General features: G+C 38.3%; 1 protein-coding gene across 1 annotated transcript; it reads left to right on the top strand.

Moving 5' to 3' along the window:
* Window positions 1-42,400: 42,400 nt before the first annotated feature.
* SYT4 (synaptotagmin 4) lies at window positions 42,401-50,981 on the top strand. Its single transcript, XM_003406317.4, has 4 exons — window positions 42,401-42,766; window positions 45,673-46,487; window positions 48,000-48,120; window positions 49,765-50,981. The coding sequence occupies exons 1-4, from the start codon at window positions 42,733-42,735 to the stop codon at window positions 50,070-50,072; spliced, it is 1,278 nt and encodes a 425-aa protein (XP_003406365.2). The 5' UTR covers window positions 42,401-42,732; the 3' UTR covers window positions 50,073-50,981.
* The last annotated feature ends 21,108 nt before the right edge of the window (window positions 50,982-72,089 follow it).

A 72,089-nucleotide genomic window follows, 5' to 3' on the forward strand; every position in this document is an offset into this window, starting at 1 on the left:
AGAGGATACAAGTTTGATGAACAGTCTGTTTCTGCCTATCAGTCAGGTGCTCTTTCCACTATGACAGATTATCACCCAAGGGCGTGTGACATGAAGACTCTACCATATAGGTGAATTTATTATCATTTCTTCTCCCAACGTCATGAAGCACTAAAGACTGAGAAGTCTGTTCCCATCAGGGTATGTAACATGTCGAAAGCCCACGTTCAATGGGTATTATAAATATGGTTCTCGACACAAACTTAAACAGAGACCTCCAATAAAGGTCACAGGGTTTTTATGCCAGGCTTACCATGGTTAACAATGCAATGTCCACCTAGATGTAGTCATACAAGTCATGCTCATCAAATTTTTGGGTGCCACAAATTTGTAAGAGTTAGTCAAAGTGCAATGTCTAAAAATGGTGGAGGATATCTTCAGGATATTATATTTTATAACACTGACCATTTTTACTAAATAAAATTTTTATGTGCTGGGAACAGTACTAAGGAGCCCTAGTGGCACAGCTGTCAAGCGCTCAGCTTCTAACCAAAACTTTGACAGTTTGAACTTACCAGATGTTCTGTAGCAGTAAGATGTGGCAGTCTAATTCCATAAAGATTTATAGCCTTAGAAACCCAATGGAGCAGTTCTACTCTGTACTACATAGTGATTGTTAAGTCCGAGTTGATGAAATGACAACTTTGTTGTTGTTGTTTGCTTGTTTAGACACAGTATTGAACAATTTAAAATGCATTCTCTTGACCCCTGGACACATTTTTAATTCAGTACTGAAGTCACTCCTGAATTTCACCCTACAGCCAAAGATTAGACAGGCCTATAGGGCCAAAATAATAACACATGCGAGGGTCGTGCTTCACAGTTCAATCATATATACAAGACTAATGGGCATACCAGCCCAAAAGCAAAGACAAGAAGGCAGGAAGGGACAGGAAAACTGGATGACTGGAAACAGAGAAACTGGGGTGGAGAAGGGGAAAGCATTGACACATTGCAGGGTTGGAAACCAATGTCACAAAATAATTTGTGTATTAACTATTTAATGAGAAACTAATTTGCTCTGTAAACTTTCACCTAAATCACAACTTTAAAAAATGAATAATGCATTATCTTTTGCATGAGGTAAGTGCTATTAATTTGTGCCCATTTTGCAAATGCAGAAACTGAGGCTTGGAGAGGTCAAGTCACTTGCCCCATCACATAACTGGAAAGTGGTAGACCTGGGGTCTGCTTGGCTTCTGAGCCTGAGCTCTTAATCATGATGTTATTTATCTCATGTTGTGTTCTGGAATTAACAGCCCTGTATAAAGGACTTTGTTGTCGATATTTAAATACGATCATTATATTAGATAACTTTTATAAATTCTCAAAATCTTGAGAGTCAGTTATTCTAAGAACACTTTTGTGTGTGTGTGTGTGTATGTGTAAATTCTAATGTGTTATGAAGCTTAGATTTTGACAATTTCTCTAATGGACTGGCATATTTTTCTATAAGTTCTCAAGTGATCTATTTGTTTTTTCATATTCCTTTACTTTTCACTATAATGAAAAACATTAAATTTGGACTGTTTTACTAAGTAAGCCTCTTTTATAAAAAGCTATACCAGAAATTTCTCTGGCTTCTTGCTGTTATCATTCAGCAAGAGCCATAGATCTAATTTCTGAAGGTTATGATTTGCTTTTCATTCATATCACATGCCTATGGTGACCCTCAAGGGGTTTTACACAATAATATGGCCAGGAATTACAAATGCTAAGTTGGCCTTTTTCAAAAACTCAGTTTGACTTCATTCCTCAAGTGAAGGTTCTATAATTCTTCACCCGATATGTTATTTTGTATTACAATTTCTAACTTTAATTCCTCATGTAAATTACTATACTTCTAATTGGGTAAACACCCTTTTACTTTTCACCAACCTGCCTATTAACCCTCATTCCTGAGTCAATCATAACTTCAAAAGGACCTTCCTGAGTCCAAGAGGAGAGGGGCAGAAACTGAATGAGAACTGGACACAAACTGCAAGAGAGATTTCCTGACCATTAAAATCCAAATTCCCTAAATTCCCTCTCCTGCCTGGTTATAGAAGCAGGAATGTGTGCAAATCATTTCAGTAAAGGAAGCTCTGCCATAAAATACAGGGGTTACCAAGAATGACTTGTTTTATAGATGTAAAAATGCATTGTCTTCTTTAGCGCCATTTTGAAACAACATAATTAAAATTTCTTCCCAGCTTCAAGGACCTGGCTCAATAATAAAATTCACTGTCTCTTCAGATTCTCTTCCAGAATATTTTTTTGGAAAAAAAAATTATATGGGTGACCTTTTAAGCAAGTTTGTCCACTGTAATTATGTCATTTGTCTCTAATTCTTCTCTTAAATCATGTCTGAATGGATGAATATTTCATGAACAGCTGTAGCTACAATTATCTATAGCTCAGGGACAATGTCTAAAGAAAATACTACAGCAGTCCATGATGCTTTTAACCTCTTCACAAAAACTGGATTAAATCAATGAGTTGGATCAAGAATCCATACACCTTTCCTTGTGATATCTCAGGCCTAATCAAATTTTCTGCAACTGGCAGGGGTTACCTTAGTGACTCTCCAACCTTAGTCCCTGAGAGTACAGTGTCCCAACCCATGTACTAAACCCACTGTCCATTCTGCACTTCCTCTATCAGTGTTCTGTGTATCTCAGCAGCTTCTACCTGTCACCCTGTCCTTCTCTTTCCTAGACAACCTCCTATGCAGAGGCTACTCCAGTCCTTGTACCTGTCACAACAAAAAGAGTAGCTCAGGTGCCATCATCTGTCTTTAGAGGCAAATCATTTTGCTCACTTGAACAAGACCCAGGTCTGGCTTCTGAAATGCTGCCTTCCCATCACCCTGTGACCTAATCAAGCAGAATTTTAGGGACTTTTTCAAAATGATTGAAGTCTTCCCTTAAATGAGATTTTTTGTGATTGCCTACTAGAGGTGACTGCCAAGTAGATTGGGGTGTCCCAGCTCCAGCCACCCAGAAGACTAAAGGGATAAGATACTGGTGACACGCAACTCAGTTCTGCCCACTGTCTACTGCAGAGAACATGGACTGGGTTAAAAAATAGGAGGCACAAGGAAAAAAGAGGAATCAGCTTTGGGGCCCTGATGATATATTCCCATATGTGTCCTAACCAGTTGTATTGAAAGAAAAAAAGGTACCCAAGGGTTCGTTATGTTCTGTTGAGATGACAATGGTTGATTCCTCTGAGTAGCCTCGTGAAATATAATGTTGCTCAAATGCTGTCTTGACTCAGTTTTGAGGCCCTGGCTAGAGGCTGGTGAGTTCCCCTTTGTAAACAGCTGATTAAGTACACTGTGCAACCATGACCCTTACTGGGTTCTCACTCTCCTGGGCCACTATGTACATGCCCTAATTGCTCCAGGCCCAGGGAAACAACAAGTAGGCCTAACCTCTGTGCTCCCTGAGCCTGCAAAATTATTCAAAATACCCAGTCTCCAGGAAGCCTGTGAAATCTAGCTAACCCACCCTACTTGCCATACATAAGCTCTCTGTCAAAATTTCAGCTTGCTGTTACCCTGTCCTGGGATGCAGTCCCCTGAGTGGCTGCGCATTGTACTATGCTGTGAACACCAGGGACTGTGAGTATAACAAATCTTTAAACGTTTCCAGCCTCCCATTCTTGATTCACATTCAACCTTACCATGCCTTAAACATCAAAACATCGTGGTGGCTACACGTGCCCTCATTTCACACAACCTTTTAAACTTCGTTAGAAAGAAGAAGACTGTTTGCCTAAAGCATATATAAACACACACACATATACTTTAGCACACATGGGCATCTGTTCTTCTCTGAATAAAATATGTATCTAATTAGTTAATATTTGACATTTGCTACAGTTTTATGTCGAGCACTGCTTTTTGTTCTGAATGTCCGACCTTGAGGCTCAACCACTTTGACATCACTCTTATTATTATTCATGAAATGCAAACAGGGTGATGGGTTCTGGCTGGAAAAAAAAAAAAAAAACTCTTTGACTAAACCTGGCCAACCACCCCATAGTTCTGATGGCTTTGCTTCAGCTCAGATAACAATGGCGATCCATATTCTGGGGTTTACAGGGTCAGAAATTCCAGTAGTTGGGTTATAGAAAGTAAACCAATTTCCCATTAGAGGGAAGCCCAATCAATGATGCATTTCACCCAGAGTGAAAGGGGGATAGCTAAAGAACCATTTCTCCCACCAGATGGTGTTTTTCTGCTTCTGTGTACTAATTGCTATCAATAATTAAACACAGGTCTCTGATTCATATGCACAGAGGCAGTGATTCTTAAATTAAACATTTTAGAATCGTTATAGTACATTTTATAGATTCAGCTAAACCCAACACTCTGGCTGATTATGATTAAACATACTGATACTAAATTACATATTGATCCTATAAATATCAATGAATGTAGAGAAGCAGTGAGAAGAATGCTTGTAACTAGAAGGAGCATTTTAATTTTAGATGATGATGAGGACAGTTTTTAATGGGACATCATGCAGAGTTTTGGGCTTTCCCAGTTGACTTTTATCACATACAAAATAGGTTTTATTTTTCATTTTGTAATATTAAACATCAGTTATGGACTATGTCTATTTTTCTTTCACCACACAGCCAGAAATAGTGCATTGAAATATCTCAAAAAATGAAAAGAATTAGATTGGACTTTTTTGGCATTTTTTTTTTTATAACTTTAAACATAGCAACATCACATAAAGCTTCTACTTCCTTGAATGGTTATTAGTAGGACAGATGAATGAATTGTATTGAACTCACCAAGTACAGAAAACGGAAAAGTTATTTTGAAAAGAACATAACTCTAGATGTTACCAAAAAAAAAAAAAAAAAGGGAGAGAGAGAGGCTTAAGGTTCAGATTGGCCACTGTCTTGCCATGTGACCTTGTGCCAAGACTCTTAATCAGGCTGAGTGTCCTCACCTAGTCTACAAAGAAGATAGCTCAAACATCTCTGAGGTCTCTTGTAGTTCTGTAATACTGTGGCTCTACTATCTTATTAAAACCCCCAGCTGCTTGACAGGAAGTTGCATTAATGCAAGTGGGAAGTGAGATTGGCTCATAGAAGCTAGAAGTTACACTGGGTGATTCACTCACTTCTAGTCATTTCATCTGCAGACCCATTGACTAATGTAACGATTTTATACATCCTACATCATCATCCTCAATCAAAGCCATCGGATGATGCGACATGTATAAAGAAAGGATCGTCTCTCAGTTATGAGTCATGTGTTCAACTGTGCCAGAGGAGACAATAAATAATGAAAACACTTACATTGCAAGAGGAAGGGCACTGTTCTTTATAAAAACAGATAAATGAATTCATGTTTTTTATGACTAAATTGGAGCCATGATGGCATAGTGGTTAAGAGCTCATCTGCTAACCACAAAGTTTCAAAACTGTCAGCTGCTCCTTGGAAACCCTATGGGGCAGTTCTACTTTGTCCTGTGGGGTTACTCTGAATTGGAACCAACTTGATGACACCTAGGTTTTTAGGTTGATGACACCTAACAACAACAATGTTACTAAATTGCTAACTGATTTGAAAAATATTGTGTCTCTGGTGTTACTAAGTTGATTAGAAATCTTTGGGAAAGTAGAGTGTGTGAGAGACCAAAAAGAACGGATGACTCTTCAGCTCTTTTCTTCAAGGAGCCCCAAACATTTTGTGATAGATTTTAAATGTCATGTTTGATTTATTCTTGTTTTTTCCCTATAGCTTTGGTTTGCTACAGGAGTGTCTATGCCATATTAGAGGGGAGTCCAACCACATACCAACAAGTCAAATGTCAACAAGGTCAAAGGATTAACAAAAATGGATGCAGGTATAACCACAGCCTAATTTACTCAGGTTTGTCAGGTTTTTGAAGTTTGGACTCTGGGGCTTATCAATTTCTTCAACCTCTTTGGGACTTATTTCTAAGGATATGCTTATAAAAGCAGGTGAAAAACAAATGGGAAAACTACTATGCTATTCTCATTGATGCTTAATATTATCAAATATAAAATGGAACTATTAATATTTCCATGCAAATGCTGAGTATGTTGAAGAGTAATGCTTGTAAGTTAATGTAATTAAATCATTATGTTCGCACCCACCATGATCATTATTGCTTACCCTACTTCCCGCTTCATTCAGAGGTAAAGCATAGTATCCACTGTGCTCAGTGGCCTCTTCAAATTCCTCCTTCAGTCTAGTTGTAATGACAATGCTGGAGTTTTGTGTTTATTTGGAAACTTTCACATATGCACATGAAATGATGATGTCACGTTAGGTTGAAAGAAACATCACAAACAAGTACATTAGGTTCCAACATAAATGTAAGATCATTTTAGAGTATTTGCTCGGAGTCTTGTCAGCGCCGTGCATACCAGGTTTAGTAATGTAGAAATATAAGGACAAATTTAGAACAGAGAGCATATTTTCATTTTTTCTAACATTGTGTTGAAGAATGAAGCCCCAATGCATACTGACATGAAGTAAGCTAAAACAAACATCCCAAGGGGCCATAAAAACTATACAAAGATTGGCTGATCCTAGCTAAATCTACAGAGACCTGAGAAGAGAAAATGCAGTTTATGGTACAGGCACAGATACAAACCAAGAATCACGTTACACATGTAAGCTGCTGCCCAGACTGGCAAGAAAACGTATTCATAAGCTCTCAAAGGCCATTTGAAATGTAGAAATTACCAAAATGCAACACCGCGAAGAGCAAGCATGCTGCGGCGCAGATACCCATGTGCAGACGTGTTACGAAAGCTAAAGAATTCTCGTCCACTGCCTTGGCCAGTTCAGAATGTATTTCTGAGTGCATGAGAGGGTTATTCACTTTTGAGTCTCTACATAAGAACCCCCTTATCTGCACAGGGTATTAGTGCCCAGTGAAACTGAAAAAGGAGACCACGGAAAAGAACACTGTGGATACGGATCCTGAGAAATCCCCAGGAGAAGTCATGCGAAGTGTTGTTTAAGGGATTTAGGCATTGCTGTCCTTCAACAGGAAATCCTGGTGGCGTAGTGGTTAAGTGCTAGGGCTGCTAACCAAAGGGTCAGCAGTTCAAATCCACCAGGCACTCCTTGGAAACTCTATGGGGCAGTTCTATTCTGTCCCGTCGGGTCGCTATGAGTCAGAATCGACTCAACAGCACTGGGTTTGGTTTGGGTTTGGTCCTTCAATATGCACTTTAACCATTTAATAATCTGATTCTGAGAAGGTTCAATATCTTAGCCTCTCTATAGCAAAGGGAATCACTCTAACAGGCACTTCATTTATTGTACATGAGGCTTCAAACCTGGTGACATTTTAGTCAGGTCCAAGTACTTTCTATGCTATAAGAAAAAATCATAGAAATACTTTGTACATTTCAAGCATTAGGGTTTTTTTGAACTCTCATCCTGTTTATACCAGTTGCCATCAAGTTGAATTCAACTCATGGTGACCTCTACATTTGTCTGAGTAGAACTGTACTCCATAGGGTTTTCAATGGATGATTTTTTAGAATTAGATTGCCAGGCCTTTCTTCCAAGGTGCTTCCGTCATCTTATGTAAAACTGCCTAATTCGGGTCTGGAAATTTATTATCAACTATTTGTTCTCAGGTTTCAGTTTTGGATCTAGAGTTATTGATGATAGTGTAAAGCAACATAGGAAAATTATCTTCATCCTTGCCTCCTTGAATGAGTCCTATTTTCAAGATTCACCTGAACTTTTTCTAGCTGCTGAATAACTTCAAGACATCCTAAAGTAGAGAAAAAGCATATCAGCTGATCTTAAAGAATAGTCAGTTGAAAAACATATTCAGGGAATTATCAAGACTGGGACAATCTTTCAAAACCCTGGTGGTGTAGTGGTTAAGAACTATGGCTGCTAACCAAAAGGTTGGGAGTTCCAATCCACCAGGTGCTCCTTGGAAACCCTATAGGGCTGTTGTAGTCTGTCCTATAGGGTTGCTGTGAGTTGGAATCAACTGGACGGCAATGGGTATAGTTTTTTGGGGGGGTTGAGACAATCTTTATGAAAGAGAGTTGCCAATGTGATGTTAACGTGTATTGTCTCACATTATGGCAGTCAAAAGTTTTTTTCTGTCTTTTCCTTATAAAGGCACATGCTCCCTACTTCATTTGATGGTTTTTCAAATACCGGCGAATGACCCGTTGCTGTCGAGTTGATTCTGACTTATAGTAAACCTATGTTGTTGTTGTGTGTCATTGAGTCAATTTCAACTCATAATGGCCCTGCAGGCCAGAGAAAACCTGCCCTCATAGGGTTTCCAAGGAGTGGCTGGTGGATTCAAACTGCCAGTCTTTTGGTTAGCAGCCAAGCTCTTTACCACTGCTTGCCACCAAAATATACAGGCTATTAAATTATAAATGGCATCTAAGGGGAGCAATGGAGTCCTGGTGGTACAGTGGTCAGGCTGTCTGGTTGCTAACCGTAAGGTCGGCTGTTAGAAGGCATCAGTTGCTCTGGGGGAGAAAGATGTGGCCGTCTGCTCCCAAAAAGATTTAACCAAACCAAACCCGATGCTGTTGAGTCAATTCCAACTCATAGGACAGAGTAAAACTGCCCCCATAGGGTTTCCAAGGAGCTGTTGGTGAATTCAAACTGCCCACCTTTTGGTTAGCAGCCCAGCTCTTAATCACTGCCCGTGGGGCAGTTCTACTCTGTCCTGTGGGTTCACTGGGAGTCGGAATCAACTGGACAGCAATTGGTTTTGGTTTAGGGAGTAAGTGAAGAAAATCATTATGATCAGACACCAATTTGAATCTGATTTTTTAGATAAATCCTAGGAATGGAAGGAAAAAGCACAAGAAGGCTAGAGGAGAGAGAGAAAAGTGAAGGAGAAGCAAAGTTTGGGTTGGGGTAAATTTCTTACCCCATGTGAGGTGTTCTGGGGTAAATTTTGGGAGTTCTGGATGCCTGGAAGATGAGGAAGAAAACAAAAACAGAGGGAATGTAGAAGATAAATAGCAAAATGATAAAAGTCACTTTTATTTATTATTTATTATAATTCTTATCATAAGGATCACCACCTCTAAGTAAATGTTGTCTTACCCTGTCCATCTGCAGGATACTGCTGCAGAAACAGAGACCAAAGTTAGAATCTGACTTCCTCTTCTTCAGCCTCTTTCAACTCTCTGATATCCATTTTGGAAGACAGCAGTAAAATGGAAACTTTAGAAACAGTTCAGAAGAAAAGAATATACATTATGAAAAGATCAAAATACACACCAGGAGAAGCTAAGAGAACTGGATTGCTCCTTTCTCTAAGATGCAATTGCACTTCCAGGCTAAAACATGTTAAAAAAAATCTGTTGGTCCAATAAAACAAGAGATTCTCTAAGACAAGGATGATCATTCATACTTCTCATAATTATCTCACATTTTCTAAGACAGACATGTACCACAGTATATGCTCAATAAATGTATATCGATTATCTTTGTAATTCCATAAACAGATTGAGAGAAGGCTGACAATAGTTTACAATTCCAGAAATGAGCTTGGGTTCTAAATTCACACAGGATGATAATGACTTGACCCAAACTCGTTCTAGTAATGATAACCTGAAGACTACCTGGTATAGGTTAATAATTTCTAGGCAGATCAGGCATAATTCATGATTTATAGTGTTTTGAAGGTTACTGGCAATAGACTGGAATAAAATTTATTGACTCTTATTAGAAAAAGAGTAATTTAAAGCTACTTTAACATGTCACTCCTTATCTCTTGAAAGCATAAAATATTCCCAAATTATCAATACGTTGGACTGAGCAAATGTGTATGCCTCTTTATAGCACTTATCATATGCCATTGTGATTTTTTGTTGTTGCTGTTGTTATTTGTAAGCTTATCTACCTCACTGGAATATAAACTCCTTGAATGTAGACTCAGAAATTTTTATTTGTTCTTTTAGTTTCCATTCCTAGAGTGTCCCACAGAATAGACAGATACTCAATAACTGCTTATTGAATTGATAACTCAAACAAGTACAAACCCCTTAAGTTGGTTTTCAAGCTTTACCACAAATTCATCCTAAGTTATTTCCAATATTTTAGTCATTACTGTCCTGTACACATACTATTAAAACCTAGCTTCTATATTCACTGTTCCTGTTTAAATTCATCCTTTACAGTGTAAATTTTGTTGATACAGATCTCAGAGTCATTTGTACATTTTCCTTTGGTTGATCCTGGTTAAACCAGACTACTACTGACGACATATACTTAAGGTTAATATTCTAAAATGGCCATCTGTCCTTCCTAAATACAAGAGGACACAGAAACCAGTGTCTGATACTAGCATATGTTCCTTCTATACATTTATTTTAAGTGAACTTTTACTTTTTAAAAAAATTTTAAATCTAAAGCAAGGTTGCAAAGATAATACAGAAGAAATTATTTTTTATGAAGATAATCCTGGGAAAAAAAATTAAAAAAAAAAAAAAAAACTCCCAGTACTAGTAAGTTTGCAATGATGCAGTTTACATGGCCAACACAGAAATTTCCATCATATTTCTATATGTTAGCAGTGAACAATTAGAAACTAAAATTTAAAAACACAATATTAAGCATTAATCTAAACAAACTTGGACAAAATCTGTATGCTGAACATCACCAAATACTGATTAAAAATAAATAAATAAAAGAATATGTAAAAAAATGGAGAGACTTGCCAAGTGCATTGTAAAGGTGTCAATTCTTCTCAAAGTGATTTATGGATCTAACACAAAATCTAAATCCCAGCTGGAATTTTTTTTTTCTAATTGTACTTTAGATAAAGGTTTAAAGAACAAGCTAGCTTCTCATTGAATAGTACACATATTGTTTTATGACATTGGTTGACAACCCCACAACATGTCAACACTCTCCCTTCTCGACCTTGGGTTCCTTATTACCAGCTTTCTTGTCACCTCCTGCCTTCTAGTCCTTGTCTCTGGGCTGGTATGCTCATTTAGCCTTGTTTTGTTTTACGGGCCTGTCTAATCTTTGGCTGAAGTGTGAACCTCAGGAATGACTTTATTACTGAGCTAAAAGTGTGTCCAGGGATCCCGTTCTCGGGGTTTCTTCAGTATCTGTCAGGCCAGTAAGTCTGGTCTTTTTTTGTGTTAGAATTTTGTTCTACCTTTTTCTGCAGCTCTGTCCTTGACCCTGTATATGATCCCTGTCAGAACATTCAGTGGTGGTAGCCATGCATCATCTCGTTGTGCTGGACTCAGTCTGGTAGAGGCCATGATAGTTGTGGTCCATTAGTCCTTTGGACTACTCTTTCCCTGTGTCTTTAGTTTTGTTCATTCTCCTTTGCTCCCAAAGAGATGAGACCAGAGGCGTATCCTAGATGGCCCCACTCTGGCTTTTAAGGCACCAGACACTACTCATGAAAGTAGACTATAAAACATTTTCCTTATAAACTATGTTATGCCAATTGAACTAGATGTTCTCTGAGACCAAGGTCCCCACAGCCCTCAGCCCAGTAATTCGGTCCCTCAGGGAGTTTGGGTGTGCCTATGGAGCCTCCATGAACTTGCCTTGTACAAGTAGTTCTGGCTTCCCCAGTATTGTGCACTATCTTACCCTTCACCAAAGTTACCACCTATCTATTGTCTAGTGAGTATTTTTCCATCTCTACCCCTCCCCTCCCTCATAACCATCAAAGATTGTTTCTTTTCGTGAGTAAACCTTTCCATGAGTTTTCACTGTACTGGTCTCACACAATATTTGTCATTTTGTGATTGACTTATTTAACTCAGGATAATGCCCTACAGATTCATCTATGTTGTGAGATGCTTTGCAGATTCATTATTGTGCTTTATCGTTGTGTACTACTCCATTGTGTGTATGTACCATAGTTTGCTTATCCATTCATCTGTTGATGGGCATCTAGGTTATTTCGTCTTTTTTGCTGTTGTAAACAATGCTGCAATGAACATGAGTGTGTATATGCCTATTCGTGTGACTCTTATTTCTCTAGGATATATTCCTAGGAGTGGGATTGCTGGATCATATGGTATTTCTATTTCTAGCTTTCTAAGGAAGCACCATATCGTTTTCCAAAATAGTTGTAACATTTTGCATTCCCACCAGCAGTGCATAAGAGTTCCAATCTCCCCATAGCCTTTCCAACATTTGTTATTTTCTGTTTTTCTTTTGTGTGTGTGTGTGTGTGTGTGTGTGTGTGTGTGTGTACACACGCCAGTAATGCTGGGATGAGATGCTATCTCGTTATGGTTTTGATTAACCCACCAGGAGCTGGTCGGAAAATCTATGGGGAAGTTCCACTTTGACCTTTAGGGTCGCTATGAGTCAGAATCAACTGAAAGGAAACGGCTTTTTTGTTGTTGCTGTTTGTATTTAATGGCTAGTGATCATGAGCATTTCCTCAAGTGTCTGTTAGCCCTTTAAATGTCTTCTTTGGTAAAGTATTTGTTTATTTCCTTTGCCCATTTTTTTCCTGGATTATTTGTCTTTTTGTTGTAGAGGTGATGGATTTTCTTGTAGATTTTAGAGATTAGACCTTTGTTGGATTTGTCATAGCCAAAATTTTTTTCCCAGTCTGTAAGCTTTCCTTTTACTCTTTTGATGAATTCTTTCGATGAGCGAAAATGTTTAATTTTTAGAAGATCCAAGTTATTTACCTTACCTCCTGGAGTTTGTGTGTTGTTGGGTATGGTTTGTATTTTGTTAATGCCATGTATTAGACCCTCTGGAGCTAATCTTAATTTTTCTTAAACAATTTTTATAGTTTTTGGTTTTATATTTAGGTCGTTGATCCATTTTGAATTAGTTGTTGTGTATGGGGTAAGGTATAGTCCTGTTTCATTTTTTTGCAGATGAACTTTCAGTTTTGCCAGCACCATTTGTTGAAAAGACTGTCTTTTTTTCCCATTTGATACAATTTGGGCCCTTGTCGCAGATCAGGCGACCCTAGGTGGATGGATTTACATCTGGATTCTCAATTCTGCTCCATTGGTCAATGTATCTGTCGTCGTACCAGTGCCAGGCTGTTATGACGAGGCCAGATAGTGTGGGTCTTCCTACTCGATTCTCCAACAATGCTTAACTTATTTGGGGCCTCTTCCTTTTCCGTAGAAAGTTAACGATTGGTTTTTCCATCTCTTTAAAGAGTGTTGTTATTTGGATCAGAATTGCATCGTATTTGTAAATTACTTTGATAGAATTGACATTTTCACAATGTTGAGTCTACCTATCCATGAGCATGGTATTTTTTTTTTTATTATTATTATTTCTGTAGACCTCTTTTGGTTTCTTGCAGTAGTGTTTTGCAGTTTCCTTTGTATATAGATCATTTACATCTCTGGTTAGATTTATTTCTAACTCTTTTATTTTTTTAGGGACTTTACAATTTTTTTTTTTTTTTTTTTTACAAATAGTATTGTTTTCCTGATTTCCTTTTCATCTTTCTCTATATTGGTGTATAGGAATCCAACTGATTTTTTTTTTTTACATTTATCTTGTATCCTGCTACTCTGCTGACTCTATTAGTTTAGTAGTTTTCTTGTGGAGTCTTTTGGGTTTTCTATATACAGTATCATATCATCTGCAAATAGGGACAGTTTTACATCTTTATTAGCAATTCAGATGCCTTTTATTTCTTTTTCTTGCCTTATTTTACCTGCTAGAACTTTCAACACAATGTTAAATAGGAGTGGTGATAAAAGGCATCATTGTCTTGTTCCTGTTCTTGAGTGGAATGTTATCAGCCTCTCTCCATTAAGAATGATGTTGGCTATTGGTTTTGTATATAAAAAAAAAAAGATACCCTTTATTATGTTGAGGAGTTTCCTTTTTTTTTTAATTTTTATTGTGCTTTAAGTGAAAGTTACCGAAGTCAGTCTCTTGTACAAAAACATATACACTCGGCTATGTACTCCTAGTTGCTCTCCCTCTAATGAGACAGGACACTCCTTCTCTCCACTCTCTATTTTTGTGTCCATTTGGCCAGTTTCTAACCCCCTCTGCCCTCTCATCTCTTCTCCAGACAGAAGCTGCCCACAAAGACTTATGTGTCTACTTAACCCAAGAAGCTCACTCTTCACCAGTATCATTTTCTATCCCATAGTCCAGTCCAATCCCTGTCTGAAGAGTTGGCTTTGGGAATGGCTCCTGTCTTGGACTAACAGGAGGTTTGGGGACCATGACCTCTGGGATCCTTCTACTTTCAGTCAGACCATTAAGTCCAGTCTTTTTACGAGAATTTGAGGTCTGCATCCCTCTGCTCTCCTGCTCCTTCAGGGGTTCTCTGTGGTGTTCCCTGTCAGGGCAGTCATTGGTTGTAGCCAGGCGCCATCTAGCTCTTCTGGCCTCAGGCCAATATAGTCTCTGGTTTTTGTGGCCTTTTCTGTCTCTTGGGCTCATAATCATCTTGTGTCTTTGATGTTCTTCATTCTCCTTTGATCCAGGTGGGTTGAGACCAATTGATGCATCTTAGATGGCTGCTTGGTAGCATTGAAGACCCAAGATGCCACTCTCCAAAGTGGGATGCAGAATGTTTTCTTAATAGATTTTATTATTCCAATTGACTTAGATGTTCCCTGAAACCATGGCCCCCATACCTCCACCCCTGCTATGCTGCCTTTCGAAGCATTTAGTTTATTCAGGAAACTTCTTTGCTTTTTTTTTATTCCAGTTGTGCTGACCACTCCGGTATTGTGTGTTGTCTTTCCCTTCACCTAAAATACTTCTTATCTACAATCTAATTAGTGAAAACCCCTCTCCCTCCTTCTCTCCCCACTCTCATAAACATCAAAGAATATTTTCTTCTGTGTTTAAACAATTTCTTCAGTACTGGTCTCACACAATATTTGTCCTTTTGCAACTGACTAATTTCATTCAACATAATGCCTTTCAGATTCCTCCACGTTATGAACTGTTTCACGGATTCATAGTTGTTCTTTATCAATGTGTGGTATTCCATTGTGTGAATATACCATAACTTATTTATCCATTCATCTGTTAATGGGCACCTTGGTTGCTTCCATCTTTTTGCTATTGTAAACAATGCTGCAATGAACATGGGTGTGCATATACCTGTTTGTGTAAAGGCTTTTATTTCTCTAGGATATATCCCAAGGAGTGAGATTGCTGGATCGTATGGTAGTTCTATCTAGCTTTTTAAGGAAGCGCCAAATCAATTTTCAAATTGGTTGTACCATTTTAAATTCCCACCAGTAGCATATAAGTGTTCCAGTCTCTCCACAACCTCTCCAACATGTATTATTTTGTGTTTGGGGGGTTAACGCCAGCCTTGGTGGAATGAGATGGAATCTCATTGTAGTTTTGAATTACATTTCTCTAATGGCTAATGATCATGAGCATTTCCTCATGTATCTGTTGGCTACCTGAATGTCTTCTGTAGTGAAATGTCTGTTCAAATCCTTTGCCCACTTTTTAATTGTGTTGTCTTTTCGTAGTTGAGATTTGCAGTATCATTTAGATTTTAGAGATCAGAGGCTGATCAGAAATGTCATTGTTAAACATTTTCCCCAGTCTGTAGGTAATCTTTTTATTCTTTTGGTGAAGTCTTTGGATGAGCATAGGTGTTTGATTTTTAGGAGCTCCCAGTTATCTAGTTTTGTATAGTAATGTTTTGTGTACTGTTTATGCCATATGTTAGGGCTCCTAGCATTGTCCCTATTTTTTCTTCCATGACCTTTTTCATTTTATATTTTATATTTAGGTCTTTGATCCATTTTGATCTAGTTTTTGTACATGGTATAAGGTATGGGTCTTGTTTCATTTTTTTTGCAGATGGATATCCAGTTATGCCAGCATCATTTGTTAAAAAGACTGTCTTTTCCCCCATTTAACTGACTTTGGGCCTTTGTCAAATATCAGCTGCTCATATGTGGATGGATTTATGTCTGGATTCTCAATCCTGTTCCTTCGGTCTATGTGTCTGTTGTTGTACCAGTACTAGGCTGCTTTGACTACTGTGATGGTGGTAATAGGTTCTAAAATCAGGTAGAGTGAGGTCTCCCACTGTGTTCTTGTTTTTCAGTAATGCCTTATTTATCCGGGCCCTCTTTCCCTTCTATATGAAGTTGGTGATTTGTTTATCTATCCCATTAAAAAATGTCATTGGAGTTGGATCGGAATTGCATTGTATCTGTGGATGGCTTTTGGTAGAATAGACATTTTTACAATGTTAAGTCTTCCTATCCATGAGCAAGGTATGTTTTTCCACTTACATAGTTCTCTTTTGGTTTCTGGCGGTAGTGTCTTGTAGTTTTCTTTTTATAGGTCTTATGTGTCTCTGGTAAGATTTATTAGTAAGTATTTTTATCTTCTTGGGGGCTACTGTAAATAGTATTGTTTTGGTGATTTTATTTTCAATGTTCTTTTTGTTGATGTAGGGGAATCCAACTGATTTTTGTATGTTTATCTCGTATCCTGATACTCTGCTGAACTCTTCTATTAGGTTCAGTAGTTTTCTAGAGGATTCCTTAGGGTTTTCTGTGTATAAGATCATGTCATCTGCAAATAGAGATACTTTTACTTCTTCCTTACCAACCTGGATGCCCTTTATTTCTTTATCTAGCCTAATTGCTCTGGCTAGGACCTCCAGCACAACGTTGAATAAGAGCGGTGATAAAGGGCATCCTTGTCTGGTTCCCGATCTCAAGGGGAATGCTTTGAGATTCTTTCCATTTAGGATGATGTTGGCTGTTGGCTTTGTGTAAATGCCCTTTATTATGTTGAGGAATCTTCCTTCTATTCCTGTTTTGCTGAGAGTTTTTATCATGAATGGGTTTTGAACTTTGTCAAATGCCTTTTCTGCATCAATTGATGAAATCATGTGATTCTTGTCTTTTGTTTTACTTATGCGGTGGATTACATTAATTGTTTTTCTAATGTTGAACCATCCCTGCATACCTGGTATGAATCCCACTTGGTCATGGTGAATTATTTTTTTGATGTGTTGTTGAATTCTATTGGCTAGAATTTTGTTGAAGATTTTTTCATCTAAGTTCATGAGGGATATAAGTCTGTAATTTTCTTTTTTTCTGGTGTCTTTACCTGGTTTTGATATCAGGGATATGGTGGCTTCATAGAATGAGTTTGGAAGTATTCCATCCTTTTCTATGCTCTGAAATACCTTTAGTAGTAGTGGTATGAACTCTTCTCGGAAAGTTTGGTAGAACTCTGCAGTGAAACCATCAGGCCCAGGGCTTTCTTTGTTAGGAGTTTTTAAATTACCTTTTCAATCTCTTCTTTTGTTATGGGTCTATTTAGTTGTTCTACCTCTGTTTTTGTTAGTTTAGGTAGGTAGCATGTTTCTAGGAATTCATCCATTTCTTCTAGGTTTTCAAATTTGTTAGAGTACAATTTTTTTATAGTAATAATCTCATAGGATTCTTTTAATTTCAGTTGGGTCTGTTGTAATATCGCCCCTCTCATTTCTTATTCAGGTTAGTTGCTTCCTGTCTTGTTTTTCTTTTGATGGTTTGGCCAATGGTTTATCAATTTTGTTAATTTTTTCAAAGAAACAGCTTTGGCCTTGTTAACTCTTTCAATTGTTTTCTGTTTTCTATTTCATTTAATTCTGCTCTTATTTTTATTATTTTCTTCTGGTACCTGAGGGTTACTTTTGTTGCTCTCTTCCTATTTGTTCAAGTTGTGGGGATAAGTCTTTGATTTGGCCCTTTCTTCTTTTTTGTATGTGTGCATTTATTGATATAAATTGACCTCTGAGCACTGCTTTTGCTGTGTCCCAAAGGTTCTGATAGGAAATGTTTTCATTCTCATTGGATTCTATGAATTTCTTTATTCCATCTTTGATGTCTTCCTAAACCCAGTCATTTTTGAGCCGGTTATTGTTCAGTTTCCAAGTGTTTGATTTCTTTTCCCTGCTTTTTCTGATTTTGATTGCTACTTTTATGGCTTTATGGTCAGAGACGATGCTTTGTAATATTTCAATGTTTTGGATCCTTCTAAGGCTTGCTTTATGACCTAATATGTGGTCTATCCTAGAGAATGTTCCATGTGCACTAGAAAAGAAAGTGTACTTGGCTGCTGTTGGGTGGAGTTTTCTGCATATGTCTAAGAGGTCAAGTTGGTTGATTGTGGCATTTAGATCTTCCATGTTTTATTGAGCTCCTTTCTGGATGTCCTGTCCTTCACCAAAAGTGCTGTGTTGAAGTCTCCTACTATAATTGTGGTGCTGCTTATCTCACTTTTCAATGCTGTTAGATTTTGTTTTACGTATCTTGCAGCCCTGTCATTGGGTGCGTAAGTATTTAATATGGTTGCATCCTCCTGGTATATTGTCTCTTTAATTGTTATATAGTGTCCTTCCTTATTCTGTGTGGCGGATTTAACTTTAAAGTCTATTTTGTCAGAAATTAATATTGCTGTTCCTGCTCTTTTTTGATTGTTGTTTGCTTGATATATATTTTTTCCATCCTTTGAGTTTTAGTTTTTTTTTGTGTCTCTAAGTCTAAGTTGTGTCTCTTGTAGGCAGCATATGGACGGGTCACTTTTTTTTTTTTTTTTTTTTACCCATTCTGCCATTCTCTATCTCTTTTTTGGTGCTTTTAGTCCATTTACACTCAGAGTAGTTATGGATAGGTAAGAGTTTAGTGCTGTCATTTTGATGTCTTTTTTTGTGTGTTGTTGACAGTTTCTTTTTCCCACTTAATTTTTTGGGCTGAGTAGTTTACGTATTGTGTTTGGCCTTACTCATTGTTGTTTTGTTCTTGCCGAGTCTCTATTTTTTTCTTGTATTTTATTTTGACGAGTAGGATTATTAGTCTCCTTTGCGGTTACCTTAATATTTACCCCTATGTTTCTAAGTTTTAACCTAACTTTTATTTCTTTATATTGCCTGTCTTCCTCTCCTTAAGAAAGATCTATGACTGCATTTCTTAGTCCCTCTTTATTGTTTTAATGCTGTCTTCTTTTACATAATAACATTGTTGTTTCCCTAAGTGTTTTTTTTATCTTGATTTATTTTTATGATTTCCCTATATGGATTGACATCTGATTACTCTATCCCATTGTTCTAGTCTTGGATTGATATCTGATATTATTGATTTTCTAACCAGAGAGCTCCTTTTAGTATTTCTTGTAGTTTTGGCTTGTTTTTTAATGAATTCCCTAAACTTCTGTTTATCTGGAAATCTCCTAATTTCGCCTTTATATTTGAGACAGTTTTGCTGGATATATGGTTCTTGGTTGGCATTTGTTTTCCTTCAGTGCTTTGTATAAGTCATCCATCTGCATTCTTGCCTGCATGGTTTCTACTGAGTAGTCTGAGTTCATTCTTATTGACTCTACTTTGTAGGTGATTTTTTGTTTATCCCTAGCTGCTCTTAAATTTCTCTCTTTATCTTTGTTTTTGGCAAGTTTGATTATAATATGTCTTGGTGACTTTCTTTTAAGATCTTCTTTATGTGGAGTTCGATGAGCATCTTGGATAGATATCTTCTCATCTTTCACAATATCAAGGAAGTTTTCTGCCAACAAATCTTCAGCAATTCTCTCTGTATTTTCTGGTATCCCTCCCTATTTTGGCACTCCAATCACTCGTAGATTATTTCTCTTGATGGAGTCCCACATGATCCTTAATGTTTCTTCATTTTTTTAAATTCTCTTATCTGATTTTTCTTCAGATATATTGGTGTCAAGCGCGTTATCTTCAAGCTCCCCAATTCTGCCGTCCACTTGCTCAATTCGTCTCTTCTGACTTTCTATTGAGTTGTCTAATTCTGTACTTTTATTTTTAATCTTCTGAATTTCTAAATGCTGTCTTTCTGTGGATTCTTACAGCTTATTAAATTTTTAATTATGTTCTTGAAGACCCTTTTTAATTTCTTCAGCTGCTTTATCTGTGTGTTCCTTGGTTTGTTCTGCATATAGCCTGATCTCCTTCCTGATCTCGTTCCTGATGTCTTGAAGAGTTCTGTATATTAATCTTTTGTATTCTGCCTCCAGTAATTCCAGGAGGGCACTTTCATCCCAAGATCCCTTGATTCTTTGTTTTGAGAGCCTGTTGAAGCAGTTATGGTCTACTTTTTTATGTGATTTGATACTGACTGTTGTCTCCAAGCCATCTATAAGTTATTGTATTAGTTTATTTTATGTTTGTTTACTGTACCTTAGCTTCTAGCTTCATTTTGTTTTGATATGCCCAAATGGGTTGCTTGAGTGAGTTAGCTTGATTATTTTCACCTTTGAAGCTCTGAAGTTCTGCCGCCAGATGGCTAGAGCTGTTACCAGGGGTATCAGCCTAGGAGTCTGTTCACTTTTCTTGTATAGATTCAGCTGAGGTGTCCAGGTAGTTGGTCATCAAGTGTGTGGTACAAGCTCTGTCCTACAGTCTTAGAGGGGCAGAGGTGATTGGTGTAGGTACAGGTATCTGATTGTAGCAGGAGGTCACACTCTGACAAAGGCAGGGGGCTGACAACCATCTCCAAGTGTCTGTGAGGAAAGCACATCTCTGTTCCCTAGAGGGCACAGGTCAGTAGGTTCTACAGATGGACCATGGGCACACAATGCTTTTGGTTGTAAGGACAGGAAGGTACCAGTTATCCTTGGACCCCTGCCACAGGTGGCTTGGTGACCTGAGTGAAGCCACCAGTCCTGAGTCCTCTGATGTGGGTAGGTGAGGACCATGTTTAATAGGCTAAGCTGTGCCAAACATCAAACACCCACTTTTCCACCACACAGCTGAAACAGTTGCAGTCTGCCAACAAGGGCCTATTCTCCTGAAATAGTCCCACACAGGTCCTTGCAGGGGGAAGATAATCAAAGTCCATGGACCGTTTATGCCTGCACAGGAGCTGCTTCTGTCCTGAATTCCCCAGGTTAATGGAGCTGGCAGATTATCTTTTCCCCAATTGTGAATTTATTCCTTCTCCAAGGCCAGGAGGATGGCTCAGAGCACACACCAGGACCTATCTCAGGCCCAGAGAAATTGAAGACCACTGAAATGGGCTTGGGGGCTGAGGGTGCAGTAAAACATACACAAGTACTTAGCTTTTGACAAGAGCGCCATTCTTCTCTGGTACCAGAGATGTGAGTAGGATGTGAGGCTGGCTGTTTCTTCATGAGGAAACTGCAGCCAGATGGTACCACCAGCCCACCACAGTCACTCCTGGGGATGGTGCCTGAGGGCTCCAGGCTATTCAGGTCCAGCAACTCCTCTCCGCTTCTGAACCATCTCTCCCTCCCCCTGTCACTCAATCCATTTTCTTACTTTGCCTTTTGTGTTCAGGGTTCTAGCTTGTCATAAATATAATCGTTTCACTTGTTTTTTCGGAACTTCGTTGTAAAAGGGTTCACTGGAAGTGTCTGACTACTCCACCTTCTTGGCCCCGCCTCTTCTCTACCTTTTTATTGAGAGTTTTTATCAGGAATGAGTGTTGGACTTTTTCAAACACCTTTACTGCATTGATTGAGATGATCATGTGATTCTTTTCTTCCCTTTTATTTATGTGGTAGATTACATTGATTGATTTTCTAATGTTCAACCATCTTTGCACACCTGGTATGAATCCTACTTGGTAGTGCTGTATTATTTTTTTGATACGATGCAAAATTCCATAGGATAGAATTTTGTTGAGAATTTTTACATCTATATTCATGAGAGATTTTGGTCTGTAATTTTCTTTGTGGTGCCTTTACCTGGTTTTGGTAACAGAGTTATGCTGGCTTTATAGAATGAATTCAGAAGTATTCCTTCATTTTCTATGTTCTGAAATAGTTTTAGTACTACTGTTGTAAGCTCTTCTCTGAATATTTGGTAGAATTCTCCAGCGAAGCCATCTGGGCCAGGGCTTTTTTTTTGGGGGGGGGGGGTGGTTGGAGGGAGTTTTTTTTTTTTTTTAATTACCGTTTTGATCTCATTTCTTGTTTTGAGTTTGTTCAGATTTTCAATATCCTTTTGTGTTAGCTTGGATAGGTAGTGTGTTTCTAGAAATTTGTCCATTTCCTCTAGGTTTTCAAATTTCTTAGAGTGCAGTTTTTCATAATTCTCTGTTATGATCCTGTTTATTTCAGTTGAATCTATTGTAATTTCCTGCATTTCACTTATTTGCATCCTCTCTTGTTTTTCTTTTGTCAGTTTGACCAGTGGTTTGTTGATTTTGTTGATCTTTTCAAAGAATCAACTTTAGGTTTCGTTGACTCTTTCCATTGTTTTCCCACTCCCTATTGCATTTGTTTCTGCTCTGATCTTTATTATTTCCTTTCTTCTGGTGGCTGTGGGCTTCTTTTGCTGTTCTCTATTTGTCCAAGTTGTGTAGATAATGTTTTGATTTTGTCCATTTCTTCTTCTTCTGTTTTTTTTTTTTGTTCTTAATTTACCAACAAGTTCTCTCTCCTTTATTTATTTATTTATTTAAGAATCCTTGTGTAAAACTACCCTCACCCAGACCTCATGGCTTCCATAAGCATGTTGTCTCAGATTAACCTTAACAGGCTAGTCCTGATATTATTTTCTGTTATTAGCTTGAAGACATTGAAAACATTCATGTTGCTTTTTGTTGTTAGGTGCTGTTGAGTGGGTTCCCACTCATAGCAACCCTATGGACAACAGAATGAAACACTGCCCAGTCCTCAGCCATTCTCAGGACTGGGCCCATAGTTGCAGCCACTATGTCAATCCATCTCATTGAGGGTTTTCTTAGTTACCTAGTGCTGCTGTAAAAGAAATACCACAAGTGGATGGCTTCAACAAAGAGAAATTTATTTCCTCACAGTAACGTAGGCTAAAAGACCAAATTCAGGGCTTCATCTCCAGGGGAAGGCTTTCTCTCTCTGTCAGCCCTGGAGGAAGGTCCTCATCCTCAATCGTCCCATGGTAGAGGGGCTTCTCAGGTGCAGGAAACCCAGGTCCAAAGGATGCGCTCTGCTCCTGGTGCTGCTTTCTTGGTAGTATGAGCCCGCCCCCCCGTCTCTCTGCTTGCTTTTATCTTTTATATCTCAAGAGATTGCCTCAAGACACAATCTAATCTTGTAGGTTGAGTCCTGCCTCACTAACACAACTGCCACCCATCCTCCCTCATTAACATCATAGAGGCAGGATTTGCAACATACAGGAAAATTGCACAATACCTGGAATTATGGCCCAGCCCAATTGATACATACATTCAGGGAGGGGCATAATTCAATCCATGACACTCCACCCTTTGGACCCCAAAAATCACATCCTTGCAACATACAAAACATATTCATCCCATCATATCATAGCAAAAGTCTTAACTCCAAGTCCAAAATCCAAAAATTCCTCTTCCTCTGTGAAATCTAGAATACAAGGTATCTGCTTCCAAAGTAAGATGGCAGAACAGACACAAGCTAGGCATTTCCATTACAAATAGGAGAAACCCAAGGAAAAGAAGTGATAACAGGTACCAAGCAAGTCAGCAGAACACATTACATTAACCCTCAAAGCTTTGAAAATAATTCTCTGTTCTCTGAGACAATTTACACAATGCCCCTGCCCTCCAGACTCTAGGTATTGACCATACTCTCCAGATTCTGAGTGGAGGCCCCTTGGCCCTGAGCTTCACCTCTGCCTTCCAGATCCACTGGGACAGCAACTCTGCTCCCTTGGCTTTAGACACACCGTTCTCCTCTTCCATTTGAGTGGAAACTCCACCCTTAGAAACACCAGAGGCCATGGCTCCACCCTGAGGTCATGGCCATACGTTTCGAGACTGAGGCAGCTCAGCTTCTTGTGTTCCTTGTCTCTTGAGCTTCTGCTTCATGTTTTCTTGGCATCTTGGCTCCTAGGGCCTCACGCCCACATTTACCCTGCTGGGGCAAGCGTTCCAAAGCTCCGTAGCTTCACCAATAAATGCCCAGAGGCATCCCACTCCACCAGGAAGCCCCCTGCACACAAGGACTCATCTCTCTGGCTTCATGGGTCGGCAAGCCTGGCTCCATCGATAAGTGCTTGGAGGAACCCCACTCTGCCAGGAAGCCTCAGGTGCACAGGTACTCAGCTTTCTTACTCCACAGGTTGGCTCCAGCGTCGTCTCACCCTGGTCTCCTGGTTCTGCTGTTTCTGTTTCTCTGTTGTTGCCACTTCTCTGCTGCGCTAATGCTCTGCTGCTGTCTCAACTCTGTCCATTCAGTTTCAAAACCACATCCACATTTTAGGTATCTGTTAGAACAGCACCCCACCTTTCTTCTTTTTTGATGTGTGCATCTATTGCTATAAATTGACCTCTGAGCACTGCCTTTGCTGTGACTCAAAGGTTTTGGTATGAAGTGTTTTCATTCCCATTTGACTGTAGAAATTTTTTTATTCCACCTCTGATTTCTCCTATTACCCAGAGGTTGTTAGGCGGGGTGTTATTCAGTTTCCATTATTTGATTTTTTTTTTTCCTTGTTCTTCTTGTTGTTAATTTCTACTTTGATGGTGTTGTGGCCAGAGAAGATACTTTGTATTATCTCAATTTTGGGGATTTTTTTGAGGGTTGCTTTGTGCCTTAAGATGTGTTCTATTTTGGAGAATGTTCCATGTGCATTGGAAAAAAATGTGTACTTTGCAGCTGTTGAGTGAAGTGTTCTATATATGTGAATAAGTTCAAGTTGGCTGTTTGTGTCCTTTAGATCTTCTGTATCTTTGTTGAGTTTTTTTCTACATGTTCTGTCCTTTACCAAGATTGGTGTGTTGAAGTCTCCTACTATTATTGTGGAACTGTCAATTTCTCTTTTCAGTGCTGTTAGAGTTTGTTTTATGTATTTTCGGGCCCTGTCATTGGATGCATAAATATTTATTATGGTTATATCTTCACAATGTGTCATCCCTTTATTCATTACATAGTGTCCTTCTTTGTTGTTTACAATGGATTTTGTTTTAAAGCTTATTTTCCCTGAGATTAGTGTTGCCACTCCTGCCTTTTTTTTTTTTTTTGGTAGCTGTTTGTTTGATATATTTTTCCTTCTTTGATTTTTAATAAATGTGTGTCTTTGTTTCTAAGGTGTGTCTTTTGTAGACAGCATGTTGATGGATCCTGTTTTTTATCTACTCTGTCACTCTGTCTCTTTGTGGTTGCATTTAGGCCATTTACATTCAGTATAATTATTAATAGGTGGGAGTTTAATGCTGTCATTTTGTAGAGTTTTTATTTTTGTGGTGCTGACATTTTCTTTGTTCCTTTTACTCCCCTATGCTGAATTCCTTTTGTTTGTGGATTTTTTAAAATTCCTTTTGCTTTTGTAGGTTTTCTTTTTACTGAAACATTCTGTTTTTCTCTTTACTTTGATGAGTAGGTTTCTTAACTTTCTTTGTGATTACCTTGAAATTTACCCTTATGGTCCTAGGTTTGAACCAGTCTATTATTACTTGGTAGCACCTTGCCTTCCTCTCCATTAGAAAGTTCTATACTTACACTCACGCACGTGTCTGTCAGTTTGTCGTACTGTGGGGGCTTGCATGTAGCTGTGATTCTGGAAGCTATGCCACAGGTATTCAGATACCAGCAGGGTCACCCATGGAGGCCAAGTTTCAGCTGACCTTCCAGGCTAAGGCAGACTAGGAAGAAGGACCTGGCAGTCCACTTCTAAAAAGCATTAGCCAGTGAAAACCTTATGAATAGAAGCAGAACATTGTCTGATGTAGTGCTGGAAGGTGAGCCCTCCAGGTTGGAAGGCACTCAAAAGTTGACTGGGGAAGAGCTGCCTCCTCAAATTAGAGTTGACCTTAATGATGTGGATGGAGTAAAACTTTCAGAACCTTCATTTGCTGATGTGGAAAGACTCAAAATGAGAAGAAACAGCTGCAAACATCCATTAATAATTGGAACCTGGAAGGTATGAAGTATGAATCTAGAAAAATCGGAAATCATCAAAAATGAAATGGACTGCAAAAACATTGATACCCTAAACATTAGTGAACTGAAATGTACTGGTGCTGGCCATTTTGAATCAGACAATCATATAATCTACCATGCTGGGAATGACAACTCGAAGAGGAATGGTGTTGCATTCATCGTCAAAAAGAACATTTCAAGATCTATCCTGAAGTACAATGCTGTCAGTGATAGGATAATGTCCATATGCCTACAAGGAAGACCAGTTAATGTGACTATTATTCAAATTTACACACCGACCACTAGGGCCAAAGATGAAGAAATAGAAGATTTTCCTCAGCTGCTGCAGTCTGAAATTGATCAAACATGCAACCAAGATGCATTGATAATTGCTGGCGATTGGAATGTGAAAGTTGGAAACAAAGAAGAAGGAAGTTGGAAAATATGGCCTTGGTGATAGAAACAATACTGGACATTGAATGACAGAATTTTGCAAGACCAATGACTTCCTCATTGCAAATACCTTCTTTCACCAACATAAACAGCGACTACACACATGGACCTCACCAGATGGAACACACAGAAATCAAATTGACTACATCTGTGGAAAGAGATGATGGAAAAGCTCAAAATCATCAGTCAGAACAAGGCGAGGGGCCGACTGTGGAACAGATCATCGATTGCTCATATGCAAGTTCAAGCTGAAACTGAAGAAAATCAGAGCAAGTCCACGAGAGCCAAAATATGACCTTGAGTATATCCCACCTGAATTTAGAGACCATCTGAAGAATAGATTTGATGCCTTAAACACCAGTGACCGAAGACCAGAAGAGTTGTGGAATGACATCAAGGCCATCATACATGAAGAAAGCAAGAGGTCACTGAAAAGACAGGAAAGAAAGAAAAGACCAAGATGGATGTCAGAGGAGACTCTGAAACTTGCTATTGAGCAGCTAAAGCAAAAGGAAGAATTGATGAAGTAAAAGAACTGAACAGAAGATTTCAAAAGGCGTCTTGAGAAGACAAAGTAAAGTCTTATAATGACATGTGCAAAGAGCTGGAGATGGAAAGCAAAAAGGAAAGAACACACTCAGCATTTCTCAAGCTGAAAGAACTGAAGGAAAAATTCAAGCCTCAAGTTGCAATAGTGAAGGATTCTATGGGGAAAATATTAAATGATGCAGGAAGCATCAAAAGAAAATGAAAGGAATACACAGAGTCATTATACCAAAAAGAATTAGTCGATATTGAACCATTTCAAGAGGTGGCATATAATCAGGTACCGATGGTACTGAAGGAAGAAATCCAGGCTGCTGTGAAGGCATTGGTGAAAAATAAGGCTCCAGGAATTGATGGAATATTAACTTAGATGTTTCAACAAACAGATGCGGCGCTGGAGGTGCTCACTCATCTAGGCCAAGAAATGTGGAAGACAGCTTCCTGGCCAACTGACTGGAAGAGATCCATATTTATGCCTATTCCCAAGAAAGGTTATCCAACCGAATGTGGAAATTATAGAACAATATCAACATCACACACAAGCAAAATTTTGCTGAAGATCATTCAAAAACAGCTGCAGCAGTATATCTACAGGGAACTACCCGAAATTCAGGCCAGCTTCTTTTTTTTTTCAGAAGAGGACGTGGAACCAGGGATATCATTGCTGATGTCAAATGGATGCTGGCTGAAAGGAGAGAATACCAGAAGGATGTTTACCTGTGTTTTACTGACTATGCAAAGGCATTCGACTGTGTGGATCATAACAAACCATGGATAACACTGCGAACAATGGGAATTCCAGAACACTTAATCGTGCTCATGAGGAACCTTTACATGGATCAAGAGGCAGTTGTTCAGACAGAACAAGGGGATACTGATTGGTCTAAAAGTCAGGAAGGGTGTGTGCCAGGGCTGTATTCTTTCACCATACCTATTCAATCTGTATGCTGAGCAAAAAATCCGAGAAGCTGGACTATATGAAGAAGAACGGGGTATCAGGATTGAAGGAAGACTCAGTAACAACCTGCGTTATGCAGATGACACAACCTTACTTGCTGAAAATGAAGAGGACTTGAAGCACTTACTAATGAAGATCAAAGACCACAGCCTTCAGTATGGATTGCACCTCAGCATAAAGAAAACAAAAATCCTCACAACTAGACCAATGAGCAACATCATGATGAACGGAGAAAAGATTGAAGTTGTCAAGGATTTCATTTTACTTGGATCTGCAATCAACAGCCATGGAAGCAGCAGTCAAGAAATCAAAAGACACATTGCATTGGGTAGATCTGCTGCAAAGAACCTCATATGCATGTGAAAGCTGGACAATGAATAAGGAAGACGGAAGAATTGACTCCTTTGGATTGTGCTGTTGGTGAAGAATATTGAATATACCATGGACTGCCAAAAGAATGAACAAATCTATCTCGCAAAAAGTACAGCCTGAATGCTTCTTAGAGGCAAGGATGGTGAGACTGCATCTTACATACTTTGGACATGTTTTCAGGAGGGATCCTTTCCTGGAGAAGGACTTCATGCTTGGCAGAGTACAGGGTAGCAGAAAAGAGGAATACCCTCAACGATGTGGATGGACACAGTGGCTGCAACGATGAGCTCAAGCATAGCAACGACTGTAAGGATGGCTCAGGACTGGGCAGTGTTTCATTCTGTTGTGCCTAGGGTTGCTATGGGTCGGAACCCACTTGACAGCACCTAACAACAACAACAACATACCTACACTGTTTATTCCCTCTTTTTATTGTTCTGATGTTTTCATTTACAGATTAACTTCTCTGTTTCCTTGTTGTAAATCTTTTAGTTTTGAATAGTCCTTGAGAGTTCATTTCCTAGGTTGGTATCTGACTGGTGTGATCTTGTATTCTAGATTAAGGCTGTCATCTGAAGTTGTTTGTTCTCAAACTGAAGGATTTATAATAATTCTTGCAAGTTTGGGTTTTTTTTTTACATATTCCCTTGATTTCTATTTATCTGGAAATGTCTCAATTTCACCATCATATTTGAATGAGAGTTTTGCAGGATATACTTTTCTTGGATGATATATTTTTTTTTTCAAGTTTTATACGTGGCATCCCATTGCTTTCTTGCCTGCATCGTTTCTTCCAAGTAATCAGTTTAGTCTTATTTTTTCCCCTCCGTATATGACTTTTCATTTTCTCAAGCTACTCTCAGGATTCTTTGTCTTTCTTTTTAGGGTGTGTGATTATGATAAGCCTTGGTGATTTTCTTTTGGAGTCTATCCTATACGGGGTTTGTTGAGCTTTTTGGATGGTCAGCTTTTCATCTTTCATGATATTAGGGATTTTTTTTCTGTCACCAATTCTTCAATGATCCTCTCTGTGTTTTCCATATTCTCCTCCTGTTCTGGAACTCTGATCATTCATACATTTTTGCTTTTAATTGTATCCCACATCATTCTCAGGGTTTCTTCATTTTTCTTCATTCTTTTTTTCTGATTTTTTCCTCAAAGTGGTGTGCAAGTGTTTGTCTTCTATTGCCTATCTTCCATTGTTTCAAACCTGCTCCTCAGACACTCTATGACACTGTCCATTTCTGAAATCTTGTTATCTTTTGGATATCTAATTGTTGATTTTGTATTTCTAGTTGTGAATTTATTTTGACATTTTGTTCCTGTATTATTTTCCTGAATTCTTCCATTAATTTGTCTGTATTTTCCATGAATTTGTCTATTTTTTCCTCCTTTTGTCTTCTTTTTTCTTCAACTTTTGGATAGCTCTGAGTATTAGAGACTCGAATTCCCTTTCAGGTAGTTCCAATGCTTTTTCTTCTATGAAAGTCATCTGGTGAAACCGTCCTGTCCCTTTTTTTTTTTTTTTTTTAATGTTATCTGTTATCTTCAGGACATTCAGTAGTTATTTTCTTCATTTTTTAAGGATTGTAGATTTGTTTGTCTCACCTTGCTTTTTTGTTTTATTTGTTTATATCTGAGCAGGTGGGCTGTGCTTTCTTTGTTGTTTGCTTATCTGTGAGCATGATACTTTTCATCTCCGTATCAATGGGCAGGGCCAGTTGCTCAGCTATGTTGCAGGGGGGAAGGTCCAGCTGAAGGAGAGGGGCTTGGATGGATTGTTTGTGGCACATATTGGGGCCAACAAGGCAGACCTTGGTTCACTGCAGGGCAGGTTCTTGTAGGCCATGCCTATGCCATTAGGGGGTGCAATGTTCAGCTTACAGTGCAGGTAGGCAGGGGGAAGGGGGGAGGTTGTGATATGTGGAGGTAAGATGGGTATGGGAAAGGAGAGAAATCAGAGGGAAAAAAAACTGCTGAAGGTGCCTGCTTTTGGAGTGGAGAGATGAGAAACCAGGAAATGAAGACAAGCAAAAAGAAGAAAAGAAGAAAAATAAATTTAAAAAAAGGAAAACAAATGAAATTCTCCCAGGGATCCCACCAGCAACCAGGGAAGTAGCTTCCAGGCCTCAGGGTGCAGCCCTTCTAGAAGAGGCAGAGATGGCACACAGCATCAGGTATTCAGGAGACAGGGAGAGAAGGAAAGTAGAGAGATATGACAAACTGAGAAGTGAAGAAAAACATAAAGGAAAAATAATAATAATAAAAAAAGAAAGAGAAATGCCCTCAGGTATTCTTCTGGTATGGCTATGCAGACTGGGGAAGTGGCTTCCAAGCTGCATAGGATAGCCTGGCTAGAAGGGGTGGAGATGGTACACAGCACAAGGTATTCAGGAGATAGGAAAAGAAGGTAAGTAGAGAGAGAAGAGAAAACAAGTAATGGGAAAAAAAAAAAAAAAAAGGCCCCAGGGATCCAACCAGTGAGGTGGTGTGGACTGGGGAAGAAGTTCCCCAGCCAGGTGGCACTTCACAGCCTGTCAAGAAATAAAGATGGCACAGAGCCAGATGTCCAAGTAAAAGGAGGGGGAGGAGGTGAGAGGCAGGAAAGAAACTAAAAGAAGCTGAAAAAAGCAACACTAGCAACAAAGAAATGGCACTCAAGGAGCTGGCTGGTGTTGGCGGGGCAAATCCAAGCAGAATGGACCTGGTGCCCCCCAGGTGAGTGACCTTAGCCCACTAGGAAGCAGTGGAGGCCAAGCAAGGGGGAAGAAGGGTGGGCAGTGAGAAAGTGTGTATCACTGATTACCAAGTACTCTGTCTCCTACTGCAAGCTCCATTAAGCTGCTTTCCTGTACTCCCTGTTCCTTGATCTCCGGCAGGAGTCCAAGAGGGTGAATCCATACTGTGTTAGCTGATAGAGGACCTCTGCTTGTATCTTTCCTCACTCTCTGTTCTTTGTCAGTTTCTTATTCCATTCAGTGCTTGATTGAGTTCTTTATCTCTTCATTTGATGCTTAGGGTTCCAGGATTGATGTTTCTCTCTGTTTTACTTAGTTTTTCAGGTCTTTGCTATGGCGGGATGGCGTGGTGCTTCTGTCCATAGTGCCTTGTTCACTCTGCCTCCCAGCTGGAGTTTTATAGGCATGAAAAAGTTGATTCTAAAATTTATGTAGATGGACAAATTAACTAGAACAGCTGAAACACTTTTTAAAAGAGAACAGTTTTGGAGGAATCACATTACCTTATTTTAAGATTTAATATAAAGCTAGAGTATTCAAGACTGCATGGTATTGACAAAAGAATATACACAGATCATTGGAACAGAATAGAGTCCAGAAATAGTCTCAAGCATATATGGCCATTTGATCTTAAGAAAGGCATAAAAATAATGCAACACATAAAGGAAAATCTTTTAACAAATGGTGTTGGAACAATTGGTAATTCATCTGCAAACAAAAGTCAACCTTTACCTAAACCTCATACATTATTTAAAAGCTAACTCAAAATAGAATATAGATCTAAATGTAAACTTAAAAGTGTAAAAACTTTTAAAAGAAAATCTTTCCTGCTGTGATTAGGCAAAGAGTTCTTAAAAATGACACTGATAGCATAATTGATAAAATTAAAAAAAAAGATAAATTATACTTTTTCAAAACTAAAAGTTTTGCTATGACAAAGACAATGTCAAGAAAATACAAAGACAAGATGCAGATTGCAATAAAATGTCCGTAAATCACCCATCCAATGACTGACTTATGGATATAAAAGTCCTCCGGAAGAAATAAAGAAATCTTGAAACTAAACAATATCAAAACAAACAACCCAATTAATAGAATATAAACAAAGAGGCTACCTAGATGGCAAGTAAGCAAACGAAAAGATGTTCAATACCATTAGGCATTAAGGAAATTAAAATAAAAATGAGATTATCACTACACACATGTCAGACCTAGTAGAAAGATTAAAACAAAACAAAAAATGCTGACAATACCAACTGTTGACAAGATTGTGAGGAACTAGGACTCTCATGCATTACTGATGGGAAGGCAAAATGGAACATTCTGGAAAATGTTTTGGCAATATCTTATTAAATTAAATATACACTTACCACAAAATCCAGCAATACTATTCTGGGTATTTGCCCTAGAGAAATACATACATATATTTACACAAAAACTTGGACATAGATGTTCCTATCCACTTTCGTTATAATAGACAAATGATGGAAACAGCCCAAATGCCCTTCATTAGGTGAAAGATAAACTGTAGTTCATCTATACAGTGGAATACTACTGAGCAATAGAAACAAACTATTGATGCATGCAACAACTTGGATAATTCTCAAAAGACCTTGTGCTTCATGAAAGAAGGTCATCTCAAAAGATGTACACCATATGATTCTATTTATATGACATTCTCAAAAAGAAAAAATTATAGTATTAAAGAAAAGATCAACGGATTCCAGATTTATGCATGGGGGATGATTTGACTGTAAAAAGATACCATAAGAAGTTTTTTGGGGACAATAGAACTATACCCTGGCTGTGGTTTTAAGTACATGAATCTATACATGCATAAAAATTCATAGAATTAAACACAAAAAGGGAAAAAAAGTAAATTTCACTGTATGATTATTTAAAATACTAAATTAAAAAAAAATCAGTTAAAACAAACAAAGCCCAAGTAAAAAAGACACAAAGAGGAGAAGAGGAAAAAACAAATAACAACAACAAGCCAAAAAGAAGCACTTTTCTGTAGCTACTAACCAGCTACTTGTTGGTAAGCTACTAAATTATTTCTATTTTAATTTATTTATTGTAGAGATATTCTCTTTCTTTTTCGTCTCTTAATTCTTTCTTCCTTCCTTCTTCTTTCCCTTCCTTCCTCCCTTCCTCATTCTCTCTTATGCTCCTTCCCTCCCTTCCTTCCTCCCTCCATTTTCCTTCCTTCCTTATTACTCACACACCTCTACACCTAAAGTCCTCCTTTCTACTTCCCTTCTGCTTCTCTAGTCTTATAATTCTTACTTTTCTTTTTTTTAAATTTCTTCCTTGTTCTATGCTGTATCCTGGACATAAGCAATAATTCAGCCTAACTTCTACCTTTCCTCTTCTGCTTCTCTAGTCTTGCATTACTCTCTTCTGTTTTACTGTTTATCTTTTTTGTTTGCTTATGATCGTTTTAGTTTTGCCCTTGATTCCTGTTCTTTTGTTATAGCTATTTTATGTTAGGATATATATTATCCAGTGATTTATAAAATATTGGTCTATCACAATTGTATTAGTGTTTGTCTTTACGTTTTAAAAATACATATTTCCTAAATTATCAATTAATTTAAAAACTGTTAAATCTCCACTATTTAAGATGGAAAATTAAGACTACTTCTACTGGTCCCACACTTTCTCAAGACACATAAAATATCCCAATTTTTCATTGTTAATGGAAAGCTAAAAGAGATCTCACTTAGGAATAGATGGAAGAGGGGGAATGGATGTGCTATGAGGGGTTAGCAAGAAACACTTTCAAGGTAAAGTGAAATGAAAAAAGCTTTTAGAGTGGTTCTAGATCAAGATTCTTGTTGGTGAACAAAGATCCAAGAACTGGAGAATTGATTCAAATGATGTAGCTTAAAGGCAAGCCCGAAATATAAAAATAAAAGGAAGCCTAAAGTCATGAAAAATTTGGAGCAATGCAGATAAGAAACAAGTGGGAATCTTGTGGAATATTTGAGGTGAGCATTAGTGGAGCTCTTTGGTTTATCTTTTTGGGACTTGTTGGCATGTAGATCAAGTTTATATCAAGGTGACTTAAAGGACTTTACTGCAGATAGTGCTACCACTACCTATTGCCATTGAGCCAATTCCAACTCCTGGCAACTCCATGTGTGTCAGAGCAAAACTGTGTTCCACAGGTTTTGTTTTAATTACCTAGTGCTGCTATAATAGAAATAGCACAAGTGGGTGGCTTTAACAAACAAGTTTATTCTCTCACAGTTTAGGAGGCTAGAAGTTCGAATTCAGGGTGTCAGCTCCAGGGGAAGGCTTTCTATCTCCGTTGGTTCTAGGAGAAAGTCCTTGTCATCAATCATCCCCTGGTCTAGGAGTTTCTCAGTGCAGGGACCCTGGGTTCACAGGATGAGCTCTGCTTCTGGCACTACTTTCTTGGTGGTACGAGGTCCTCCTCCTCTCTGCTTGATTCTCTCTTTTATGTTTCAAAAGAGATTGACTCAAGATATAACCTAATCCTGTAGATTGAGTCCTCCCTCATTAGAGTAACTGCCTCTAACCCTGCCTCATTAATATCATACCACATAGTACCTGTTGCTGTCGAGTCTTGACTCATAACATCATAGAGGTAGGATTTCAGCACATAGGGTATCACAAAATGGTGGACAACCACACAATACTGGGAATTATTGCCTAGCCTATTTGACACACATTTTTGGGGACACAGTTCAACCCGTAACATTCCACCCTTTGGCCCCCAAAATTTCTGTCCTTGTCACATGTAAAACACATTCACCCATCATATCATAGCAAAAGTCTTGAGTCAACTTTAAGTCCAAAATCTCATCTTCAGCAAAATTCCTCTTCATTTGTGAAATCTAGAATACAAGTTATCTGCTTCCAAAGTAGAATAGTGGAACAGGAGTGAGGTAGACATTTCCATTGCAAATGAGAGAAATTGGAGGGAATGAAGGGATAACAGGCACCAAGCAAACCAGCAGAACACATTATATTAGCTCTCAAGGCTTGAAAATAATCTCCTGTTCTCTGAGAGCATTTAAACAATGGCCCTGCCCTCCAGAATCTGAGTGTTGGCCACACTCTCCGGATTGTGGGTGGAGGCCCTTTGGCCCTGGGCTTTACCTCCGCCTTCCAGGTCCACTGGAATGGCAACTCTGCACCCCGAGATTTGGGTGGCTGCATCCTCCCAACCTATCTGAGTTACATCTCCCTCCCCTTGGCCCTGGCAGGGTCTATTCTTCTGTCCCTTGGGCGTAACATCCCTGCCTCCTCAGCTTTGGGCAGCAGATCTGGCCCCATCCCACTGGTACTCATGAAAGGCATCCCCACACTCTGGAACCAAGTCTGTGAAGATCTGACTCTTTGAAACCTAGGTATATGTGGCCCCATCCTTTGACAGCCCAGAGGCCATGGCTCCACACTTTGAGACCCCAGAGGTCATGGCCCTACCCTTTGAGACTGAGGCAGCTCTACTTCCTGTGTTCCTTATCTCTTAAGCTTCTGCTTCCTGCTTCCTTGGCCTCTCAGTCCCTCAGGGCTTACCACCTCTATCTTCCCTGCTGGGACAAGTGTTCCAAAGCTCACCAATAAGTGTCTTGAGGCACCCCATTTCACCAGGAAGCCTCCTACACAAAGGCACTCAGCTCTTTCACTCTGTGGGTTGTTTCTAGCTCTGTCTCACCCTGGTCTCCTAGTTCTGCTGCTACCGTTTGCCTGGTGCTGCTGTTTCTCTGCTGCTTCTTCTCACTGTCTGCTCCATCTCCAGTGTAACAGTTTTCCTCACTTCCTTCTGATTCCTTACCAGAATTGTCTTTGGTGTCCATAATTCCACCAATAGTCTCTTCAAGGCAATCTAGGCTTGTACTATTAGGCACGTTAAAACTCTTTCAGCCTCTACTCATTCACAATTTCAAAATCACTTCCACATTTTAGGTATCTGTCAGAGAAGCACCCCACCATCCTGGTACCAAATTCTATCTTAGTTAGATTTTCAATAGCAGGTTTTTTTTAAAGTAAATCACCTAGCCTTTCTTCCGGGGCACATCTGGCTGGACGATAACCTCTAACCTTTCAGTTCACAGCTGAGTGCTTAAGGTTGTGCCACTCAGGGACTCCAGGGATAGTGCTATAAGATTTTAAATCAGAAGGAATCCATGAGTGCTGTTAAGACAGATAATTCATAATATAAATGAAAATTTAATTCTTAAAGAAAAGAGACGATGTGGACAGGCAGGGGGAAGAAAGAATGCAATTTGCATGTTGTTGTTAGATGCCGTTGAGTTGGTTCCAACTCATAGGGACCCTATGCACAACAGAATGAAACACTGCCTGGCGCGCTGCATCATCCTTACAATCGCTGTTATGCTTGAGCTCAATTGTTGCAGCCACTGTATCACTCCACCTCATTGAGGGTCTTCCTTTTTTCCGCTGACCCTGTACTCTGCCAAGCATGATGTCCTTTTCCAGGGACTGATTCCTCCCGACAGCATGCACAAAGTATGTCAGACATAATCTCACCATCCTTGTTTCTAAGGCGCATTCTGGTTGTACTTCTTCCAAGACAGATTTGTTTGTTCTTTTGGCAGTCCATGGTATATTCAATATTCTTCGCCAACACCACAATTCAAACGTGTCAATTCTTCTGTCTTCCTTATTCATTGTCCAGCTTTCACATGCATATGATGTAATTGAAAATACCATGGCTTGGGTCAGGGGCACCTTAGTCTTCAGGGTGACATCTTTGCTTCTCAACACTTTGAAGAGGTCCTTTGCAGCAGATACACCCAATGCAATGCGTCTTTTGATTTCTTGACTACTGCTCCCATGGTTGTTGATTGTGGATCCACGTAAAATGAAATCCTTGACAACTTCAATCTTTTCTCCGTTTATCATGATGTTGCTCGTTGGTCCAGTTGTGAGGATTTTTGTTTTCTTCATGTTGAGGTGCAATCCATACTGAAGGCTGTGGTCTTTGATTTTCATTAGTAAGTGCTTCAAGCCTTTTTCACTTTCAGCAAGAAAGGTTCTGTCATCAGCATAACACAGGTTATTAATGAGTCTTCCTCCAATCCTGATGCCCTGTTCTTCTTCATATAGTCCAGCTCCTTGGATTATTTGCTCAGCATACAGATTGAATAGGTATGGTGAAAGAATACAACCCTGACACACACCTTTCCTGACTTTAAACCAAACAGTATCCCCTTGTCTTGTTCTAACAACTGCCTCTTGATCTATGTAAAGTTTCCTCATGAGCACAATTAAGTGTGCTGGAATTCCCGTTCTTCACAATGTTATCCATAATTTGTTATGATCCACACAGCCAAATGCCTTTGTATAGTCAGTAAAACACAGGTAAATATCCTTCTGGTATTCTCTGCTTTCATCCAGGATCCATCTGACATCAGCAATGATATCCCTGGTTCCATGTCCTCTTCTGAAACCAGCCTGAATTTCTGGCAGTTCTCTGTCTATATACTGCTGCACCCCTTTTTGAATGATCTTCATCAAAATTTTGCTTGCACGTGATATTAATGTTGTTCTATAATTTCTGCATTTGTTTGGATCACCTTTTTAAGGAATAGGCATAAATATGGATCTCTTGCAGTCAGTTGGCCAGGAAGCAGTCTTCCATATTTCTTGGTATAGACGAGTGAGCACCTCCAGTACTGTATCAGTTTATTGAAACATCTCAGTTGACATTCTGTCAATTCCTAGAGCCTTGTTTTTCACTAGTGCATTCAGAGCAGCTTGGACTTTTTCCTTCAGTGCCATTAGTTCTTGATTATATGCTACCTCTTGAAATGGTTGAACATCGACTAATTCTTTTGGGTATAATGACTCTGTGTATTCCTTCCATCTTCTTTAGATGCTTCCTGTGTCTTTTAATATTTTCCCCATAGAATCCTTCACATTTTTTTCTTCAGTTATTTCAGCTTGAGAAACACTGAGAATGTTCTTCACATTTGGTTTTCTATCTCCAGCTCTTTGCACGTCATTATAATACTTTATCTTATCTTCTCGAGACACCCTTTGAAATCTTCTGTTCAGTTCTTTTACTTCATCCTTTCTTCCTTTTGCTTTATCTGCTCAACGTTCGAGGGCAAGTTTCAGAGTCTCCTCTGACATCTATACTGGTCTTTTCTTTCTTTCCTGTCTTTTCAATGACCTCTTGCTTTCTTCTTGTATGATGTCTTTGATGTCATTCCACAGCTCGTATGGTCTTTGGTCACTGGTGTTCAATGCTTCAAATCTATTCTTGAGATGGTCTCTAAATTCAAGTCGGATATACTCAAGGTCATATTTTGACTCTCGTGAACTTGCTGTGATTTTCTTCTATTTCAGCTTGAACTTGCAAATGACAAGTTAAAGGTCTGTTCCACAGTCGGCCCCTGGCCTTGTTCTGACTGATGATATTGAGCTTTTCCATCATCTCTTTCCACAGATGTAGTCAATGTGATTTCTGTGTGTTCCATCTGGTGAGATCCATGTGTATAAAAAAAAAATATAGTCGCCGTTTATGTTGGTGAAAGAAAGTATTTGCAATGAAGAAGTCGTTGGTCTTGCAAAATTCTGTCATTCAATCTCCAGCATTGTTTCTATCACCAAGGCCATATTTTCCAACTACTGATCCTTCTTCTTTGTTTCCAACTTTTACATTCCAATCATCAGTAATTATCAATGCATCCGATTGCATGTTCGATCAATTTCAGACTGCAGCAGCTGATAAAAATCTTTTATTTCTTTATCTTTGGCCTCAGTGGTTTTTTTTTTTTTTTTTTGTGGTTGGTGCATAAATTTGAATAGCAGTCATATTAACTGGTCTTCCTTGTAGGCATATGGATATTATCCTATCACTAACAGTGTTGTACTTCAGGATAAATATCGAAATGTTCTTTTTGATGATTAATGCAACACCGTTCCTCTTCAAGTTGTCATTCCCAGCGTAGTAGACCATGTGACTGTCTGATTCAAAATGGCCACTACCAGTCCATTTCAGCTCACTAATGCCTAGGATATCGATCTTTATGCATTCCATTTCATTTGTGTTCATTACGTGTTTCATTTCAATTTGTGTGTAAGAATCATAAATCTACAGTTGTGAAGAAAACAGTCAATGAGATCAGACTGGATGGAATATAGGGTGTTGCATGTGAAATAGTGTTAACCAAGGCTTAGTACAGAGTACCAGGTGAAAGATTTATGAGTATAATAATTCTCTCATAAGTTTTCCCTCAATTGTAGAGGAAAGACTGTCAAATTTTACCATAGTTTGTAAGTTCAATGAAAGTAAGGATACTTTCTATCACCTTGACTAATATAAATTCCCAACTTAAGAAAATCTAGGAAGCAGTACATGTTTATTTAATAAGTATGTGTTGAAAGAAAGGAAAGGGGGTTATAAACTCCTTCTGGTTTAGGCTAACACAATTTTTGTTTGTGAACCATTAAAAAACAAACAAACCTGTTGCCTTGGAGTCAATTTTGACTCATAGTAACCCTATAGGACAGAGTAGAACTGTCCTTTTGGGTTTTTAAGGAGCGGTTGGTGGATTCGAACCGCTGACCTTTTGAAAGGCTAGCACATAGTAAGTGTTGAATATTGTGAAGGACACATGTGGAAATGGTGCATAGTGAAGTGATTTGTGAGGTACCATTTGGGAAAGCATTTGTTTTGCAGAATTTTGACATGGGTGTGCTTGCAATATAAAACTCTTCCATTAGCATTAGAGTCAGCACCCTTAACAGAATGACACGGAACATTGAAACAGTTATCCATTATCAGATAACTCCATTCTATTCCACCCACTCTCCAGAAGATTGCTTTTGTATTCACACTCTGGGTATTACTGAAAATTGTTGCAACATATTCAAAGCCTAAAATTTTATTTTGCTTAACAGAAGGCTCTAATTACATCCATAAATGTTTTTAAAGAAAGGAAAAGAGAAAATAAGACTAAAATACATAATTAATAAACTACGTAAAAATTTTATAAATAAAAGTATAGATTAAATTAAACTATTTAAATAAGACCAATAAATAGAATAAAAAACAACCATATATTGAGTTATCAATAGTGTTTCAATTCAACTGGACTTCTGAAAACTAAATTGAATTCAAGTGGTCTGTTTATTGTTTCTCAAAGTAAATATAGCCGTTTGCAATCGGAAGTAAAGTCGGGTAAACACGGAACCACTTCAACAGCAAAGAATCATTCTGAAGCAAGCATTGACTCCTGTACAGAACGGTCTGTTTCCCAGGGCAGGAACTTTGAGGTTGTGTGTTTTGGGTGGCGAAAGGTTGGTTACCTAGCAACGACCCCTCCTCCCATGTCTCTGCGCAACAGTGGTATTGCGCATGTCAGCGAATTGATTACTTGGTTGCCGTTTCTAAAGAGAACAAAGCAATCATGTGGTAGGGTATTAGTCTCAATCATAACAAACTTACTGGTTTTTCTTTATGCGGGGCCTCCTCTCACTCTCTTCTGGTTCTGCTAGAAGCTTATCTAAAGAGATTGGGTGAAGAATAATAAACTATTCAGCAAATGAGAATGAGAGAAACTTCAGTCATTTTCATTAATAACATTTGCTCTCAGTTTGCTTTTAAAGCGAGCAATGAAATAGTTACTACATACACACTAGCATTAGCTCTGGACAAGTGATAATCTTATCACAATGTGTCTTCAAGAAATGAGACAGTTCAGGATAGGGTGGAGTTCCGTGAAATAGCGTTTATACAATCTAGGCAGGGCTCAAACATAGCAATGATTGTGAGAACGGTGCAAGACCAGGCAGGGTTTCGTTCTGTTCTACATAACGTCGCGTTGGTCAGAACCAACTAAACAGCACCTAATAACAACAAGGCAGATTTAAGATGACAGCATGATACCACCTGAAGAGAAAATTAATGAAATACTAATTTATTTGGAACATACACATACGGTTTTGTCTTTACAACAAATGAGCTTAACCGTATGTTAATAAAAATTTAGTTAGAAAACACACTTGAGTAAACCTCACAACATATATTTTGTCTACCTGTGATATGCATCTCAAGTAAATGCCATTCTCTCTTTCATCTACTGCATGTTTATTTCTAGGGACAATCTCACCAGTGCATGCATCACTGAAGAAGTAGCTAATCTGAATGAACTGGGAAGATAAAGACACAAAAGATGCCCCCGACAATAGAAAAAATATCAAATAGAGTAAATCAGTTTGTGAATTTTCATAGCATGAAGGTACAGGGGAAAAAATCTGCTAGAAGAATGCTAAACTGCCAAGTGTATGGGGGCAGGTGAGGGCGGGGGAGGAGAGACTTTGGTTTATAAAAATTTCCATGATGCAAAGGACTGAAGCCAAGTTCTCCCCAGACACAGCCCTGATGCCCAGAGTGGCTACTGTCCAATGTGCAGGAATCTGTCACTTGTGTAGTAGCTTTCTGAGACTCTCCCATTGGCTCTCCTACCTCTCCTCATCACATATAGAATGGCGTTTGCTTGCTGAGCTCCAGAGCAAAGAATTTCTTTGAGGAGCAATAACTGACATTTGGAGTCACAGCCTGAGTTTTCTTCTTTGGATATTTGCTAAATGTTTGTTTTAAAGAGGCTTACTCTACACATTCAAATTAGTCAGAATCTGACACTATATTTTTCCCAGTTCCTTACCCCTAAGGATATCATCAGTTCAGAAATTTTTTTTTTCTTTGAAAATAACAAATAGTAATCAATGACGTTTTAGATTTTGGTCTTAGCCTTGCAACTATTTTGCACAAATCTATTAGAAGTAGGACTTTTAACCAGAAATGCCATTCCAGATGCAAAAATCATAACTGAGAATGAATTTGAATACAGAAGAAATTATTATCACCAGGATACTGGTATTCTATTTAAAGTGAATCAATGTGCAGGGAATTTTTTGACATAAAAGTATAATACGTCAAAAAAAAATTTAGAAAACAAGAACACCTGTTCTTGAATTTTACAATGGGTCATTTGATGCAGAAGTTTTTCCTCTTCTTAAAAACAAAACCCCTTGCTGTCCAGTCAATTCTGACACATAGCAACTTATAGGACAGGGTGGAACTGCCACATATTTTCCAAGGTTGTAATCTTTACTGAAGCAGACTACCACATCTTTCTCCTGAGGAGCAGCTGGTGGGTTTGAACTGATGACCTTTTGGTTAGCAGCCAAGCACTTAACCACGGTGCCACCAGAGATTCTTTTCCTCTTCTAATTCCTACTTTAATCCTCTCTGTACATCCTGTTACTCTGATAACTCAGAAACATATGTTTACTCATCCAGAAGATCAAGCAATTTTATATTAGAAACTGACAGGGATCAGTTCTGGGTGCAACTCTGTGTGCCTGTAAGCCCCCACAGAACAGGAAAGCTAATCTCCAGTAGTCCAACAGTTAAAATAATTGATGAGTGTGTATTGAATCCTCAGGAGAGGAGGGAGGAAGCCAGAAGGAGGGGAAGAGGGAAGGTTTGGAGGGAGGAGGCGATGGGGGCAGGTGCTGATTTCAGCCCTGTAGCGTCAGGATTGCGTCAATTCGGGTTTCAAGCCACGTCTGGAGTCTCGGAGACGAGCTTCTCAGATGAGCCAAAACACGAACAGGGGTGACAAATCACTGCGCGAGGGCGAGTGGACCTCATCTTTGCCTCCTCCCTGTTCCAGGCGCAGGTCCCTAGGGCTCTGCGCTGTTGTTTTCAGCACTCCGGAAAGCCGGCGTCTTCGGATCTAGGAAAGTGAATCAGGCTCGGGAGTTTTCCGTTCAGCACCTCGGACAGAGCACGCAGCAAAAATATGGCTCCGATCGCTACCAGCCGGGAAGAATTTGGTAAGCGAGTTCCAAACTCAACTTATAACTGCGGTTGTTCCTTGAATACCCCGTGGTGGGATTTTCCTCCCCTCGCTGTATGTTGGATATAGATTTCCTAGGTGGTTAATCTGAAAGGAAAATTAGAAGAGTAAGCGGGCAATCGTGGTTTATCTCCGCTGCGCCTTCCTTGGTATTTTTCTCTTTAAAGATTGCCTTCTGTTAGGGAGATTTCACCTCCAAGAAGTTCCTGAATGTTTAGGTTCAGGTATCTCTGTAAATTGTAGCAAGCGCTGAAAATAGAAAAAGGGGTGTGCTATTCGCTTGTTGGTTTTATTTATTTTGTAAGGAAATGTTATTTGTAGGTAAATCTGTATTTAACTTATCAGAGGAAGCCAAATGTATGTGTGGTTACATAAGGGTTTGATCTCTGTATAAAACAGCTTGTATTTGAGGCCTGGAATGTATATTTTATTAAAGAACCTACCATAAGGATGTTTTTCTTGTATCCTTGAGATATGTTGCCAGTGAAAGACACAGAATCTTATGACACTAGAGTTAAAGGGACTTTAAAAAATGGTCTAGCCCAGCCCATTTCATTTCACCAGTAAGATAACTGAAGCTAGAGAGATGAGGAGGAGTGTTTCAGGCTACACAGCCAACTAAAATGTGCTGGAAACTAGAATTAGGTTTTTTATTTTCTAGTTTAGTCTTGCTTTTCCTCTGTCAGATTTTCAGCACCACAATTCTGTTTCAGTAAATAAAATCAGATACATCTTTTTGAACAAAAAAGTAGTTTTTTAAAGGTCCCATTAGGTCCCTAAAGGCAACAGATCAGAGTTTTACTTACAAGTATTAAAAAAAATAAAAAAGCAAGGAGTTTTATAGGAGTTTGCAGATCCGAAGTGGCATCTACAAATGTAGCATAATTGTTATTAGGGTGAGTGAAATGATTGAGATCCTTGTCCTCAAAAGCTGATCTGTAGAGAACACATCAGGAGTAGATGAGCCACTCCATGTTACATTGTTTTGCCATTTGACATAAGTTTTATGTAGAGATAATCTATAATATTATATTCAGAAATGCATTTCCTTTTTTGGAGTGTTTGGGTTTATTTTGTTGTGATATGTACTCTAAATTTCTGATTTAAACATGAACAATTTTCTAATGCTAAGGGATTTTCAGGGGACTGTTCTACTTAAATACGTTCTACCTTGAACATCAGTCTTTTCAGAAAAACCATTTTCTGTTGATTTTATTATGCTTCTTGCATTGGCTGAAGAATTGCCTTAGTTCACTTTGCTTTTGCTCTCTGGCCTTGGTTCATTAGAGAATCCAGGAGTGGGTTTTTCTGTCTCCCCCACTCCCCACAAAGACTTGAATGGAAGGAAAAACTGAAAAGCTGATACTAAGTTTGGCTAATTATCTTTAGCTCTTGCCTCATTCTTTCTTTGTAGCATTCAAGGCTTTTTTATTATGGGAGAATTCAAAGGTTTATTTTTCATCTCTGTATGACTGAGATTTTTGATATCATTATATTACAGAATTTGTACTGTTGCTATTATTTTATTTGCTTTTTTATATTCTCAGACACTTCTATTATTTGTCATTTCTTGATTTTATATCTTTGAGTTCAGCTTTGTGACTACAAGGTAGGTAGACAGAAGATTTCGGAGGATGGGGAAGCAGAAGTTTGGTCTTCTTGGGGTTATTTAAATAAGGCTTAACTCTTTATTGACATGGACTTTTAACTTTATTAGTCACTATGTGGAATAATAAATGGGAATGAACCTAAATTAAGACAATATTACATTAGTTATATTCACTTTGATTGATGCACTATGTTCAGATACAGCAATAGTGCTTTTACCTACGCAGTGTTACTAATCATTTGTTGGAGAAATATGCTTACATATGAAACATGAGCTTCATGCATAATCAATGTTACCTAATGTCAGTGATTCAATGTGCCCTCATTCAAGGAAAGATGCCAATTTCAATTTGATTACAATTTTTCAAGTGGAAATGTGCTAGGAAAAAAAATCAGTTATGATAAAATTGAACTGTAAGTTATCTATGCTCACTTACTTTTCTCATTACATGTTAAGGAATGATGATTCACTTATAACTACTGTTCCATTTTTATCTTACGTAAGTCTAATTAACTTGTACTTCAGATAATTCAGTCCTTGTTTGAGTGGGGAATTTTAGATTGGAATACAATGGGTTTTCAATGTTGTAAGTTATTTAATATTAGTATCCTGCTGCATGTCCTTTTATTTTTTTTCTAATATGTACACATTTCTCTTATTATTTGCATAATTGGAGTGAAAATGATTAATGAGTTTGTGACAATGGCAGATAATGTTCCATCATTTCTTAAAATTGTATGAACCACTGAGTTTATAGATGCTCGCTGCATGAATCCTGGATAAATAAAGATCTGCTAAGAATACAGAATCTCTCAGTACTTGAAGAATGTACATTTAGAGTTTCACAGTCAGTGAGAATTGATGCTTCTGGAAAGCATCGAAATGTCAATAAAAAACAATGATATTAGTACTGACCCATCATGCTGCAGTAGACTCATATAATCTGAAAAAAAAGTAAATAGGTCAGGATTGTTAAGTCCCCACTCCCGTCCCAAACCCAGGCCCACTTTTGCCTTTTTTTATTTTACTTATTAAAAACAGCTGAAATGAATGAGTTTCTATCATACCATATTTTTTCTTTCTGCACATCACACAGAGGATGTATTTATACCTGAAAATGGTATGAAATGTATACATAACTCATACTTTTAACAGTTAGAAAGTAATTCAGTCTGTCTAACACAGCAATTGCCAGATCTATTGCATTGTTCAAATAGGCTTGTATCTCCAACTCTGCCCCTTTAATGTGTATTATTGGTCATTTCATTTTTCAGATGAAATCCCCACTGTGGTGGGGATCTTCAGTGCATTTGGACTGGTCTTCACAGTCTCTCTGTTTGCATGGATCTGCTGTCAGAGAAAATCTTCCAAGTCTAACAAGACTCCTCCATACAAGTTTGTGCATGTGCTTAAGGGAGTTGATATTTACCCTGAAAACCTAAATAGCAAAAAGAAGTTTGGAGCAGATGAAAAAAATGACATAAAGAATAAACCAGCTATGCCAAAGAATTCATTGCATCTTGACCTTGAGAAGAGAGATCTCAATGGCAATTTTCCCAAAACAAATCCCAAAGCTGGCAGCTCTTCTGATCTAGAGAATGTGACCCCGAAGCTCTTTCCAGAAGGAGAGAAAGAGGCAGTGTCTGCTGATAGCCTAAAGTCTAGCACTTCACTGTCTTCCGAAGAGAAACAAGAGAAGCTGGGAACCCTCTTTTTCTCCTTAGAGTACAACTTTGAGAAGAAAGCATTTGTGGTAAATATCAAGGAAGCCCGTGGCTTGCCAGCCATGGATGAGCAGTCAATGACCTCTGATCCATACATCAAAATGACGATTCTCCCAGAGAAGAAGCATAAAGTGAAAACCAGAGTTCTGAGAAAGACCTTGGATCCAGCTTTTGATGAGACCTTTACATTCTATGGGATTCCCTACACCCAGATTCAAGAGTTGGCCCTGCACTTCACAATCTTGAGTTTTGACAGGTTTTCAAGAGATGATATCATTGGGGAAGTCCTTATTCCTCTCTCAGGAATTGAATTATCTGGTGGAAAAATGTTAATGAACAGAGAGATCATCAAGAGAAATGTTAGGGTAATTCATTCTTAGTGCTTAACGTATTTGTAAACAATCTTTATGTAGCTTTTTTTGTATCTCGGGGATTTTCATCAAAATGATGTTTGTGACATTTTACCATTTTTACCATGCTTAATTATTATGAATCATAATTAAATGAGAGACAAAGGGATAGAGCAAATGAGAGAAAATTTAACCTACAACTGAAATGTTCAAACTGTTTTAATCATATAAAATAGATACCCTTCATGAATACTTAAATATCATTTATATAATTATTTTTATTAATTTCTATCATAAGTATTTTGACAGACTTCAACTTGAAGCAAAATACAAGCAACTATTTCTTACTCATAAGCAATTAACAAAGACCCTTCAAAGTCAGTAAAAGTAAATTTGAAACTGAAATTTAAAATTAAATCTATTCTTTCAGAGGATTTGGAACTTTTATTGACTTTTCAAAGAGGAAGCATCAAATCACATTGAACTATAAATGTCTGTCCTTAGGCTATGTAACAGGAAATGAGGTATTATGCCTTTGTAGTTATCTACTTGGGTAGCTCTGGGAATACTGGAAGATAATAAGACATCAATTCAGTAAATTTTCCTATTTTGACTTTATACACAGGACTCAATCAATTCCAATCTTGATATTTAAGAATAACTTTTGTCTCTAGATGTAACGGATTTTTTTATAGTAGCGTAATTATACAGAATACCTTAAACAGGCTAATTTATGCTTTTAAAAAGGTCATAATATTTTAGGGCTGTTTTTGAACATCTCCTCACCTTTTGTCTTTTTGTTGAAGTTAATAGAAGTCAAAGTCCAGAGACTTATTTGTAGCTCAGAGACTTGTAGCTTTTTTGAGACACCTGGATATTTAATAGCACAGTGGGAATAAAGATATGTTCTCTTCTTCTTCTCCTCAGAGGTCTTATTCATGCCAACCTTTGTCTGAATATCAGTTGCAGTGCTAGGAGCCCTGGCCTAACCATCAGCTCTCTGAGCCAGAGCAGTGTTAAGATCAGGATAAGTCTCAGTTGGTCTGAATCCCAATTTCAATAATGTTAATGCTAAAGAATTTCAAATCAAATCAAATTTAATGTAAGGATGAGTAAATTTTCTGTACACAGAAACTTTCAAATGATTAAATGATTTTATTATTACTAACAAATGCAAATAGTACAGCTGTAACTGAAATGCAAAAGCCACAAATACCCCAGTGTAGGCTGTACTTTAAATATCCTTTTAAACATTTCTAGTAATGGGTGTGGCTAACACTGCACGTTTTAACACTCTGTAGTACCGAAAAAGGCCACAGGATGGCAGGCAGTTGTTCTTAGGTGGTGAGAGCGCTGCACAAAAACTTTTACTCTTAGGATCTTCCGCATATTAAAAAAAAAATAAGCAGGAACATCCATTTAGATATTCGATAATGTTATTCTATTGCTTTAAATATTTTTGGAATTTTAAATTACAAAAGTAAAAGGTAATGAGAACATTGGTAATGCATCTCTTCATTTGTTTAGAAGTCTTCAGGACGGGGTGAGCTGTTGATCTCTCTCTGCTACCAGTCCACCACAAACACTCTCACTGTGGTTGTTTTAAAAGCTCGACACCTGCCGAAATCTGATGTGTCTGGACTTTCAGGTAAGACTGCTTCTGAAATACCTCAGGCTCAGTGTCTAAGTAGGGGACAGGTAGAGACGAATAGTTAATAACTAAGATTGGTCTATGCTATTGATTTCCCTTTACTCACAATCACAAGTGATGTAATTTTCTTCTGTTTATAATTTTATGGAATGCTAATCTGAGCCAACATCATCAGCGAGAAGAAAAAAATCTACATAGTTCTTAGATCCGAGGCAAAGCTAGACCCCAGGTAGAAGCTGATTGAATGGAGGTGGAGTAAGGAGCAGTAACGAATGCAGAGGCGAGAGGCCAGTGCCAAAAGTGCGGTGACGGAAATAAAATTAAGGCTCAGGAGAAGGGTTTTTTTTTTTTTTTAGTATTTTAACTAAGCCTGCCTACTCTTTCTCTTCTGCTGATTTTTTAAATAATTTCTTTAATTCTTTCTGCATCTGCTTTAATTAAGGATTAAAACTAGCTACTTGTTTTGTAACTAGTTTTACAGAGAAAATCCTTATTGTGTCGTATCATGAGAAAGCGAATGAACTATGAGTCAAAGTGACATGAATTGAAATCCTAACCCTTCAATCTCTTAGCTAAGTAACCTTGAGTGTGTTTCTTAAATTCTTTTCAAATTGGGTATATTAATACTTACCTTGAGGTGCGTTATGAGGATTAGAAAATTATTCTTCATTAAATATCATTTAGTGATTTATTAGTGGTACCAATGGAATCGACTCAACGGCACTGGGGTTTTGTGGGTTACCAATGGTTAATTACTTGGCTAGCAAGAGAAGATTGATGGTTTGACTACACCCACTTTATTTAGGTGCCTCAGAAGAGCTGGTGATCTGCTTCCAAAAGGTCCCAACCATGAAAACCCTATAGAGCACAGTTCTATTCTGCAACACATGGGGTTGTCATGAGTTAGAACTGATCCGATGGCAACTGGTACTAGTGATTTATTATTATTTGGTCAAGGAAGTTGAAAACATTGTTTTAAAGGTTTAGATTAGGAGGCTAAAACTAGCTCATATAACACAACCAGAAAAAATTGCCAACATAATATAATTAAATGTATGATCAAGTACCATGATCCTAAAATTCACGCAGAGTTCTTGGAAGGGTGACACGGGGAAAATTGACACTTAGAAACAGGAAGCAAACCCAGCAGGTGATTAAAGAACCACAGAAACATGAAAGTCAAGAAAGTCATTGGCATTGAGGAGTCTTAAATCCCCATTCGACAGAAAAAGCAGCGGAAGCCCAAAATGTGGAAAGATTTACCCAGAATCACACAGCTCAGTTGTGACAGATGTCTAATGTTTTTCCTTCTATCCCATTCTACACAATGAGTTGTTAGTAATCAGAATGAATCTATAGAACACTCTTTCTATTTTTATGCCCTTTTATGTTATCTCTTCTCACTACCATTATGGTTCCTTCCCTACCTTCTGGTTTAGAGTTTTCTCTTGTGTTGCATTCACTTACTTATTTACAATTTGTTGATGATAGAAAATCCAGGCTTTGCCCATGTTTGCACTCTGTCTCATTTTCCTTGCAATCACATTTTATTGCCATGCGATGATCTCTAAAGGCTCTGAACTTGCGGTGAGTACTCCAGCCAGATCCTGCCAGTGTAATGCCTGTTACTTGCCATTGCAGATCCCTATGTAAAGGTCAACCTGTACCATGCCAAAAAGAGGATCTCCAAAAAGAAGACTCATGTCAAGAAATGCACTCCCAATGCAGTGTTCAATGAACTGTTTGTATTTGATATTCCTTGTGAGGGTCTTGAAGAGATAAGTGTGGAATTTCTGGTTTTGGATTCTGAGAGGGGATCCCGGAATGAGGTGATTGGGCGGTTGGTCCTGGGAGCGGCAGCAGAAGGAAGTGGTGGTGAGCACTGGAAGGAGATCTGTGACTTTCCCAGGAGACAAATTGCCAAGTGGCATATGCTCTGTGATGGTTAGCCTCCTACCCATGAGCTGGAACTACGTGATTTTTACCAGGCAAGGAGCAATTCTCTTTCTTTGTGATATGTAATTGCAAGCTTGTGACAGCAAGCTACCTTTTTTTGTTAGGAATGGATTGAATTAGTAGACCAGGAAGTAACTGTAAATGTGTATCATGATAATTCCCCTGTTTTTTAGAGAAACTGGAAAATTTTCATAAGATATTCAGTTTCCCCTGAAGGCTACCAGTGATATAAATAAGAGTAGTCAGGAGTATTATGAATAGGAAACCGTGATCCCAAGTTAAGGGTAGGGGTTAGAAGGTGTTGACCTCATTGAAGCATATCACTGGAAGATAGTGTGATTGTTCTGATTTAGAAATAAAAAGTTTGTCTTTTCTTATGAAAATGCATCCATTTTTCTTCAGCTTGGGGAAATCGATTTTTCTTTAGACCCAAAGATAATGAAGAAATGTGCTCTAGCTTGTTTTTTATTGATTATGTCACATGCAAATGGTCGTCGTGCATATAAAAGTATGTGATCATTTCTCTTGGGTTTGTGATTATTTGATACAATTTTATCATAAAGGACTAACTTAGGTTTGTTTTAAAAGGACAGTGAATAAGCTGAGAAATCATTATAGCAAAAGGCTGAGTTGAGAACACTGTGGCTGAAATCGGATTTTTCTCTCCGCACCCCCAAGGTTATGTGTGAGTTAAAATGTTGTAAAGTATAACCTCCCATAAGAACCGTAATCTTGAATTATTCGCCACCTCTCACAAGCCTCAGTGTGACGTCAGAAACCCCCGTTTGCTTTTGTGAAGCTGTCCACTTAGCTCATGCATAAAGGAAAAAACTTCAGCTAGAAGACCAGTTTTCTTGTAGGAACTATGTACAGTGTGCCAGTGTCCTTTCAAACCCATCTTGTGTACCCAGAGATGGCATTGCTAACTAAATTTCCATGTAGCTTGCCTCCTCCCCACAAATGACCAAGCTATTATTTGAAAAGAAGAGAAGAAACAAGTAAACAAACAAAAATAATAAAACTGTGAAGTTTTATCTGTTGTCAGGTAGAAAGTGCTACTTAAAACCAACAGACTAAGTCATATGACTAAAAAACAGTCACACAGCAAACCTAATGTAATTTGCATAGGTTCACACAACATGCATTTAGTCTGCCAAATTAGCACAACCGAGTGTGTGTTTCACTATCTTTTCCAGGCTAATTTGTCTTCAGCTCCGATGTTGTCTGTGGAACAGTTTACAGACTTGTCTCTTGTACCATTTTCCAGCACCAGGGCTCGGAAATTCATTAAAAACTTGTTAGCGTAAAGCAGTGCCATTGTGATTATTTGGAAATAATTAACTTGAGGGTATCTTCATGATAATTGAGTTTTCAGAGAAGTATGAGCGAAACTTGGGTACAGTTGAATTATTAAATATGCAAGTTGGAAATAAAGTCTACTGAAAAGCTTCCATTTCGAGTCTTTCGGGTTTTGTGTCAGTACTTTAGCAGTTTTTGAGAATGTGTTTGATATCACAGTGTTTGTAAGATTCGATGAAAATGCATTTTGGAAACAACTTATACAGGCTTTTTATGACTATGCCTAATGTAAAGAAAATGTATTACATTCTGTATGTACAAAGATTGAAGATCAATCTCTTCTTTTTTGTGCTTTAAACTGACTTTGGGATAAAAAAGAATATTCCCCAATCATCGTCTTCATCCCACCATGAAACCGTCTCAGACCATCTTGGTCCATTCAACATTTCTATGAAAGCAACATGAAATGAGTTGTCAGTTTGTGGTTTGGGGAAGTCAAATGGCCTTTTTGGTAATGTATGTTTTGGTATTTGAGGCCATAAGATATACTTTATGTTGAAGTTATGCAAGATTGTAAGTGAAGAGCCAATTCTACGTGTCCTTCCCAGCAGCCAGAAGTTAATGGTGTTTACTAGTTTAAGAACAGTTGTAAGAGGAGGGAGTTATTATTATTATTTAAGTAGAACAACAAAGCCAACAACAACGGGTATGTTAAAATTGCAATGGGTTATTTGTAAATAGTTTTTATTTAAGTTCTTAAATTTTAAAGTGTTTTTGCCTGTAAAAAATTGAGTAAAACTATTTGCAACTGGTTTTAAGAAACGAAAGAAGAACAAGAAATGAATTGAAGCAGCCAAGGACCTATGTGATCCCATCATCTTCCGAAAATTTTACTGTTTTATAATGTGTTACAATATCAATGTGAATATCTTGACTTCTGTTACAAATCCTGCACTATATGAAACATGTAAATTAATTGTCTGTCTGATTAGCCAATCTAACCCCCCTAATGACTAGGTATCCATGTTTAAAGAACTGTGTAACTCAGTAACTGACTTGTTCTGATGTCGTAACTCAATAGAAGTGATTTGGAAGGAAGCATGGTGTATGAGGTGGTGTCTGTTCTTTTGTGCCGGCTCTGTATTATGTTTGTAAGACCACGTTTGTAAAACATGAATAAATTGCTGCTTTTGCCCATGCCACTTCAATTCAAACTTTCTGCCAATAGACTCTTTACTAAGGCTTCTCCTGTTGCTGCCTGAACTCTCAAGTTTCTGTAATGGATCCCTTGAGAAAGATTAGGGAACATTAGTGACTGGGCACCTGAAAAACCTGTTACCCTAGAGTCAATTCCAATTCATAGCAACCCTACGGGACACAGTAGAACTGCCCCCATAGAGTTTCCAAACAGCAGCTGGTGGATTTGAATTGCGAAGCTTTTGGCTAGCAGCTGAGCTCTTAACCTAGTTCTCCCATATACTTTCATTTATGATGTTTAATCCTCACAACCAGCTTCTGTGCCAGATATCATATTCCTCATTATTAAGAAAAAAAAAATGTCATCCAGTGGACGCTAACTCCTCCAGACCCTGTAGGACAAAATGGAAATGGCCATAGGATTTCCAAGGCTGTAATCGTTATGGAAGCAGACTGCCACATCTTTCTCCTGCAGAACGGCTGGGTTCAAACTGCCAACCTAGGTTGACAGCCAAGTGCTTAACCACTGTGCACCACGGAGTCTTTATCCCCATTATAGAGACATAAAACCAGAGGCTCAAGGAGCTTTAGCCATTGACTCAAGTATACATGGAGAGTAATTTAAAGGATTTCATGGCATATTACTCTTCTCTCCATACCATATCACTCTTTTGAAGGGTCTTTTTATATTTCATCTCTACTAGAGTCTTAAAGAGGCAGAAGCCCACTTTCTTTCCCTTCTACCTTCTATATTTTATTCATGTTTCTATTAATTACTTTTTTCACTATTTTTTAGTTACCATTCTCTATTTATTCTACTCTTTTTATCCTTTATGATCTATTTCTCATTTTTAATAACTTTCCTCTTCTCTTTTACATGAGTCTCTTTTGTTTGCCTATTTATTCACTTATTTATTTATTTTTTTATTCTACGTCCTTGCACTGGATGGATTTAGTTAGGAAAATGGATGTGGGAATGAAAACCTTATTTCTTCTTAAACAGGGAAAACAAAACAGGACATCTGCAATCTTCCCATCAAGTAGCAGCTAAAGTAAATGAGAATAATGGGACCTACCAACTGGTGGACCAGCCTTTTTTTTATAGCATCAGGCTGTATGCCGTTATTCTGTGTACATCAAATTTGGAAAAATAGTGTTATAAATGGAATAAAACTAGGATTTCCTGCCATTGTATTTTAACAGAAATTGTATTAATTGTATTAAGAGTGTGCCCAGGCATGCTAAAAGAGTAGGTTGGTCATTACATTTAAGAGCTCAAGTATAGTTTAAGGATGATCCCTGGGCGGCACAAAGGGCTAAGTATTCTGCTCCTAAAAGAAAGATTACAGGCTCCTGTCCACCCAGAGGCTCCTTGGGAAAAAGCCCTGATGATCTACTTCTGAAAAGTCAGCCTTTGAAAACCCTACGGAACACAGTCCGATTCTGACACACATAGGGTTGCCATGAGTCAACATCAACTCAAAAGTGTAACCTGACCCTAAGAATACCAATAAATTTCTATTTGTCCTTAAATTAGCCCAAGCCATGTTTGGGCCACCCCACACGTACAGAACGGCCAGCTGTGACTGCTAATTGACCTCAATAGAGGAAGCAGCAGTAGGAGAAATGAATCAGGAGGAAAATCATCCCCCAGACCCTATTCTGAAGAGAAATGTCCAACAAGAACCATATCACCTCCTGTTTCCTGGCTGCCTTCTAGAATTTTCCCTCCCCAGTATGTTTACACAGCCACCATCTTGCTGCCCAAATCATGTATAAGCCCTGCTTACCCGTAGCTCAGAGAGCCAGATCTGAGGAGCTTCCTCCTGGCTCCTTGCTCTGTGCATTGCAATAAAGTTACTTTCTCTTTCTCAAAGACTGGTGTCCAGATAATTGGCAAGTCTGAGTGCCCTGGACAATGACCCACCTTTCCAGGTTCGGAAACAAAAACAACTGGTTAGTTGGTTGGTACCTGCCGAAGACAATTAGAGACATTGAGAAAATTTTCCAAGGGCATTAGTCAACAGGGAAATGCTAATTAAAACCAAAATGAAATACTACTACATACCTATTAGAATGACTGAAATGAATATGCCAAGTGTTGGTGAGGATGTGATGGAACTGGACCTCTTCTGCTACTAGTGAGAATATAAAATACACAACTGATTTGAAAAACACGTTGCCAGCTTCTTAAAAAGTTAAACACTTACCATATGACCCAGTCATTCCACTTTGGGGAATTTACCAAAGAAATGAAACCATATGTTTTATTTATATTTATATTTATAATTTATAATAACTAAAAACTGGAATCAACCCAAATGTTTGTCGACACGTAAATGGATAAACAGATTGTGGTATATCCACACAATGGAATACTACTGCAATAAAAAGGAATGGCGTGTTGATACAGGTAATAACACATATGAATCTCAAAATAATTATGCTGAGTGAAAGAAACCAGAAAGCCCTCCCCCAATACAGTATATATGATATAATTCCATCTATAGAAAATTTTACAAAATGCAAGCTGATCTATAGTGATAAACAGCAGATTAGTGTTTGACTGGGGATGGACGAGGCTGTATAAGGAGATATTAAACCATGATTTGACCTCATAATTCATCTTAACATGATGTTCGGGGTAGTTATGACCATTGGATTGGTGTTGGTATTCAAGGTGACATTGAGTTATCTTCTCTGCACCAAACTCTCAAACATGAGTATTCAGCGAAATAAACAGTAAAATTCTTAACTCTTTTAGTGGACAGAGCACATATATTCAGTTCCTAGTTCTACCATTTACTTGTTATGTGGCTTTTGCTACAAATACAAACAAAAAATTAAACTAAGAAATTAATTCAACCAGTATTTTCCAGTATTTTTAGTATTTTCTGTATGCCTGCCATTATCATAGGATTTAAGGTAAAAGAAGCAAAATATAGGGTATCATGCCAGCTTCACAGCAGGTTAGTATAAGCCCTTGTGGCACAGTGGTTCAGAGCTCAGGCTCCTAACCAAAAGATTGGCAGTTAGAATCCACCACCTGCTCCTTGGAAACCTTATAGAGCAGTTCTAATCTGCCGCATAGTGTCACTGTGAGTCGGAATCAACTCTAATGCAACGTGATTAGTACGACACTGTACACAAAGCAGAAACTCTGAATTCGGGGTCCTGGGTACCATTCCCTCTCTGACACTGTGTGGCCTCAAAATAGATAACATTCTGAGATTCAGTCTTATTATCAGTAGAACTAGAAGAATAATACCTGCATCTTGGGTTGTGCTGCACAGTAAATGAGATGATATGAATTAGAAAATGCAGTAAAGTATTATTAAGTTTTCAATTTCACTCCAGGAAATGTATGAGTACTTACTGCCATGAGTCAGACATTGGGGATACAGCGATGAGTCTCACAGAAAGATTCGCTAGGAGGCTATATTGTAGTGAAACCTGTGAGAGCTGGAACTCAACGGGACTGCCTTGTTTTTCTGGGTCTCGGAAAATTTCCACCTTTGACTGAGTGCAGTCTTTCTACTTTTCTAATGCTCATTTTAGTGGAAAATATTTGAATTTTCCTTCTCTGATAGATTTCCGCCTTACACAGGGTCCAGCTTTTGCAGATTTTACTGTGTACACTTAAAAACAAGGAATTCCGTGCGTAAGGGGGTATATCCCTACTGGAGGTAATATAGTAGCAGCAGCACTAGCGTCATTGGTGTTACCTGTGACCTGGGTCAGGGGATCTATTTGGGGGTAAGAACTGAATCTATTTCTCATCCCAGCATTCTGAGTCTTTATGGATTTTCCTTTGAATACAGGACGTATGAATGTAGCTAAAGCTGAGAAAGGGCTTTCACCGTGCTTCTATCTTCTCTGCCTGAGGTAGGTAGGTGTGAGAGGTGCAGGCCTGAACATGTAGCTGCTTGTTGTGATTTCCCAACAAGCAAAAGGAGACCCTGGTGGTGCAATGATTAAGCACTTGGCTGCTAACTGAGAGTTTGCCTCAGTGGCTCCGAGGGAGAAAGACCTGGTTATCTGCTCCTGTAAAGATTACAGCCTGGAGAAGCCTATGGGAAAACAGTGTGACAGTTTCTCCAAAAACTAAAAATAGAACTATCATATGACCCAGCAAGTCCACCCCTAGGTATATACTAGAAAGACTTGAAAGCAGAGACTCAGACGGAGACTTGTACACCAGTGTTCACTGCAGTATTATTCATAATAGCCCAAAGGTAGAAACAGCCTAAATGCCCATCGACAGATGAACGGATAAACAGAATTTGGTACATGCATACAATGGAATACTACTACTCAGCCAGTCGGAGTAATGGAATCTCGATACATGCTACAATATGGATGGAGCTGCACGACATTATGCTGAGTGAAATAAGCCAATCGTCAGAGGACAAATATCGTATGACCTCACTTACATAAAAAGTCAAGAAAAGGCAAATGAAAGACTAAAGTTTATTAGTGGTTACCAGGGGTGAGAGGGAGGGGAAAAGGGGAGTTTAACATTGATGGAAAAATCTCATTGATTAAGGGTAGAGTTGCACACCTTATTACTGAAATTGCTTCAAGGACAGTTCTACTCTGTCCTATAGGGCTGCAATGAACCAGAATTGACTCAATGGCAACGGGTTTTAGTTTAGTGAATTTGGTTTAGAAATTCACTGCAAGTGGGGAATTTCAAATTGGCATGGCATGAAAGGTTCTGTGTGACTACTTTCAATGGGCAAGTGAAGGCCAAAACTACATTGTAGTGAGCCTAAGTGTCTGTATCCCACTTTGTTTACATAAGGGCTAATGACGATTTCTCCATAGTGAAATGCCCAAGCCATACAGAACGAAGATGGAAGGTGTGTAGTGAGAAAATGGAGCCATCAAGTTCAAAGATTTAGCTGGGTTAAGGGAGTGGCAAAGTGAAAAGTAAGGCAGTGGCCACAGAGTGGAATTTTAGAGTTAGGACTTTCATACATGGAGTTTTTCTAGATGACAAGTTCTAGAATGAGTCTCAAGTGTGAACTGCTGGTGTGAGTTGGGATGGGTTTTCTGAAAATGTGTATTGAATTCTTTGGATCTAAAAGGGCAAGAAAGAAAATGTAGTGTGGTGCTTTTAAAATAGATATTGATATGTGTTACTAGCTTAACTGCTTCTAGAAGCATACAGTTTCATTTCACAACAGTGTATATATATTTAAATATTTAATCCTCACAATAAATCTATGAAGGAGGTAAGAAAGATATTGGTTTTTATCATTTGGGATTTGGTGATTTATCAGAGGTTGAATTTGCTTTGCCAGTGAAGGCCATTGGGGAATGGAAAAAAGGGTAAGGCTGGGGAGAGAAAACATGTCAGGGAGAGTTTAGGGTTAAGGTAAGACAGAGAAAAACCACACAAGAGAAAAGAAGGAATGAAGAGTGAGGGACAATCCAAACCATTCAGTGACATGAATGATGGATAGTTCAGATGGAGTAAAGGGGAAGAGTAGATAATACTACCTGTGTCAGAATTGCTCATTTGGGGGTAACAGAAGCTTCAAATATTTTTTGGTGGACCTGTTGTATTGCTGGAACCCTGGTGGCGCGGTGGTTAAGAGCACGGCTGCTAACCAAAAGGCCAGTAGTTCAATTTCACCACCCACTCCTTGGAAACCCTAAGGGGCAGTTGTACTCTGTCCTATAGGGTCACTATGAGTCAGAATCAATTCAACGGCAATGGTTTTTTTTGGTTTGGTTTTATTGTTCTGTTGATTCAGCTCAACCTTCACTCATGCCTAGTAATATATACATGAAGAATTCTGGGTGCTTTGCATATACCTAAATATCAGATGTTATTAGCAGCGAAAGTAAACTTTTTAAATTTAATTTATTAAGTTTCCATAAGCTGTAAAAAAAAAAAAAAAAGAAAATGTTAAAGCAAAATGTTGCTAGGATATTGTAAATGTAAGTATCATGAAATGCTATTATTTTAGCACAATAATTTTATTGAGGCAATTATAGTGGAGCACGGAGAGTACAATATAAAGAATTACACAGTGACAATATCAAAAACAAATATAGGCTTGCACTCTGAGGAATGTAATAAAGAAATAGATGGAGTGAGAGAGTAATTTATTTCCCCAAATGCATACTGTAATGTTATTCTATATTCAATATTGAAAAAACATCTTTTGGATAACACATTAATACCAAGACTTTCATTACTCAATTTTTTGGTCCCCTTGAAGTATGTGGGCAGCACAGTCTGTTTACTTACTCCTCAAAGCCAGCCACAGGGACAGTCATGCATGTACTGAGAGACAGGGAACAAAAACGTTGTAACCTCCTTCAGAAGACATATTTTGTAGGGAGAAACTAGTAAGATGCATTTTACTATTATCAATAAATATATTAATCATATTATTAGTAAAAAAAAAAGAAGAAGAATGTGAGCAAGGACCCAGATACCATGCTAGTTAGCTTTTTCACTACTGTAATAGAATAAAAACCATTCCTTCCATGATCCAACTTATTGTAAATGGGGAAAATTCTAAAACAAGACTTTCTTTTTTTTTTTTCCAAAATAGAGAATCCAAGATTTTCTATTTAGATTTCATAATGAGATTACTAAATCTTTAAAAGTTATTTTCATAGTTTCATCTTGTTCTCTATCATAGAAATACATGCACTGAAAAAATTATCTGGTATAGAATAGTGCTATATTGAGATAGGACAGGCAGTTAGAGTACCAAGGACCTAACCTCAGCTCTACTATTGGTAAGGTCAAGTCAATTTCATTCTAACATTTTAAGGCTCCATAATTCTGTATGACCTCAAGGAAATTTGGTTCCATCATTTAGCCATTTAATAAATCCAATGAAAATCAGTGTAATTCTTTCACTTTTTTCGTGAAGAGAAGCCTGGCAAAAAGTCAGTAGGGAAATTTCAAGCAACAATGTTGAAATCGACACGTACAGTTGGTTATGATGAGCAACTTTTCCTTCCTGTACTTGTTCTTCCCCAGCTACTTCATCAACACTGTCACCCACACATGTGAGATGTAAAGTGAAAGGATCAGTTGACTTCCTCAGTGACAGGACCTCTGCCACTAGGTTTCCTCAATGACTTCCTTCTGGCTGATTGAATCTCATCTTCCCTTCAAGTGGAGAGTTTCAAAATGGCACGGCATGAAAAGTTCAAAATTAGTCCCAACCATTAAACAGATACCCAGCTGGAAAATATTCAGATGTTACTGTTCATTCTTTAGGAATCAGTATTACCTCTTCCAAATGTCTACCTTAGAATACACTGGTGTACTTAAGAGGCATAATGCATTAAGGTTCTAAGAACTGAGGTGAACGAAAGTAAACCAGTCAGATTACTCTGGACAAGAGGACTTGTGTTCCTCCTGCATGTGAGTGGAAGGTGGGCAAGTAAAAAGAGGAATGGGTGTGCAACAGAATGGTAGTCTCTGAAGGTAAACGTCCTGCTCTTTAGAAAGCTCTGGAGGTTTGTCCTTAAAATGGTAACAGAATTTTGTCATGCCATGGAATACACCAAATTTTCTCATTGGAATATTTTGAACAAAACAGTTTTGTACGTCAAATTATATTTAATGATTACTTGTGGAACTGGTTATATAAAGGAATGAGATATTAAAAATCTACTATGTGTATTTGATAGATTTGGAGCAAAAATTCTCAAAACTAGAGGGAGATGGAAGGTGGGGGCCTTGACTTTGTAGAATGATTTATGGAGTGAACGAATCCAGACCCACAAATGTTAAAGGCAGCGTTTCTGAAATTGTACCAGATATTTATGAGTTGCCCTTCCTTAGGCAAAAGCCCCTTCACTCCTGTGACAATCCTCGGATTCATGGGGTGAAAGGAACAGGCTTAGAGTGTGGGATACCTTAGAACTCTCTGGGCAAGTATTTTTCTGCTGTCCAAAATGGAGGGGGAAAGCCAGTTACTTCATTATGCCAACCTGTTCCTAATCTCCTTCTGCGATATTGTCTTATTATTTTGTGCTGTTGTAACAGAAATATCACAAGTGGATGGCTTTAACAAATAAGTTTATTTTCTCATAGTTGAGGAGACTAGATGTTCAAATTCAGGGTGCTAGCTCTAGGGGAAGGCTTTCTGCCGGCTCTGGGGAAAGGTCCTTGTCTCTTCTTGCCTTCTGTTTCCTAGTTTCTTGAAGACCTCCATGTACCTTAGCATCTATCATCCCCCATTTCTGCCTCCTCTTTTGCTTGTTTAATCTGTTTTATAGCTCAAAGCTCAAAAAAAACTGATTTAAGATACCAGAGAAAAACCTGTTGCTTGGGAGTGGATTCTGACTTCTAGCGACTCTATAGGACAGAGTAGAACCGCCCCATAGAGTTTCCAAGGAGCGGCTTCTTGATTTGAACTGCCCACCTTTTAATTAGCAGCCGGGATCTTAACCACTATACCCCTGTTATATTGCTAATCAGTCCCTATCAGGAAGACTGGTAAAGAGATGTAAACAAGTAACTGAAAAACAAAATCAGCACTCTTTAATTTTAGCTTTATCCAATTTCTTGACTTAGGAAGATCCAATCAGACAGTAAAACAGCTTTAAGAAAGCTGTGAGTGGAACCTCTTCCCCTGAATCTTAAGCTCTGCTACTCTCAGAAATCATACCTGACCTTTCAAACATGACTGCCATGTACTTTAAATTGACAACTCCCCCCTCACCATGAAGGTGAAAAGGCTAAGTCTGCCATGACTGCGCCAGCAGCAAGGTGGGATGCAATGTAATTCTGAAACTATCCCTTTGCTTTTGTTGTGATTTGAAATCATTTCCAAGAGATGAAAATGTTACCAATAACATGACATGTTCCATATAGGCTTACAGGTCAACAGAAAGGGCTCTGGGCTGTGAGCTGAAAGGGACTGAACACAGAGTCCCTCTGCTCTGAAAGATGGGCCCTACCCACCGTGGCCTCCTGCAGTGCTTCCATTCCTAACAAAGGCATTGAAAAAGAAGGGCCATCTTAAAAACTGTCAAATATTAATCAAAATATAAATGATAGAGTTTTAGAACTCACCGAAGTCATAGAGATCTAATTAGTCTAACATCCTCATTTAATATATGAGAAGATTTTGGTCAGGTACATGGGGGATGGAGGGGGGAAGTGTCACCAGTAGGATCTACTCCATTCGCCTTGATCTAAGTTTCCCAATTTCTAAGGTGATATTGTTTTTCCAGACATAACAGTTAGAAAACCCAGTAAACCCAGTGCCTTAGAGTCGATTCCGACTCGTAACGACCCTATAGGACAGAGTAGAACTGCTCCACATAGTTTCCAAGGAGCGCCTGGCGGATTTGAACTGCCAACCCTTTGGTTAGCAGCACTTAACCACTACGCCAATACCAGTTAGAGATGACAACTAATATTACATTCCACGGTTCTTGAAGCCTTCCCTGAAACGCTCTAGCGTTTTTGGTTTGTCTTCCATCCCTCCATTCCCAATCGCATACAATCTTCTATTTTCCAGAGCTTTGCTCACAAGTACATTGTTCTTAATATTGGCCATTTTTTTCCATTCGGCAGCCAGCTTTTCCTGTTGTGATGCTCTGGGAGTTTCAAAGACTCTGGTGATGCTTCCATAAAGTCAAGCTTCTTCCTGTTACTGCTTAGCACTGAAGCAGTGCTCACATTGCAACCAATGAATGCTTCCCTGTCTGAAGCTGTTCTGTCAGCCTGAACTACCAGCGTTGGGAATGGTTTTCCACAGCTGGGAGGTCATCACTTTGCACTTTCTTGGAATTGGGGAGAATCCCTCATACCCTAACTTTGTTTCAAATTATATGAGTTCTTGAATCCTCCCCTCTACCACCACCAAAACAAGAGAGTTATAGTCAAGGAGTTCTAATTTTCACTCTCCTAGTTAGCTGGGAGTAGAAGGTAAACTAAATGAGTTACTTACACTTTGCGGATTAACAATCCTCCTGCACCTATCCCCCTCCTCTATCTCTGACACATTACCTTTGGATTGAGCTTATATGTCAGCATTTTTTCTTCTAGATGAACTTTCTCCCAGAGTATTCTATGGTATCACCTGAAAAGGACATCGCAAGGACCCTTTTAAGACCCCTACACATTTTGCGAACACACTTGAATCTCAGGGTGGGCAGATCCAAGGATCTTGCTAAGCAGACTCTCGTTGTCTGTTTTTCTCCCAGCACTAAAGTGCTTGCCTCAAGTTAAGTATTTGCCAGAATTATCATGGCAATATTACAAGTCATGAGAGTTCGTATTTCTGAGAAGCTAAACTAGTGGTCTGATATACTGAAATTGGTCAGCTAATTTGAGCTAAATAGTCTTGTCTTACAAAGATCCAGAGAGGTTTTGAGAGTAGCAAGTACAATTTGAGTAAAGGCAGGGTACTTGGGAGGCAAAAGGTGTACTGGAAGAGCAATGGAAATTTATTTTAAATCAAGGAAAGTATTTGGCACACAAACACTCCTAGAATTGTAACTGATGAGATTAAGAGATTAATAAAACATGGTTCCTGCCCTCAAGGCCTTCACAATGTTCCTAGAAAAAAAAAAACAGACACCAGTGCAAGATTTAAAGTAAAGGGCAGAATGTGTTACATGCTATAATAGTGATATAAAGTAAGATGGCATTATAGCGTATGGAGATGGTAACTGTGATATAAGAAATTACTAAGATTCATTGCAGAAGTTGGATATTAATATTTATACAAGCAAAATATGGATAAAGTAAAAGAAGGTATATGGCTTCTTAGTAATTATCAAGCAATCCATTGGAGGATAAGTATTTGGTGAAATACAGTTATAAATTTATGCTTTGGCTAGATTATGGGAGGCCTACTAAGGCAGTTGAATATAATTCTGTATATACTGAGAAAACTGAAAGCTGCTTGCTGTTGACCTCTGATCTTTAACCCACAACTGAAGCAAGCAGAAGTAGAGTTTCAAATACCAGGGAGTTTGCTAGCTTGCTTTCTTATTTGGTTATTTATTTAATGTTTTCCCCCAATAAGACACATAGCAGTAGATTGCTGAAAGATGGTATTTTGTTTTAAATATATATCTCTAATTCTAAGCAAATAGGAAGAAAAGTTGAAACTGAAAATTAAATTTCATATCATATGTATTTTTTCCAGGCTTGGTTATAAATTTGGAGTGGTGCGATGGCGTTATAGCTTGATAAATGGCTACTATTAAAACAGAATTTCCCTCTCTCCATCCTTGCCAGAGTAGATGTCTCCGTTCTTTCTTTTCTGTCTATGTGAAGTGTATTGTGTCTTGGGGCTATAACATGCATTAATCATGTGACCTTGAGCATGTAAATTTAACATCTCTAAGTGTTTTCAAGAGAGTGGCTTGTTCTGTCTCACACAGTTTTTTGTAAGATCTAATGGGATAAGTGTTATGTATAAAGTTTCCAAATACAGGATTTTAATTATCATCATAATTACTACCTGAAAAATCAATAATAATATTAAGAGTTAGTTTATTAGTTTGAGGAACCAATCTGTCACTTCCCTCTTTTTCCAACCTCCGAAATTTTAGGATTGCTCATGTGCGTCTTTTTTTTTCTAATTGTTATAAAAATATAGACAACACAACATTTAGCAATTCAAAATTTCTCATATGTACTATTCAGTGACACCAGGTACATTGATCCTGTTGTGGAGCCATCACCACTATCCATTGCCAAATTTTTCATCACAGTAAGCAGAAACTTACTGCTTCCTAAGGCATGATTTCCCCCCATCCACTCCATCCTGCTCTGGTAGCCATTATTAAACTTTGATCTCTATACATTTGCCTACTCTAGGTATTTCATATTTGTGATATCATATGCTACGTGTCCTTTTGTAATTGGCTTACTTTATTCAGCATAACATTTTAAAGATTCATCCATGTTGCAGCATGTATCAGGACTCTATTTTTCTTTATGACTGAGTAATATTTCCTTGTATGTACATACCACATTTTATTTACTTATTCACCTTTTGGTGGACATTGGGGTTGTTTCCACCTTTTGGCTATTGTGAATAGCACTGCAATGAACACTGGTGTACATGTGTCTGTATTGTTGCCTTCAAGTCTCTTGGCTGTATACCTAAGAGTGGAATTGTTGGTCATACGTAGCTCCTTGTTTAACTTTTCAAGGAACCATAGGGCTGATTTGTCTCTGTCCTCTACAACACATAGAGGCACTGAATCCCCTGACTTTGGCTCCCAGTACTGGAAGCTTCTTTCCTCTCTCCTGTGAAGGAGGCCCATGGCCTGTGTCTTATTATGACTTGGCTCTGTTTTCGATGTGGTAAAAATAGGCATTAGTGAGTTAAACGGGCAATTTACCTTATGTAAGCTCTTCTGGCAGGTTTGTGCAATCTTCCTACAGTCAAGAGGGATTAATAGAGTTAAACTGACCTGTTTTCAGACAGCGTCCGGAAGATGGCTCTACTTTCTGGCAGTGGTGGTAGATAGTACAGGGACTTTGTTTGAATACGGAGGCACTCATTTTGAGCCTTATTCTACATAACTACATAGGTGGTGGCAGGCAATAGGTTTCACAGGCCCATGCCACAAGATCACCCTTGTACTGTCAGGACTGTCCCCATCTTCAAAGCTCTTTGTCCTTCAGTGACGTGAAAAAAAAATTATACTTCCCCATTCACCTGAAGATGGTGAAGCCATAGGATTTATTTTGGCTTATAAAATGTGTACAGAATTGATGTTGCAATTTTACATAAAAGCTTTAACAGCCAGGAATGTTTTCCCAGATTCTCCTTTTCCTCTGCTCTGGTGTTTGTAACATTTCAGATTGACTTGTTGTCCTGTTTTCCTGGCTCCCATGATATATAGATGGAGTAGCATTCCCAGCTAATTCACTACCTTTTAATCCACTGAAATTTGGGGGTTGTTTATTACAGCTATTATTCCCTAAGACTCAAAGCAGTTTATCTCAAAGAAGTAACATGACTTTGCCAAGGTCATAGAATTAATTGGAAGCAGAGGTAACTAGAAATTTACTGATTACCATTTCTGTGAATTTTTTATTCTGTCCCTCTCCCAGGTCTAAATTCTAAAATTATCTTAGCAATTCTATTCATCTAGCATATTCCTTTGGAACCATCACCGTTTTGGACTTTATCAAGTTTGCTACCATTGTTTCCCTTTGTAGAATTGAGTCCCTTTATCTCCTTGGAAACTCTATGGGAAAGTTCTACTCTGTCCTATAGGGTTGAAGTGAGTTGGACTGACTCAATGGCAACAGGTTTGGTTTGGTCTTTTTATCTCTACTAAATTTGCCTTTTTAAACCCTAATTTTAGCAAGCTATAGATTTTTTGAAAGGCATCTCATCCGTACATAAATGGAAGGCCTAAATACTATTTCTAAACTACAAATTCAGGACAATTTGCTTGTGCAAAATAGAAAGGGAAGGACAACCTGGGAATGCTGGGATCACAATTTGAAAGTACAACTTCCAACACAGTATCTTGGCAAGCATGTCTTTTTTTTTTTGCTTGTTTGTTTTTGTTTTTCCAGATCAGATAGAGGCATTGTATTCAAATTATGCATATTTTATTGAAGTTTATTCCAGAGAATAAAAATATTAAGCATAACTCTCTAAGAAAATCATGAATTAAACATTTAATTGTAGTGAGGGGAGAAGGAAATTGATGTTGCAGTTCTTGAAAGGTTCTTATATGTATTCTGGTTATATTTGTTGAGAAGATGTTGTTTCCAGAGGTTTCAGAGCAACATTTTCATATTATTAATATTCAGCTTCACACTTTCTGTCTTTAGCATTATAAACCCGTTGAAAACCAAACCCATTGCCGTCAAGTCAATCCCGACTCATAGCGACCCTATAAGACAGAGTAGAACTGCCCCCATAGAGTTTCCAAGGAGCACCTGGTGGATTCAAAATGCTAACCTTTGGGTTAGCAGCCATAGTACTTAACCACTATGCCACCAGGGTTTCCATTTAGCATTATAGCTCTCCAAAATCTTTCCTCATCTATTGTTATTATATTGGGGGGTTATTACTATCTTTTGGGAAAGATAATAATACATGTAGACCACTTTCCCATCACAAGATTATTATTTTCTTTTACTCCCAGTTCTTACCAACCTCAGAAAATGACCTCTCATCTTTAACTAGGCAGGAAAATGTATAGACTTTGCCAACACACAGATCAAGATTTGAACTCTGCCTTTCTCAATTATTGCCTAGGTGACTTTGAGCAAGTTATTCTGAGACTTGGTTTACCCATCTGTAAAATGGTGCAACAAATACCTACCTTCCAGGCCTTCATGAGATAAATATATAGTGTTTGACAAATTACAGATGATCATAAATCAGAAGCTATGACTACCTTATTTTAGGATTTGACTCTGCCCTCTGCTTTTCCTTCAGTCACCAGGCCTAGGCTCAGAACATTGACTCCATTTGGAGAACACTGCATACTGGCCAGCTCCCCTTTCATCTCTGTCATACTGCAAGGGTGTTTAGCCCCAAGGGCAAGAGCCAATAACACTGGGCTAGGGCCATTATTCCCTGTCGTGGATATGCTATTATGTGGGCCTGCACTTGGGAAACACCTTGGATACAGCAGTACTATAGTAGGTCTCCTTATCTAATCTCCTTTTTCTGTAATTTCTTTTTTCTTCTTGATCACATTTGAAAGAGGCTTCTTCCAAAAATCATAGACTTAACTATTTCCATGCTTTTATTTTGCTTTATTTCTCTTGACACAGTCTCGGCATACCTATTCCCACCTGATATTTTGCTGCTTCTCCTATTTTGGCCCTTTTCCTTGGATATTGACATGAGATTTCCTGAGTCATATTTCTTTTCTCCAGTTTGAATGTTGTTGTCTGCCATCAATTCAGCCCCTAACTGTGGTGACCCAGGCACAAAGGAACTGGACCATCCTGAATTCTAGGGTTTTCATTGGTTACTTTCTCAAAAGTGGATCACCAGGCCCATCCTCCTAGTCTGTCTTAGCCTAGGAGCTCCACTGAAACCTGTTCAGCATCATCACAACACGCAAGCCTCCTCACAGACAGGTGGTGACTGAGCTTCTGGTGCATCGATAAGGAATTGAATAGAAACCCTTAAACTCTTATCTAATTTTTACCTGCTGAAGTCATGTATCTGCATACAATTTCTTCCTTTACTAGCTCTCTCCAGAAATTCTTGTAAACTATATTCTCTGCCTCAAAGACATGGCTGATCCATCCCACATTGCTTGCTTACTGCTATCAATAGCTTAGCCCTGATGCAGGGAAATAAAAAATGTGGACTGGAAGTCACGGACACTCAACTATGTATCGCAGCATATGATATGTAAGCACAAGAAAGGAATCAAGTTAACTAAAGCCTGAGCACATTTCCTTTCACCTTATACATTTAGAAACCCATGCTACAATTGTTCCTACTCCCCAAATATGAAGATTATTCAGCATAAATTAGGTCCTATTGCCATCTGGGAATTGGGCCAAATGGGATGTAAGGTACTGAAAGCTGAGAATTTTGCCAACTTTTCCATCTGGAAACAACTAGAGAAACCCTGGAAATATTCACCGAGAGGCTGAGCTGTGGTTCACTCAACAGCAGATGATTCAAATAAACAGTTTTTCCAAGATTGAGATCCTGACCCTTGAGCTCTCATCAATACCCATGCTGTCCAATGAGGTACTACTATTTTGGTATGCATCGGAATCAACTCGATGGCACTGGGTACTGGGTACTGGGTTAAAACACAGACATTGGTACTGGTTTTTTTTGAAACATCAGTGAAAATTCTCTGGCTTTGTACTAAATTATCATTCACTGATTGCTTCTCTTCAATCAAATTAAGCCATTAACTTGATGTAATGTAAGCCCATTAGGTGAATTTTCATGTATGAAAGATTAATTATGTTTAACATGATGTCACATTTATAAGCAAAACTTAAAGAAAAAGGTCAAATTCAGGATGTTTAGTAAGCAGTATGATGCCCACTGCATTCTGTATCCCCAGTCCCAGAGGAATGCCAGTGCAGAGTTCCCAGATTCATTAGGATCCCAGTATCTGTTCTGTGGTGTATGTGTGTGTGTGTGTGTAGCAGAGTGGGTGTTAATAAATATTTGTTGAAGACATGGGTATGGTTTACTGAGTTATCAGAGAGGTCCTTAGTGATTAGAGTCATTCCTATGGATATAAGTTCTCTATTCACTCTGACCCGATGAGCATTTCTCATAGCGGTTCATTGGAATGAATCAAACTTTTGAAGTCAGAAGGCATTTATTTGGAAGCTCAGTTTAGGAATATTATAATTGTTGTACTTCAAACAAATCCCTTAGCCTCTCTGACCTTCAGTTCTCTCATCTGTAAAATAAGATAATAATATTTTACCTTTTTGGTCTGTTGTGAAATTCATGGGTTAGATACAATGTTAAAGTATGGTTTCAAACGATTGTTGGAATTAAGGATTTTTTTTTTTTTAAATGAGCAATTGTTCTCGCAATTTCCTTTTGCAGATAAGTGGAATCCACAGGCGATGACATTTGCTCATGTGTGATACATCCAATTTGATTCAGTTCAATTCACATCATTTGTTGACCACTAACTAAATGTTTAGTCTTGGGCTATTTGTGATAAATTGTTCCTACTTGAACCAGAGGAGAAGCTACAATATATAGAATTTACAAGTTTAAAAGACTGGGGAAGGGCAAATAAGTAAATATGGGCATATTGAAAAGTGAGCCATTTTTTCCAGCTAGGATAAGCCAAAGAACAGAGCAGATGAAAACCAAGGTGAGCCTTGAATTACTAGAGGAATTTTGAAGACAAAAAATTTAAGCAAAGACATTAAAATCAAATGTGTTCCATTGAAAGCAGTCAGATTGGATCAAAGCATGGGGCACATTCAGGTGAAAGTGAGAGATATTCTGGGAAATGTAAGTTAGCACTAGGTCATTGAGGGTCTTGAATGTCAGGATCAGAGCTGTGGGCATCATTCCGTAGGTAATGATTTAAGAGTTTGAGCAGGGGCATGTTAAAATCTAAGCAGTGCATAGATAAACAAATTAACAGTGGTCTACAGCAAAGACGGAAACCCTGGTGGCATAATGGTTAAGTACTACTGCTGTTAACCAGGAGGCTGGCAATTCAAATCCTCCAGGCACTCCGTGGAAACTCTATGGGGCAGTTCTACCTTGTCGTATAGGGTTGCTATGAGTCAGAATCAACCCAATGGCAGTGGGTTTTTTTTTTTTTTTGGTTTATAGGAAAGATTGATTAGATTAAAAAAATGAGAAACTAGGATGCAGACAGTGGGATAATTTTTTCTTTTCCCAGCATATGGTTAGCAGTGAAAATGAAGTAATGTTATTTTCCTGCTGAAGCTAAAAGAAGACCAAGTAGTGGAAGTGTACTGTTTTTAGGGTTAGTTAAAAAGATTTGTTGGAATTCTCAAGAATTTAGATGGATGATGAATCAAGCTATTATTATAATAAAAGCCACGTCACCAGTGCGGTTGTAAAGTATTGCTTGTAGAGCTGCTCACATGTTATACAATGTGAGAAGGCTGCAGGTAGAGAGCTTGGCCTTGGTTTACAATAACATATTAGTTCTCTTTGTTATTACTTGATGACATCGACCTCTTACGTTGGCACAAGATTTTTGTTTGTTTTCTGTATGTTTGTATGCTTCCCAGTAGTCTCTGCGATTGTCTTTCTCCCTTTCTAAATTCAGCATAACCCTGTAATATGGGGGGGGAGGGGGGGTGACTCACGACTTTGTGACACTGCCACTGCCTCTTTCACTTCTTTAAACCCATTCATAATTTTAAATCTAAAGTACATAAATGAATGCTCAACTGTGATCGTATGTTGCATTTTTCACATATTTATTATGAGTTCATCTTGAACTTCTGGTGGCATCTCAAAACCCTGTGTATGTGGTTCTGTAATTTATACTTACTTTTGTTTTGAGAATCTGACAGATACTTAGGCACGAAGTGCAAAGGCATTACTTGACTGAGAGTAATTCCTGCTCTATAGTATCACCTGTTGTCCTTCTCAAGTACTTGGAAATCAGTAAGTTTGTACAGGTAGAATTTTCATGTTGGGAAGCGACAAAGAGATGTTCAATGTCCAGTCTCCAGTTCTACAGAAGAAACAAACAAAAAAAAAGGGGGCCAGAAAATGGGAAAAAACAAGGAAATTACTTTACTGTGGTTTCCCTGCTATTTGCCAGCACCATTAGTACTCAGAAGGAGATCTTCAGATTCTGGAGAAAACTGAACCTGTGACTATGTATTTAATTGCTCAGATTTTTGCTCTTTGGATAGACAAGCATACAAATATTTCTTTTCAGAGGGCAGGGAAGAGAAAAAGTTATTCCACCTCAAATTTTGAATAAAGTCAATGAGGGAGATCATACAAAAAGTGAAATTACTCTGTCACTACTTTAATTACCATAATATGAAACAACTATATGAGTTTATGATTGTGTCTTTTAGTCTCAAGGCTTACACACTTAAATTGATGGTAAAGAACATCTTACATCTTATGGAATATAAGGAAAAGAAAAATCCACACTGAAACCAATTATTTCTAAATTATCCTGGTAGTTAATAGACACATAACATATATGTTTTATATATATGTAATGTACATGTTTTAGATATATATAACCTGTTGCCGTCAAGTTGATAGCATAGAACTGCCCTATCGAGTCTCCAAAGAGCAGCGGGTGGATTTGAACTGCTGACCTTTTGGTTAGCAGGGGAGCTCTTAACCAGTATATATGGTATATATGTATAACACATTATAGAAAGTTAGTATTGATGAGGAAATTGAGGTTTAGAGAGGTTAAGTGATTCACATATGGTCACTCATTTAAATATTACCCTCCCCAAATTTTAAAGACAGAATGTGTTTAAACTCATAAAATTATAGCCTCTTTCCACCTCATTTTGTGCCCATTTGATATGGCATTATCCTTCCAAAATTTAATAAATTTTAAGGCATTCTGAGTCTGTAAGTGATCTGATAGGAACATTTATTAGGTATGTGGATAAAACAAGTCATAAATCTAATCTTGTCATGATTTTTCTGTATATGAAAAAGACAACACAGTTTCTGCATCACAGAATTTGGGATGATGACTGAATTCACTCAGTTCTTGCATCAATAGCATGGGAATATACCCATGAACTGGTGTACTGGTGGGGCTTCAGTAATAAAGGCTGCAGACTATTTTCCAAGTTCCTCCAATATAGGCTAAATCCTAAATTCATTTAGAATTCATTAGCTTTCTGAGGAGTTTCTGAGAGTGTAAGCAAATTGACTACCTGAGTTTAGAGATAAAATTCAGGCTTTAGAAATACGCAGAACACATGATTTGGACGGGACAACATGGGGACTATTTAGATCAGACATTTCCTGAAAAGAAATCGATATATTTTCCTGAAAAAAATGACAATGAAAGTCAAAGAGATAGAAGAGTTGAAGAAATTG

This window comes from Loxodonta africana, chromosome 11 (assembly GCF_030014295.1).
Source record: "Loxodonta africana isolate mLoxAfr1 chromosome 11, mLoxAfr1.hap2, whole genome shotgun sequence".
Classification (NCBI taxonomy): domain Eukaryota; kingdom Metazoa; phylum Chordata; class Mammalia; order Proboscidea; family Elephantidae; genus Loxodonta; species Loxodonta africana.

What these genes read in the sequence shown, in the direction of transcription:
- SYT4 (XM_003406317.4), top strand. Translation starts at nt 42,733, where the DNA reads ATGGCTCCGATCGCTACCAGCCGGGAAGAATTTG. An exon ending in TACCAGCCGGGAAGAATTTG is followed by an intron (nt 42,767 to 45,672) that starts GTAAGCGAGTTC and finishes TTCATTTTTCAG; the next exon opens with ATGAAATCCCCACTGTGGTG. An exon ending in TCATCAAGAGAAATGTTAGG is followed by an intron (nt 46,488 to 47,999) that starts GTAATTCATTCT and finishes TCATTTGTTTAG; the next exon opens with AAGTCTTCAGGACGGGGTGA.